This window comes from Pelodiscus sinensis, chromosome 10 (genome assembly GCF_049634645.1).
Source record: "Pelodiscus sinensis isolate JC-2024 chromosome 10, ASM4963464v1, whole genome shotgun sequence".
Classification (NCBI taxonomy): Eukaryota; Metazoa; Chordata; order Testudines; family Trionychidae; genus Pelodiscus; species Pelodiscus sinensis.
In genome coordinates this window covers 35,962,342-36,034,430 of record NC_134720.1, presented here as the reverse complement: position 1 = coordinate 36,034,430, position 72,089 = coordinate 35,962,342, and the positions used below count along the sequence as shown (strand labels likewise).

At 39.2% G+C, this 72,089-nt stretch overlaps 1 protein-coding gene across 3 annotated transcripts; it reads left to right on the top strand.

The window, feature by feature from the left end:
* Window positions 1–20,657: 20,657 nt before the first annotated feature.
* BCHE (butyrylcholinesterase) lies at window positions 20,658–63,839 on the top strand. 3 transcript variants are annotated; one of them, XM_006123419.4, is made up of 4 exons: window positions 20,658–20,801; window positions 24,515–26,038; window positions 54,232–54,398; window positions 63,526–63,839. In XM_006123419.4, the coding sequence occupies exons 2-4, from the start codon at window positions 24,516–24,518 to the stop codon at window positions 63,648–63,650; spliced, it is 1,815 nt and encodes a 604-aa protein (XP_006123481.2). In that variant the 5' UTR covers window positions 20,658–20,801; window position 24,515; the 3' UTR covers window positions 63,651–63,839. The 3 variants fall into 3 exon arrangements, with proteins under 3 accessions (XP_006123481.2, XP_075793989.1, XP_075793990.1); XM_075937874.1 differs by having other exon boundaries at window positions 54,232–54,410; XM_075937875.1 differs by lacking the exons at window positions 54,232–54,398; window positions 63,526–63,839 and adding an exon at window positions 30,861–32,964.
* The last annotated feature ends 8,250 nt before the right edge of the window (window positions 63,840–72,089 follow it).

Sequence of the window (72,089 nt, the reverse complement as noted above, 5' to 3'; positions counted from 1 at the left end):
AACTGGATTGAATGGGGCTGATTTACACCATTTCATAGTCTTACTCCATGGTTTTATTTTCTTGTTTACAAGTAAAAAATATGGCTTATCCAACTCATCTAAGGGTGCATCTAGACTACAGGTTTTTTTTTGGAAAAACAGCTGTTTTTCCGATAAAACTTCACTTACATCCATACTGCTATTGTGTTCTTTTGAAAGAAAATCAAAAGAATGCAGGGGTTTTTCCTACATTGGTAAACCTCATTCTACGAGGAAGAATGCCTTTTCTGAATGAGCTCTTTTGGAAAAAGGAGCGTGTGGCTGGGGAAGAGGAAGTTTTTCCAAAAGAAGAGGCCTCCAAGAAAAAGCACAGGTGCCCTCCATCCATAGTAATCACAGCTTAAATGTGAGACAGTGTTCTTTCAGTGTGGATGCTATCTTTTGAAAAAGCAGATCACTTTTTCGATGTGCTTTTGCTTTCCAAAAAAGCTTCTTTCAGTCTAGATTTTTTAAGAGAAAAGTTTTCTCTTTTGCTGCTGCTGACCCACAAATCAGAACAAAGATTTTACATTTGGAACAAAATCTTGATAATCTGCAAGCCAATAAATGAGTTCACTCTCCCAAAACTGTCTCCGTTCTCTGAAGCCATCTTAAGTCAGGATAGGAAAAAAAATGGTGTGGCTTATGCATGCAAACTTTACTTGAACTATATTAATGCAGAAAATCTGTTGAGTAAGTCAGGGCTACTTTTTTTTTTAACTACGCCTATGTTTAAAGTAACAAATAACAGTCCCATGTGCAATTTTAGGGCACTCCACCATTAACCTCTTTCCATGCTGAGAATGAATGATTTTTAATTATCCTTTGTTTCCTCTATATTTTAGCCACTTTTTGATCCATGGCAGAAATTTATCATTTACCCTGTTGGTGTCAAGTTGTTGTAATGATCTCTTGTGAGGAACAAGTATAAAGTATCTTCTCCATCCTACACTATTGTGTTAACTCTTTTACATTATTTGAATGGGTTAGAAAGGATAGGTTTCCCCCCTTCCCCCCTTCCCCTTTACAGAATGTCTACTGGTTTATCATATTGGGCTATCACTCTTTCTTTAATAATTTTTTCAGCTGGACAAACATGAAGTTCCATGATGTATAATTTCTATGTTCACACTTAGGAACTCTTGGCATCCCTAAACTAGGAATTGCTGTACAGCCAACTCAGATTGGAAAATCGGAGAACTTGAACTATCTAATTACCACCAGACATTTTTTTTTTTGAATGGCCAGATTCTCAGCTGGTATAAATGGGCATAACTCTATTGAGTTTAATAGTGCTACATTGATTTTTACCAGCTGAAAATTGGGTCCTTTTCCTCTGGAATGCATTTGGGGCTAAGTGTCAACCCTAGCACACACCATCCACATTGACAGTAAGACATATCCACATCCATGTCCCAGCTTCTTAGAAGCTATTCCTTGTTTGTTTTTCACCCCTTTAGGCAACACGGTAGCCAAATGACTTCCTCCCATACTGGGGCCCTTGCAACTTTCTTTTACAGTTAAATGTCCTGTCAAGTCTGCAAACCCTGTTCTATATTCTTTCCTCCATTACTATGAGTGAAGGTAAGGACCTGTATGGAATGCCTGATATCTTAGCTGCTGTCAGACATGAGGAAAGGTATTGTAAAAGGAAAGGGAGAAGCTGGGAAATAACAAAAATGAACCAAGGCAAGAGGGATTTGCAACTTGCCAAAATGATCTCAATATAACTATAGAGGACTGTTTTATGGGGATTTAGAGGTCAGTTAAATAATATTTTCCCACATTATATGCATTCAATGATTAAGAATTGTTACCAAATCCTCACAATTGGTCTTCCCAGCATCAATATATTTTAAAGTAATGCCTCTAAAGGAGAAAGGATAGCTTCATCAGAGTATCCTCCTCTGAGCCAGACCAGGGCAATAACTCTGTCTCTTTTGACAAACTCGGAACTCTCAAACATTGATCCTCTCCAACGGTTCAGTTCTAATGCAAAGTAATGGCTCAATCCTAGGTCCTTGCCATAGACTACTCTGCTCCATCATATTTCTGATATTATTTTACCTGATGGAACTGAGGCCTGGCCTACACTACAGAGTTACAGAGGGGTAGCCATGTTAGTCTGTATCTTTAAAAACAATGAGCAGTCCTGAGGCATATAAGACACTAACACATATATTATATCATGAGTTTTCATGGGTAAAACATCATCCCAGATTTGTTGGAGTGGAAATTACAAAATCCAAAGTGCATAATATATAACAGCAAAAGCAGTTATCTGTCAATTGTAGGTCCAGTGTTAGTGACGCTAATTGAGTCAAAGTTATCCACAAACTACAGGCTGAAACTCTCTTAATCTTTTCCATTAAAAGCATTTGTGGAAAATCATGCTAATCTAGATGTAGCCTGATGATTACAGGAGTGGGTGTAAGAAGTCCTTCAGCTTGACAGTATTTTGAAACTATTTTGAAATAACTGACTGCTGTGTAGATGCGGACTAAGTTATTTTGGAATAACATTAGTCATTTTGAAATAATGTTGCAGTGTAGACATACCCTAAGTGTCTATGCTACAATGTTGCTCCGGATGATGAGTATCACCCATATTAATAACTCCAACCCTGTGAGGAGGTTAGCAGTTAATTTGATGCAATTGGGTCAATGCAGTGTCAGTGTAGATACTGTATTGATTACATCAGACTGTTCCAGCTGTCAGTGTCAGAGTAGCCTACAAAATAACATGCATGGAAATTCTAAAAACATAGTGGGGTATGCACTTACTTACTGTCATTATTCCTCCATTGTCACACTGCTTTTTCATAGAATCATAGAATACTAGGACTGGAAGGGACCTCGAGAGGTCATTGAGTCCAGTCCCCTGCCCTCATGGCAGGACCAAATACTGTCTAGACCATCACTGATAGACATTTATCTAATCTACTCTTAAATATCTCCAGAGATGGGGATTCCACAACCTCCCTGGGTAATTTATTCCAGTGTTTGACTACCCTGACAGTTAGGAACTTTTTCATAATGTCCAGCCTAAACCTCCCTTGCTGCAGACATACAGAAGAACAACTTGGCTAGTGACAACTTGCAACATTTAATTACCATCAGATCAGATCTTGAAGTGATCGGCCCTCCAGCAGGTTCCCCTGGTTACTTCTGGGCTATGTCTACACTGGCAGCTTCATGTGCAAGAACTGTTTTGTGGAAGAGTTCTTGCGCAAAAAGTCTTCCACAAAAGTGCGTCTACACTGGCATGTGCTTTTGCACAAGAGATGTGCTTTCGTGCAAGAGTGTCTATGACAGTGTGGACGCTCTCTTGCGCAAGAAAGCCCCGATGGCCAATTTAGGTATAGGGGTTTTTTGAGCAAGAAATTCATGTTGCCTGTCTACACTGTCCTCTTGTGCAAGAGCTCTTGAACAAGAGGGCTCATTCCTTGTGGGGAGAGGAATAACTCTTCCGGAAGAAGACCTGTTTTCGGACACTGTACTGTAAATTTACTTGTGCAAGAACGTGTGTGCAGTGTAGACACCCGGCAAGTTTTTGCGCAAGAACAGCTGTTCTTGTGCAAGAAGTCTCCAGTGTAGATGTAGCCCTGATGATTCTTTCAGCCTAGAAACCACACAGCAGGGAATCAGCCAGAGTTCAAGAAAGAAATTGTCACAACGAACTGGAAGAGTCATTTACACTTTAAAAAGACTAACAAACAGAGAAATAGCATGGGGAATGTCAGGAAAGTTAAAAAAAAACCAACACAAAATAATTACTTTTGAAGAAAATAGTGTGCTAGAAGTGTGTGCCAGAAACACGCTGGAACAAAAAAAGAGGTGCACTTCAGGCAGTAGTGCTCCACAGTGTCATAACAAAAGGGCTCCTTTATTGTTATGCTTTAAAATATAGAGTGAGGGTTGGGGTTGGTTGGTTGGTTGGTTTGTTCCTTCTAATCTACCTATTGGAAATGGTGTTCATACTCAGCCCTCCATATGCTTCCGATTTTGCATGTAATTTATGGCTTTAAAAGCTGCAAAAGAGCCATTTCAAATAGGAAAAAAAATGTAAGGCAAAAATCAGTAATAGAGGTCAGCTGCAGCAATGAACGTAATGGATGGTTTGCTGGAAACTGCACTAAATGTTACATCAATCCATAGCTCAGCTTTGCAGTGTTTGCATCCTAAGCCGGTACAGATGGGTAATTTATTTTGTACCTGAATTTCATGGCCCAGAAAAATTGCCAGTGGTTTACAAAACAAGCCTAAGATCTCTAGCAAAACACCGAGCAGTAAAACCAGAAGAAAATGAGCCTGAAAGGATTCTGGATTTCAGGGTTTGAGGCTCCTCCCAGATAAATAATGTCCACAGACTGAACATTGTAGCACAGCTCCTTTGTGGTGTATACTGCCTAAAGGCAACAGCACAACCTGGTGGTATACGGTTTTTATGATACACCAAACCAGATTTTTATACAAGAAATGCATGACTATCAAATTCCACACAAGCCAATTAATTGACTGCACAATGTTGAAACTTGATTTTTTTTGTTTTGTTTTCATTAGCTCATTTGCAGAATGCACATTTTACTCAGGTTTCCCTGATAAACAAAAAGGATTAAAGAGATTAAAGAGAGTTTTAACAAATTAGACTGGACTGCAGAGGTGTCTGCAAAGAGACAGTACTTTTCCATTTCTAATGTTTCCTCCACAACCTGTAGGTGTAGCTGTAGCCAACCATTTCATGTGATTTTCTACTGGATATGTTTGGAGTTAAGCTTTGTTGCAAAATAATAGCCTGAGGCAGCTAGCTAAAAAAGAAAAGTCTACAATGATTTACAAAGTTCACTATGCAAAATAAGAACATGTGTGAAGTGTTTGAGGGAAAAAAAGTATATCTTGCTTGCTTTTTCTATTATTATGAAGCTGAGCAAAATATAATAAATTTGCATAGACTGAGTATGCAAACACAAAAATAATATTCATTCTCTTTCTTCTGTTTCTTTAGGGTATGTGATATTACTCAGAGTGTATCTTGTGATGTGTCAGTGAAATGAAATAGGTAGAAATGTGCTCAGCCAGGATTTTTAAATAAAATTAATTATCTCTTCCATTTTCTTTTGTACTGAAATGGGTTACTATTATGAATTCAGCTGGACAATTGATGTGGTATTCAAATGAAATTCCTGCCAGCTACCATGTATTTCTAATATAATATTTACTAATATACAGAAGTACAAACATCACTCACCTTGCTCATATGAGCAGTTCCACCAAATCAGTGATCCTTATACCCCAGGAATAAGCCAGTGGGATCCTTGGTTTATATCCAAAACACAGAGAATCTAATACAACTCCCATTTAAGGAATATTCCTACTAATTTCAATGAGCTAGAATGAGGCAGGAGAAAAAAGACTCTTAACAGATAACGAGTAGTCCTGTGGCACCTTAGGGTATGTCTACACTACCCCGCTAGTTCGAACTAGCGGGGTAATGTAGGCATGCCGCACTTGCAAATGAAGCCCGGGATTTGAATTTCCCGGGCTTCATTTGCATAAGCGGGGCTCCGCCATTTTTAAATCCCCGCTCGTTCGAACCCTGTGCCGCGCAGCTACACGCGGCATGAACTAGGTAGTTTGAACTGGAATGAGGAGTAACGGTAGTTCGAATATATAGTATCATGAGCTTTCGTGGGTAAAAACACAAAACCACTCATCTGATGAAGTGAGTTTTACCCACGAAAGCTCATGATACTATATATTCTTGTTAGTCTCTAAGGGTATGTCTACACTGCCCCCTAGTTTGAACTAGGGTAGTTAATGTAGGCATTCGAACTTGCAAATTAAGCCTGGGATTTAAATATCCCGGGCTTCATTTGCATGTTCCCAGGCGCCGTCATTTTTAAATGCCCTGTAGTTCGAACTACCTGCCCGCGGCTACACGCAGCACGGACTAGGTAGCTCGAATTAAAGCTCCTAATTTGAACTACCGTTATTCCTCCTGCCAGGAGGTTTAATGGTCGTTCAAATTAGGACCTTTAATTAGGGCAGGTAGTTCGAGCTACGGATCATTTAAAAATGGCGGCACCCGGGAACATGCAAATAAAGCCCGGGATATTTAAATCCTGGGCTTAATTTGCAAGTTCGAATGCCTACATTAGCCACCCTAGTTCGAACTAGGGTGGCAGTGTAGACATACCCTAAGGTGCCACAGGACTACTCATTGTTTTTAAAGTTACAGACTAATGCGGCTACCCTTCTGAGACACTTAAGAGATAGTTATCAATAATTGACTGTTAGGCTGTGTCTACATTGGCATGAATTTCCGGAACTGCTTAAAACGGAATACTATTCCGTTTTCAGTTTTTCCGGAAAAGGAGCGTCTACACTGGCAGGCTTCTTTTCTGGAAAAGCCCTTTTTCCGGAAAAGCGTCTGTGGCCAATGAAGACGCGCTTTTTTCCAGAAAAGACTACTGGGCTGTCTACGCTGGAACAGTGTTCCGGAATAAGGACTTATGCCCGAGCGGGAGCAGAATAGTTTTTCCGGAATAGCAGCTGATTTTGTACAGTAAAGCATCGTTGCTTTTCCGGAAATTCAAGGGCTAGTGTAGATAGCTCGCAGCTTATTCCGGAAAAGCGGCTGATTTTCCGGAATAAGTGGCCCAGTGTAGACACAGCCAGAGAGAAATTCTATACATGCTAAGAGAAAGTCACATGGATAGTGACTACAGCTGAAGAGTAACATTGTTCATTATTTTATCAATATATTTTAGAAATATCTGTCTATCTATGAGTCTTTATTCAAGAACTCCTCCTACATGGTAAGAACTAGGACCACCACATTTGTATGCAGCTTCTTCTTATTCTAACTTAATGCAAAGTCAGGGCTTGGTTGTGCCAAGAAAATGGGAAGTGTCAGGAATGGGTCTGTTTCCCATAACATGGAAAGGGACTGGACAGAGAGAAGAGGTACACGATACAGCAGGGCTGGGGCTTCACCCTCTTGTCAGCCAGCAGACTGGGTAAGTAGCTCCACTGCTCTAATCTGTGTTCCCCCTCTCCCCCCAGCCCTTGGCTGCAGTGCCAAAAGCTAGGGGAGAGAGAAGGCCCTTGGCAGCCAGGGGACTGGGGGTGTGTGGCAGAAGGCCCTGGGAAGCTGAGTGGGCTGGGGGAGACAGAAAGCTCCTAGCAGCTAGGGAATGGGGGGGGGAGGGGTGATAAAGACCTATCAGATGGGATCCCTCTGCACTGACCCCCTCCTTACCCCATAATCATCACTCTTGTACCCCTCTGCTCCTGCCCTGCCCCCACATCCCAAAGTCCATGCCCTGACTCTTGCCCCTCCCATACCACCAGCCCCCTGCCCTGAAGGACCCTGGCAATGCTGGGTAAGTCTTCCAGTGCTCTATAAATCTTATAAGAAGGGCCCTATACATAAAAGGTGTAATTTGTTTTGCGCTGCTCAGTCTTTCTGTGGTCTTAGGCCCTGAGCATGCAGCACTGATATCAATGGGAGCTTTGTCACTGACTTCAGAACACATAGGTTCAGACTCCATGGCCCTAATTCAGGAAAGCTCTTAGCCATGTGTGTGAGTCCTTCTATCGTCAGCAAAGCACTTAAGCTTTGAATTAAGCAGGATTTAAATAAGTGCTGAAATGTTAGACTGTGCTTAAGTGCCTCTCATGAATAGTGCTGGTCTCCTAAACTGGAGAATTCTAGAGAAAAAAAGCTGTGCAAAGTATTCTCTTCATCACCGAAGACAGGAAAGATCAAATTTTTGAGACACTGCAAAATAACATGGCAGATTGTGCTTCTTTTTCCTTGTTGATAGTATTGGTAAGAATTATTTTTTCCACCTAGGGACAGAAATGTGATGGGCAAAATTATCCAAAAATGTCTCCATCTTGAGGTTTACTACCTTTCTCCAAAATTTAGCAAAGAGCATGTAAGATGATAATATTTCATCAAACTCAATTCAGACACTTCAGCCACACATGCAAAAACTTTGCCCTTTGGACAAATTTTAGGAAAACGAACTTTGTATATGTAAATAAACGAGAAATCAAATGTGCTGTCTACAGTGCTGTCCCATGCTCTGTTCTCTTAGCATTTGTCAGTAAGTCCAGAAAAATACCTTGGCATCAGTTAACTAAACGAGAATTACTGAGGCATACGTTGACTTTAGGTTTACAGAGAAAACCCTTCATATATTTTCTTCCCAAAACATATTAGTTATTATACATCACTCTAGATAATACCAAATAGCTTTGAGGGTTTTGTTTCTATCACACTGAAAGTGGCAATGCTAATTATTGGTTTGGCAGTGTAAAACTCTGTCAGTCTAGAACTGATGAGTCAATCAACATTTGCTCATATAACTTTCTGCCAGTGTGTGAAGGAGCATGGACATCATTATCACTGACATGATTATTCTTCCATTCTGCTACCCCCTCTTATTTCCTGACACCACTTGGTACTGTTACATTATGCAACATGAACTATGCTGCAACAATTTGACATTCCATTTGGGGATATTTGTCAATCGGGACAAACAATGATAATTGACTTTTAACATCAAACACCTACTCAGTGAATAAAAGTGAAACCAGTTTTTGTGTTCTGATAAGAGGAAGCTATCTTCCTTTGATAGCTAAATTAGTAAGCACTCTTAGGTACTGTATTATCAAAAAGGTGCCAGTCTTGCTATAAAAGTTAGCACTGTGTCGACATCTACCATATAGTCAGAGGATGTTTCTCACGGGAACAACAATTATATCATGCCATTTCAACTTGCTGGCTTGTATTTTTCAGTCTCATTTTGTTGATGTTGTTGCAAGTTTTGAATGATATTATTTTGACCACTTTGTACATAACGAAGAACAAAATAAACAATGTTTTGACTTAATTATGTTTGTGTAACTCTAATAATGAAGTTTAATTCCTAAATTAAATAGTATGCAAATGGTTTGCCAAGACAGTGAACTGAAATCTTCAGCTTGTTTCATGTTTAGAAGCCTGGTAATACCAAGGTATTAACATTAGAAAAGGCCTCTGCATGGAAAGTAACAACTCTCCATTACATATTTAGCAAGCAGTGAATGCAATGGCACCTCAGTTATGACAATACACAATTTCCTTTTGATTTAATGAGTTTCTGAATATTCGCCTAATGGCTTCATAATACACTGTTGCAAATATGGCTATAGCACTTTGACACTGTACTTCTTAATGGCTGTCTCAAAGCCATTAAGGTTGGTATATCAATATCAGGGATCCAGTGATTAAGGGTTGCCTAATAGCATGCATTGTCATGATAGGGTGTATTGCATTAAAGGTCTGCTAGTTAATAGCTCTATAGTATGCATTGACATGATATATTGTAACGGCTGTCCTGTGAAGAAGCTCTTAAAAGGCATCCTGTCAAAAAAAGACATGTTAATGATCCTATAGCACACAGTGGCACAGTGCATCGGGACAGCTTCAAAGCCCTACTTGTTAAAAGCTCCATAAGTAATTATTGACACAATAGATAGTGTTAATATCCATATAATGACTCCAGTTTATGCACTGGCATGGTACTCTATATACTGTCAAAGATCTAGAGTGGAAGAGCGGAGGTGATGCAAACCATGATTTATGTTAACCCACTTTGAAAATGCTTCGATGAAACATTTTGACTTTTTTGGATTTTTTTATCATAAAAATGTGGTAAATTTCTCTTCTTTGAAATGTGTCTCTAGCTAACATTCAGGACATGCAAAGTCCATATGGACAGGAACTAGAAGCGATGTCTTTGTCAAGATGTAGTTTGACCTCTTTAGTATGTCCTCCATTTACAGTGGTTCTATAGGAGCAAACACTGTTGCTGTTACTGTAGGTACAAAAACACATTAGAAAGGGGGAACCCCCTTCAGCAATATCTACAGAACAAGGAAGGAATTAAAATTAGTAAAATTAGGGTACAAGTCAAATTTCCTGGCTGAGCTCGGGCAAGTCACTTCACTTTTCTGCCTCAGGTCTCCATCTGTAAAATGGGGATAATGGTTCTCCCTTTCCCTGCTCTTTGGCTGTCCCATTAATTTATGTTGTAATTTCTTCCGGGTAGGGACAGTCCATACTGGGTGCTTGTAAAGAGCATAGCTCAGTGGCACCCTTCATTGCTAAAAACAGAAGGACAGATATTCTCCTCTTCCTGGCTAGGGTAAGCAGGGCTTGCTTCTCAGCTACCCTTCCTCCTTGGATGATGCAATGAGGGCTCTGTCACCTGTTTCAATCCATTTTAACCACTAAATCCCCTCCCTCAGTCACAGATGGGGTCTTTAGGTGTTACCAGAAAAGAAAAACTAGCAGCCTGTGATGCAGGATAAAAAAAATAAATATATTGATATAGGTGCTTGTATTCCATCCTTAATTTTTCATCTTGTTTCCCTGTACTGAATGTATTTTGCCACCATTGTTTTGGAAATGCTACTTCTTAAAAGTAAAATAATAGGACAGAATTAGGATTTTTAGAATTAGCCGGCAGAAAAATGCAAACAGAAGGAGGGGAAAACATGTCCATTGCAATGTTATTGATTGCAGGCTTGTACAATTTCATCAGCATGTGTGTCCAGATGAGAAGAAGAAAAGAAAATGGATCATGTGCCATTTATGGAGTGAGTCAATGTATCAGGAAACCATACAGGGGAAATGATCATTAGCAAGTTAAATGCTTAAAAATTAATGCAAGTGACTGATCAAATCCCTATACTCCCATGCAAAATACTTTATTGGAATGACATGCAATTTAAGGTCTTTGTGAGACAATAACCTAAAATACCCCTTTTAGGGTTATTGTCCTAGAGTTTAAGGCCAGAAGGAACCATCGGATCATCTAGTCTGACCTTCTGTATATCACAATTTGTATTCCTCTTATATTATTATTAACATTTTATTTTATTGTTCTTCACTTAATAAATGTACTTAATATAACCTGAAGGAGTTTCCTGTACTTTACCAATAAATTGCCTGTTCTGACATATCAGTTTTTTAAACAGATGGGACTGTGATGAATTACCTAATATTTAGGAATGATGGCATGTTTCTGGGAAATTTGCACAGATGCTTATAATGAGATGTTCATGGTTACACACCTCTTGCACAGTCACAGAATGACGCTGCCTTCTGTTATGAAAGGCACTCACACTGCAAAATTGCTTTTATGACTGCATTATAGCAGCCTCTATCATCATTGGAATGACAGGCTTTCAACAATGTAAATTTCTATGTCAGTGGTTCAAAGCGTTAATGTATGTTCCTCTCTATTTGTAGAAGCTGGGCAAAGAACAAATCAGGTCAGAGTAATCTGGTTTGTACAAAATAAAACCAATGCAATAACATTTCATAGAGGAAGGAGTTGTATCAGTTTTGAATTATAGGAACTAAATTAAAAAAAAGATAATGGAGTCAATAATAATTTTTTTTTAGTTTTGTCCTAGTGCAAACAGTGTTCAAGAACCCTACACTTGACACAAACAATTTAATTTCATTGCTTCTATCTCATGAGCAAAGTAACTAAGGCTATGTCTAAACTTCAGGCTGCTTTTGGAAGAAGCTTTTCCAGAAGAGATCTGGAAAACCTTTTATCGAAAGAGTGTGTCCACACAGCAAAAGTGCATTCATTGGATGTTATTTCATATTTAAGTTGCAATTACTATGGACGGAGTGGCCACCAGGGCACCTGTGTTATTTCCTGGAGGCCTCTTCTTTAGAAAAAAAACCCTCTTCCCCATCTATACACTCCTTTTTCCGAAAGAGCTCTTTTGGAAAAAGACTTCTTCCTCTTAGAAAGAGGTTCACTGCTGTCAGAAAAAAACCCTGCATTCTTTCAACTTTCTGTCAAAAGAACACAATTGCAGTGTGGACATAAGTGTAGTTTTCCGGAAAACCTCTGCAGTGCAGATATAGGACTAGTGACTAGCTATCTTCAACAGCATCTTAGTTCTTCTAAGAACTTTCTAGTTCAAGCTTCTGATTTAGATATAACAATAAGATGGTATGGATTGATCTGGTAGTAGACCTCATGAGAAGGAAAAACATCTGAACTAATGCTGTTAGTAATTTTCAGCAGCATATCAAAGTGCTGTTGTCCTTCCCACTGGACCTTATAGGAGTGAATGAAGTTGGATTGAACTGGTTTTACTGATTTGTTTACAGAGCTTGTGGAAGATCATGATTTCACTCTTTAGAAGCTGCAAGCATTTACATTTCAATTATTTTGATACAATTTGCTTTTATCACTCCTCCTACTAAAACTTTAGGGGATATGGAAAGATTCTATAAAAATGTGATGCCTATTAATTCTGAGGTCATCCAGCTATACATCTCTTTCCAATTTGGCCACACCGATGAAAAGTAGACATCTGGCTAACTAAAATCATGCCAGATGATGGATATTTCCGGACCAGAAAGTTTTGGACTAGAGACGTTCAAGTACTTATAAATTGTCAGAAAATTTAAATAATTTGGGGCATAACTTATTTAGAGCATAGCTCGAGATCTACTTTTGTGCCAAAGCAGAACAGCTTGGCAGGCCAGTAGAGTGGCTGATGCAGGTTGGATACAAATCTATTACCTAGATAGACAAAAAAAAACCCCAAATCAGTAGAAGTGGAAAATAGCACAGCTATAACACCTATGCATAGACTTAGTCTCTTGTACAATCCACTGGAGCCTCGGCCATGATTTAATTAGCCCCAACACATTAACATGGCATTTCAACTATGTACTGATACTTACTTTTGCCTGTATACTTATAAGCCAAAGACAGGAAATGTAAAAAAAAAAAAGTTTTGTAAGCCATTTAGGGTATGTCTAGACTTCATCTCTCTGTTGGCAGAGGGATGCAGATTAGGCAGGTCGACATTGCAAATGAAGTGGGGATTTAAATATCCCACGCTTAATTTTCATAAAAATGGCTGCCATTTTTGCCAACTCAGCACTTTGTCAGCAAAAAGAGGACTTTAAAGACTAACAAGATGGTTTATTAGATGATGAGCTTTCGTGGGCCAGACCCACTTCCTCAGATCAAATAGTGGAAGAAAATAGTCACATAAATGTGATTTGTCCTTTTCATATGTGTTCATTTTTTTTAATTGTATCCTTTGGTATATATGGTTGTGACTATTTTCTTCCACTATTTGATCTGAGGAAGTGGGTCTGGCCCACGAAAGCTCATCATCTAATAAACCATCTTGTTAGTCTTTAAAGTGCTACATTGTCCTGCATTTTGCTTCAGCTACCCCACACTAACACGGCTACATTTCTATCACTATTCAGCAAAAAGAGGCACTCTAGAGGGGAATCTGTCGAGAAAGAAAGCCTTTTTGGACAGATCCTGTAAACCGCCTTGCTGAGTCGGCAAAAATGGTGGCCATTTTTATACAAATTAAGCGCGGGATATTTAAACGCCCACTTAATTTGTAATTGTCAACCTGCCTGATCTGCATCCCTCTGTCAACAGAGGGCTGCAGTCTAGACATACTCTTTGTGACTATATTAATCCTTTTAAAATGTCTGTTCATTGCAACAGGTCATCGTAAAAATAAAAATAAAAGGATTATTGAATGATAGCATAGGGAATGGAGAGTAAATAAAAATACAAACTGCATAAAAATAGTAATTATATGTTATAATTAACAATATTTTTTTTTCATTTACCCTGATTTCTATAAAATGGAGCCTATACTTGTACTAACAAAGAGAAAATTATATCAGCCTAAAATTAGAGTAATAGGGAAAAATTATAGCACCCTATAATTGTACATGCAATGAGAAAAATAATAATTCAATGGTTTATGTAAAATGTGGTGACTTCCACATACTTAGTATATGGGATCCGTTTTCAAGATATTCAGCATAGGTATCTTTTCTAATAATAGCCAGTTTCTCCAAGGATACTATGGTTCCAGGTGATTTTTCAAAACATCTATTAATGGGAATATTATTGGGAAATGTCTAGTTAGCAGCTCTAACTCATTAACACCTAACACTAAATAATGTAGACAGGGCAAAAAGGATTAGTGTTAAGTTTGTTGTCACAATCTAAAAGTGCTAGACATGTTGTTAGGCTGATTTGAGATTCAAAAATATTTGAATAGTGACATTTGTCTCTGGAAAATTGTCCATACAGTATATGGTGAACAAAGCCACATACTGAATGTCACCAACACTTACCACATTGTCTCCAACATAAGCCCTCAGTTCTGCATCTGATCACACAATAAGGCCATGTCTATACTAACTGAAGCAAAGAACAGGACTATGTAGCACTTTAAAGACTAAAAAGATGGTTTATTAGGTGATGAGCTTTTGTGGGCCAGACCTACTTCCTCATCACCTAATAAACCATCTTGTTAGTCTTTAAAGTGCTACATAGCCCTGGTTTTTGCTTCATCTACACCAGACTAACACGGCTACATTTCTATCACTATGTCTATACTAGGAAACTATTTCTAATTTACTAAATTTGACTTAAGAACTTCCAATTTAACAAATTTGAACTAGCGTGTCCTCACTACAGAGAAACCTCAAAATTAGTCTGAACAAGCATTTGGGCATTTATAGGGGAAGTTCAGGAGTCTCCTCAGTCATCCAGACCTCAGCGAGTACAACATCCCCTTCGTAGTGGTGGTCTGTTGTGTGCTCCACCAACTGTGTGAGAACAAGAGGGAGCTTTTTTGCCAGGGTTGGGGGCTGAGGCTGAACATCCGTCCAGGGAGTTCGAGCAGCTGGACACCAGTGCCATACAGAGAACACAGCAAAGGGGCTGTGTTCATCAGAGAGGCCTTGAAGGACAATTTTATACAAGGCCAGTTCTGAGACTCTCCCCCATACCTCTCTGCAAGAGGCCTCTTCATTCCGGTGTGTGCCTTTCATCCCTAACCCCTCCCTTCCCCTGCCCTCCCTTCCCACCTTCTCCCCCTCTCCTGAAGAGCAAACATTAAAGACATTGCTTTTGAAAAAGCAGAATGAATTATTTGAGAGACATACAGCAGAGAAGGGACTGGGAAAAGAATCCGAAATGGGAGAAGGAAGCTCAGGGATGGGGCTGGTAGTGGTGCCTTCCCCCAGGAAGTCTGGAGGCTCTAGTGGCCCTAGACATCCCACTGCCCCATGTTCTGGGACCTCGCCAGGCTCTGGGGAGCCCTTGGAAGGGAAGCCATCGGGAGGATGGGGCGGTGGCTGGTGGCCTGCTCCACACATGACACCATGTACTCCATCACCTAGGTGAGGATGGTGAACATGGCGTCATGCTATTGTGCTACCTCTTCCCACTCGGCCTTCCTTTCCTCCTGGGCAGACCAGCATCCTCCCAATTGGCAGCCCGCTCCTGGTGCTCTGCCTCAAGTCCTTGGTTGAGAGATTGCAGGTAGACCATCTGCTCCTTCATGAGTTCCTCCCAAGTGCATTTCCACCTCCAGATCCCACTCTGTCAGGTAGATGGAGTGGGAGGTGAGGGACACACCAAGCTTGCAGCTGTCCAAGCTTTGAAAAAAAGTGACAAGGGCAGTCATCACAGGAGACATTGTGTATAAACCTCAGCCCTAATCTCTGAGCCAACACTGAGAATCTCAGTTTAGACAGTGATAATGTGTTTCGAGCAAGGCCATATGTTGCTTAGGGACAACCAGGCATGGGAAGGTGCCAGCCAGGCCAAGAGCCTATAGGTGGGAAGTGGGGAACAGGCCAGCTCAATTTCCTACTGTGTCCCACACATGCTGGGTCTGGCACTGGCAGTGTTCCACAGAGAGAGAACTTCTATCCCTGCCCGCTGGAGGATGGGGATTGGGGGAGGTGTGTGAGTGACATTATTTCAAAATAAAGGCTTGCTACGTATACACACATTTTGTTATTTTGAAATAACGTCAGTTATTCTGAAATAATGCTGTTGTGTAGACTTACCCTAAAAGTCCATTTCAAGGGCATTATCAAAAGCCTTTTGGAATAAGTAAATGATGTCCACCCTGTTACCTTTATCATATAGTTTTTCGAACAGCTGCAAAAGATTGAAGTAGAAATGTTGTTTCTTAAAGCTGTCTTGACATGGAACAATTTTTGCTTAAAGTTGTCCTGACATGGATAACAAACATCAGCTATAATGCGCTTTCCCCCCTCCCCTATTCCAAACACTGTGAGGGGTTTCCATTGATGATGATGGTGGTGGCTTTAACTGTGATTTGAAAAATATCACCCCATTACTTTACAGATCGGAGCAAGACTTTTGTTGTTGGGATTATGGATGACATCCATCAGTCAAAAAGCAGGAGAGAGTCAAGGTTGGGATGAAAGGAGCACAGTGTTTAAGTCAGAGAATATACTCGAAGTTCAAAGCAGCAACTAGGGAGGGCAATACTGATTATTGATCTGATATAATAAAAGCATTTCAACTAAATCCTTTGTAAAACAATGTAGTCTATCACTTGTAAAGATTTCTATTGGCAGCTTATGCTGCTTGATTCATCCATGTATTCAAGCATACATATAATGTAAAGCTACTCACATGCTAAAAAATATACATAAGCTTAGGTAACTTGCTGCCCTCGGACTTCAGTTAATGAAATAATAATACATAGCACTTAATAATAATACATAGTACCTTCCTTTGAAGAACTGCAAGTCCTTGGCATACTTCAAGTAGTTCTTCTGAGTACTTCGGTATCTATGTAAGAGGCTATCTAAATACAGAGGCAAGATCACTCAAATAACCTTAATTCTGCACTCATATAGCCTGAGATAACTTACTGACAGACATGACTGTTCTTAAAACATACTTTTTATTAAGAAGGAATCTATACACAAATAACATTTTTTTAAAACATTCTTAATGTTCTCCTCCAGCCACCTGTGCTATGATCCTTCATTATTTCTATTGCCCAGCATCCAGTGCCTCACAGAAAAAAACAAACCACAGCATCTAAAGTTGGGATCCACCTCATCATCTCTAGCCTGATTCTGGCCTGCATATTTATACCTGCCTCTGGAAATTTCCACTAAATGCTTCTGACGAAGTGGGTCTTTGCCCATGAAAGCTTATGCTCCAACAATTCGTTTAGTCTATAAGGTGCCACAGGACTCCTCACTGCTTTTGCAGATTCAGACTAACATGGCTACCCCTCTGATACTAAAGTAGGGATGTTAACCATTAGTTATTTTACTAGTCGAGTAGTTGATGGAATTTCCATCGAGTACTCACCTATCTGATAGGCACTTCCGCATTCCTTCTCTGCAATGTACAAGAGCCCCTGCTGGGTTTCTTGTACATTTCAAAGGAGGAATGAGGAACTCTGTGTTCATCCCGGGGTCAGCAGGAAGTCCTGCTGATTCCGGGCTGTACGCAGGCATGCCAGCTTTGAAGTGTAGAAGAGTCTCCAGTGGGGGACCTGTGATCAGCTGGGGACTCTCCAGTTGACCATGGGTTCTGCACGGCATTTCCCCAGATTCCATGGAAATGCCGCACGGAGCCCGGGATCAGCTTGGAAATCCCCAGTTGACTCCAGGCTCCATGCGGTGCTGCTGCATTGAAACATTGCCTCAGCATTTCAAAGTGGCAGCCCACCACAGATGAGTCCGGTCTCAACTATGCAGGGCTGCCCTTTGAACACTGTCTCAGCATTTCAAAATGGCAGCACCACACAGCTGAACCTGGAATCAGCTGTGCAGCACTGCCGCTTTGAAGTACCCCATCTCTGCCCTCCCCCATCCCCGTTTGCTGCCTCTATCTGATAGAGGCAGGAAGGATAGGGAATTGACTAGTCAACTGACAAACCAATAAGTATTTGCTTCTTGGATAGTCGACTAGTCCTTAACATCCTTAATCTAGAGCCTAGAGCATAAAGGTGTGACTTCTTTATGCTTCCAGGAGGACTTACTCTATAATAGACAAGAGTACCTCCTATTAACTAAGGGAGCATGTGAGGCAATCAGATCTATAAATCACACAGGTTCTCCTCATTGGTTACTACAAACACCTGAATATCTTCAGTTTAATAAATCATTGTGCTGGACAGAGTTGATAGTTGTTTTTAGGAGGGTCCCATAGGAGCCTATTAAGGATGTTTGACCTTAACTTTGTATACTTTATTTGTAAATATAAACATAACTGTTTCACTGTGTTAGAGTCAATGATAGATCCAGGGGACAGATGTCTACAAGGTGGTGGTGACCCATTTTGCTGAGCCTCAGCCCTGTCAGTGACAAAGTAGCTGAATGTGAATTAACACACAAATCCACCTGCTGGTTCCTTCCAGGCTGGTGAAACCAATAGAAGATGCAGCGTTGAAAGCCACGGCCTGCGGAAAGATGTTTCAGCTGAAGGAATTCAGCTACTTTTTGTAAGCATAAGCTGACAGCAACTCCTCTTTATAAGAGGCATTTATGGACAGCTATTAGGTACAAGGATATGCATCGTTCTTCAAGTGATGTCATTTAAAGAGCCAAGTATATGATAGCTTTGTTTTCCTGTGTATAAAACTTCTTTTTCATAGATGCTGGGGCAAATTTAAAAAATGAGTTTTAGAGAACAGTATATTTGGAAGGAAACTGTATTTCAGCATGTTCAAATAACAAGAGCATAGAGTCTGCTCTCCATTACTTCAGTGTAAAGCTATTGCATTACTTGGGATTTATTGTGTAACAGAGCTCAGAATCTAGCTTGAGCAGTTTTAATCCAAAATGAGTGTGCATGTTTGACACTTTCACACTGGAGCCCCCGGGATATATAACTGAGATTTAGGTTTAGATTGATGACACATTATCACAAGGGCATGGCATGCTTAACAGATGTGAACCTGAGCAATACATCGTAAACGTGGTAGGTGATGGTAAGTGATTGTTCTTTCTTTGAGTTTCCTCTCTACAAGAAATCTCATTTTTCATGGTAACTTCTAGATTTTTACTCTGTCATCACATTAAGGAGTGCAAGCTTTCTATTTCAGCATTTTATGTGTGCTTTCTATCTGTTCTGTAATTTTTTCTAATCAAAACAGAACTCTAGTTTGATTATTATATATAGGGAAATGTTTTCCCTTGAGCTCTCAAAGGCAACAACTTTCTGTCCTGTTTAAGATGAAATTGGCTGTCTTTACAGTAGTTGAAGAAATTGTAAAAGTGTGAGGATTTCCTTCAGAACAGTGCTAGAGAAAGTTAGGTAAGATAGTTAGCATAGTCCCAGAGCCAAAGAATAATATTCTAGTTAAGGCACTGATTTGATTTTTGGGTCGGCCATAGGTTTACTTTGTGACCTTAGATAAATTCCTTAATTATAGAATCGTAGAATCATAGAACACTAGGACTAGAAGGAACCTCGAGAGGTCATCAACTCCAGTCCCACGCCCTCCTGGCAAGACCAAGCACTGTCCAAGCCATCCCTGATAGATGTCTATCTAATCTTGGAGCACCTCAGTTTCCCATCAAAAGAATGGCCATACTGGGTCAGACCAAAGGTCTATCTAGCTCAGTATCCTGTCTGACAACAGTGCCCAAAACCAGATGCCCCAGAGGGAGGGAACACAACAGGTAATTATCACATGATCCCTCTCCTGTCATCTATTTCCAGACAAACAGAGATTAGGACACCATTCCCATCTCTAGAATGGTATTAATAATATATAATTCTTCCTTTTTCCCAGATTTTGTCTTATTTATTTAAATTGAGATAGAGACTGTCTCTTATTGTGTGTCTGTACAGTGCCTGGCACAAAAAGATCCTGAAACTCCTGATCTGAATTGAAATTTCTAGGTGCCACCCATAACATAAATAATGAAAAATTAAAAAACAACAAGCAAAAGACAGATGGCCCTACATAAATTTTGGCAATATCATATTTTTTGAGCTGAAACAGTGATACTGTAAAGTGTAGAGTAAAAATGCAAGTATAGGTTTCTCAACTAAAAATGGAACTAGACAACATAGTCTTGTACAATGGACATTTGACAGCATAGCTAGTGAAAACTCAGAATTTTCATTTCATGGGAAATTCCAGCATTTCCAAATTTGGTTTTTATTCCAAATTAGAATGGAAACAATTTTGTCTTGATTCCATTTTTTTATCAAAATAAAAACACAATTTTGTGAAATATTTTGGTTTTGCTGAAACTGCATTTTCTGATGGAAAACTGTTTGGTAGAAAATAATATGACTAGCTCTATTAGACAATCAGTTTCATTTCATACATTTGGTTGTTGGAGCTTGCTAGTATATTACTATAAAATGTTCTTATTTTCTCTCCATTCAGCTATTTGTAATTGGAAATAGCCAATTGACCTGTTCTGGAAAGAATTGCCTAAGATATTTTAAATATTTTGCCAGAGTATTGTAGAAATCTTGAACTTTTGAAAAAGAGAAAAATACAAGTTGGAATAATTATGAAAAAAAGGATCAAGATATATACTTCTGCTATTGTGTTTTGTAACCTGATTTGTTATAAGTTTTTGTTTTGTAATGAGGATAATTTTATTTTTTTCCCTTTCCAATGAAATCTAATGCTTGATTTCACTCAAACTGGTATAATTCTGAAGCATTTATACAACTCTATCATCATCCTTTAAACAGATGTCAGATACTGAAGCACGGCTCTGCCTACAGATCAAGTTGCTGTTGCCAACTCTCGCGAGCTTTGTGACAGAAACAGTTGATTATAATGTCAGTACTGTCCAATTTACAGGCTTAAAGTAGCAGCCGCACGCTGCTTTTCACTGAAGTATACAAAGATTTTGACTCTTTTAAAAACTTTGTAATAGAAAGTGAGGTAAGTGGTTCTTTATTTATATGTTTCTATGCCAATATAAGTTACAGTTAAGCTCAATTTATATTTGGATTGTGATCTTTTAAAATGTGCTCTGGACATTTGTTGCTCTGTTTGAGATACTCACTCTGCTCTGCAAATGGAACTGATGGAACAAGTAAGCAGGCATGTGTATCAGACCATGGTATTATTCAAGGGATTCTGCACTAAGTAAATTGAACTGAGCAATAAATCATTTACTAATTCAACCATCTTTTCTATTTAAATAGACATTATATAGCCTTGTCTATAGATTTCTTGGTTGGGTAAAGATTTGCAAGGAGAGAAAATAATCATTGAAATAAATTGCATTCTCTCACTGAATAATACAAACTTATATTGTGTTTAACTTTTATTGGATTAAAAACAATACAGAAACAACTTTTAAATTATGCAAATATAGTAAATGACACAGCTCTATTTGGTTAAGGTTGGCAGGCTTCTGACCTCTTTTATTCTTTTAACTATAATCAAGTCATATTTATTTAGCTCAGTGTGTTTTATATTGTTGAATTTGTTTTAATGCAGCATTTAAATTCTGATAAAATGTAGTATTTCACTGTGAAGTGCAGTAGTATAATTTTCAATTGGTAATTTCATCACTATTCGCAGGAAATATAACTTGAAACTACTATGCTTTCATTTAGCAATGTAGAAATGTTGTATTTTTTCTGAAGTTTGACCTATTTCATTTGCTCATTAAAATGATCCAATATTTCATTAGCGAGCTAATTATAAAGTGTACAGTGTTGATTTTTTTACTTTAATTCTTTCTTTAGTGTTTTCATTAATAGATAAAACATTTTAGGATTGTGGATGAAAAGGCCAGGATCTGTTTTATATTTGTGGATTTTTACTTTTGACTTGTTTTTTAGTATATATGTGAGGTATTTATTTTAAATAACAACTGCATGGGGCCTACTGGTTCAAGATGAACCCCTTACTCTGTATGTTCACATCCTGTATGTTTATTGTTTATTATTATTATTTCAGTTTTCTTTTTCTTATGCCTATAATATTACCATTGATTATTTCAATTTTTACAGCTCCAGATATCATTTTAAATGCTACATTAAATGCTTGTTTTCAGTGGGACATTTTAGATTAAGAATTTTCCCTCCTTATTTAGTTTAGTGTATATTGGATAGTTGCTGACTCTCTATGATGCTAAATCTGTAGCCTAGTACCATCTCCTGTTCACTTCATTCATGAGGTAACTTAAAAGTAAGACAACCAGGGATTTTGATTCTTGCATAATTCTTATCCCCTATGGAGCATTCTTCATTTTAAAGTGCTTTACAAAGATAGGAACTATCACTGTATCCTTTTAATTGATGAGTAAACTGATGTACAAAACAAGAAGTAATTTCATTTTGCCTAAGGGCTGCAGCTTGGTATACTAAATCCCTGATCCTGCAAACACTTGGAATAATTCTACTGACTTGAGGCTGCTCACAGCAGTAAAGTTTAGCATGGGTGTGTTTGCAGGATTCTAGGTAAGTAAATCTTCAGACTTGGTCATTGTTAGATAAAGCTGTTTAGTCCTCTATCTTTATGAATCACACTGAGAAGCTTTTATATAAAATGTTATATTGCTTTAAATCTTTTTCCACAGCAGATCATCTAAGTCCTATAGATTGTATTTGCCCATGCTTTTAACAAAAGTGTGATATATTGTCTGTGATAATTTCTCTCTCTGAGTTACTTAGATTCTCTCTTGTGTTAAGAAATAACTTTAAACAGAACCTTTCCTATTTTTTTTTTTTTGTATTCTCACTCAGCTTTCCAGCAATAGGCAAGCAAATTAAATGGTCTTAGATCAGACATACAGCTATACTTTCTACAGAAATTAGCCTCACTCCTTGTAAGGAGAGAAGTTCTGTTCATTAACAAAGAATGAACTATTTAAAGTGGCAGTGCTGAATACCCTCTGTACAACAGTATGACATAGGGAGGAGGGGGAGTGAAGAACAAAAAAGAAAAGATTTATTGAATATTGTCACTGAAGCAGACTGTAGGATCAGTCCAAATGAGAGCTTCTTTTTGGACATTTGGCTTTTTAGAGGAAGAGAATTTTTATAGCAGTTAATAAGTCCAACTTTAAAAGACTAATAAGATCACTGGGACTACTTGCATACATAAACTTAAGCACATAATTAAGAACTTTACCTAATCAGGGGCTAAATTCACAGAGTTATCAGCAGATAGAGGCCCCAATCAAGTACTGCACCAAGCACTGCAAAAATAAATAAAAAATATAATCTCTGCCAAAATGAATCCAAGCAATAACAATAGTATTAATTGTTATGGCAAATGATGTCTATAAAAGAGATTTATTTGTTCATTATTTTAGCATAATTATGTATGCAATTACATACAAGAACTGAAGTTATAGAGAATTACAGACATAAATCTCAGTTAAAGCACAGGCTAATAATGAAAAGTACCTCCAATTCCCAGGTACACTGTAGTACTGGGTTTACAGCTAAGCTATTTTGAAGTTTTGCTATTGTGTTTCAACCCAGTTGGGTTCTGTGTCATAAATACATGGTTCAATATCTACAGTGTCATTTGATCTCTGAAACAAAAATAGAGATCTGAACACCCACAAACATACGGTAAAGTCTCACTGAAATGCCAGAGGAGCTGCTTTTTCGGGATTAATAATGTGTTTGTTTGTGAACAAATTGGTGCATGTGTTCAATTTTTTCCCTAAAAGAAGTTTCCTTGATGGTCTTGAGACGATGCATGTTGTTACTAATGCCTTTATATATATGAGTATGAATTACTACAAAAATAACCATGGAGAGAATAATTTCTATTCAAGTGTTATTGTTTTGTATGATGTTCCTCTCATGCATTAGCGCCCAAAAGTGAATGGTCAGGGCATCAATTAACAAGACTAAATATTATGAAAATGCCTGAAGGGGATATTTTTGTTTTCCAAAAGCAGAAGAAATTGTGATTGTTCTGTGATTAGGGGAGGGAGAAGAAAACAGATACTCCTTAGCAAAGCAACTTGTGCCTACTTCTAGTGTCTTCTAACAGCAGTGTAATAATGACAGCCTGGGCCATGCTGTTTCCAGCAGCTCCCTTTGGCTGGAAATGGCAAATCGTATCCAATGGGAGCTGTGAGGCTCTGTGGCTATGTATCCTTAAGGTAAACAATGTAATGCAAGCCTGCTAGTGGCTTTGACAAAGTGGGCCCACAGTCGACTTTGAGAAACACTGCTCTACAGCGGCAGATTTGGGGCAGGGTGAGTGGGGCGGCTGCCCCGGGCCCCTCGCTTGCAGAAGCCCTGCACATATGCCGTAGCACCACGGCGCATACGCCATGTCAAAGGGGAGGGCCGTGCAAAATTGTGCTGCCCGGGGCCCCGCGGCACTCTTATCCGCCCCTGCTGCTCTAGACTATAAAATGCACCCATTACTGGAAACTCATGTCAGAATAGAGTGAGATGGGATCAATATTGAATATGATTTAGCAACAAGTGTAGCCAAGGATAAGCCATAGCTAAAACTGGCTCTGCTGCTCTGTGTATCAGAACCAGTCTAGTTTCAATAGCAACAGTGACCTTTGAGGTTTTCCCCATTCCTTCTGCATGCAGCGAGGTTTGGCTTCTGAGCTGACATATTAAAATGCATGCTCCTAAAACTTCATTTTTATTTTATTTCAGGATGATGACATGGATCAATGGAATAAACATCTACATGAGATTTCTGATGTGGTTTCTTCTACTATGTATGTTTGTCAGGAAGGCGCAACCTGAAGATGACATTATAGTTACTACTAAGAAAGGAAAAGTAAAAGGGATTCACTTGCCAGTACTTGGGGGAACTGTGACAGCCTTCCTAGGAATTCCTTATGGAGAGCCACCCATTGGTAGACTACGATTCAAAAAACCAGAACCCCGCAACAAATGGACAGAAATTTGGGATGCCACAAAACATGCAAACTCTTGTTATCAGAATATAGATAAAACTTTCCCTGGATTCCCTGGATCAGAGATGTGGAATCCAAGCACTAATCTTAGTGAAGACTGCTTATACCTCAACATATGGGTACCTTCTCCCAAACCCAAAAATGCAACTGTCATGGTATGGATTTATGGGGGTGGATTTCAATCAGGGACATCCTCTCTACCTGTCTATGATGGCAAATTTTTGGCCCGTGTTGAAAGAGTCATTGTAGTTTCAATGAACTATAGAACAGGGGCACTAGGATTCTTGGCTTTACCAGGAAATCAGGAAGCTCCAGGAAATGCAGGTTTATTTGATCAAAGGTTAGCACTTCAGTGGGTCCAGGAGAACATAGCTATCTTTGGTGGCAATGCTAGAAGTGTGACTTTATTTGGAGAGAGTGCTGGATCTGCCTCTGTTAGCTACCATATTCTTTCTTCTGAGAGCCATCCTCTTTTTACAAGAGCCATCATGCAAAGTGGCGCTGCTAATGCACCCTGGGCTACATTAACACATTCAGAAGCAAGGAAGAGAACTTTGACTTTAGCTAAACTACTCAGCTGTTCAGGTAACAATGAGACAAACATAATTCTCTGTCTCCAAAACAAGGATCCCCGGGATATCCTGGAAAATGAAGGTTCTGTTTTAACACACAATTCTCTTCTTAAAACGTATTTCTGTCCCATAGTTGATGGTGATTTTCTCTCTGAAATGCCACAAACATTGATCCAGAATGGGCTCTTTAAACAAACTCAGCTCTTAGCAGGAATTAACAAAGATGAAGGGTCAGCTTTTCTAGTGTATGGTGCACCTGGTTTCAGCAAAGATAATGAAAGCCAGATCAATAAAACAGAATTTCAAATAGGTTTAAGTCAGTCCTTTCCAGAAGCAAATGAACTTGGGGTGGAATCAATAATTTTTCACTACACAGACTGGGAAGATGAGAAGAATCCTGACAATTATCGTGATGCGATGGATGACGTTATTGGGGATTACAATATCATATGTCCTGTAGTGGAATTCACCAAATTTTTTGCTCAACTAGGAAATAATGTATTCTTCTACTTCTTTGAACATCGGTCCTCAAAACTTGCTTGGCCAGAATGGATGGGAGTAATGCATGGTTATGAGATTGAGTTTGTATTTGGATTACCTCTAGAAAGAAGAGTTAATTACACCAAAGCTGAAGAAATCTTGAGTAGGTCCATTTTGAGATACTGGGCTACTTTTGCGAAAACTGGGTAAGTTTGAGATTTGCTGGTTTATTTTTATGTCAACATACTCAAACTATAAATGATTATTCTGTTGATTGTGTTCTGGGCCTATGAGGACTCTGAGGAAGGATTAATTGTCCAGCCATCTAGGACTTCTCTTTTATTATTGATAAAAATGGTATATCAATATATTAAACTGTTGAAATACAGCTGACAATATCATATGAGTTTGAGAAAATTCTGTATACACTTCAAAGATGTTAGTTATCACCTATGAATGCAACCACAAAGTATGTTTTCATGACTTCAGCTGTTGCAAATGAAGACAAGCATTTCAAGCCACATAACCCTCATTTATACACCTCATGCACACTGTTTTTGAAATCCTGACCTCCTGAAATCAATGGCAAAACTCTGGTTGACCTAAGTGTAGCTCACCCTAAAGTTGAAATTCACCACAAAACTCAAAGAACAAAATGTTATGTGAGCCACTAAGTGGGACTTAAGGGATGGAATCCAAAACCCTCAACCAGTCAATCCACATGCTGTGTCTACATTGGCCCCTATTCCGTAATAGGGATGCTAATGTAGCACTTTGGAATAGGCAAATACACGGGGGATTTAAATATCCCCCGCAGCATTTACATTTTCATGGCTGCCACTTTTTTCCGGCTTGTAGATAAGCCGGAGAAAAGCGCCAGTCTGGACGCGATCCTCTGGAAAATAAGCTCTTTTCAAGTAGGAATAAGAAATCCTCTGGAAAAGAGCTTATTTTCTGGAGGATCGCGTCCAGACTGGCGCTTTTCTCCGGCTTATCTACAAGCTGGAAAAAAGCGGCAGCCATGAAAATACAAATTCCGCGGGAGATATAGGGGCCAATGTAGACACAGCCGTTATGTTTCAGAATATGGACTGAATAGTGAATAATGAATATAATACCTATTATCCCTATATGGTGGGGGACAGGTTTCTCTGTTAGTGGATCTGTGTGAGACCTGTATCATCACCGCAGAAATATCCTTTAGGTTTCAACACATTTATACTAAAGATAGCCATACAGATTAAGTCTTAATGTTATAACTCTAGTGCAATGATTATTAAACTGGGATATAGTATCATAGAAGTGGAAGGAACCTCAAAAGGTCATCAATCCCTGGCACTCATGGCAAGACCCAAGTACTGTTTAGACCATCCCTGACAAGTGTTTGTCTGATCCGCTCTTAAAAATTTCCAATGATGGAGATTCCATAACCTCCTAAAGCAATTTATTCCAGTCTTTAACCAACCTAAAAGTTAGGAATCTTTTTCCTAATGTCCATACTAAACATCCCTTGCTGCAATTTAAGACCATTACTACTTCTCCTGTCATAAGGATCTAAGATGAATAGTTTTTCTCCCTCATCCTTTTAAGTACATGAAAGCTGTTATCGTGTCCCCCTCTTAGTCTTTTCTTTTCCAAACTAAACAGACCCAGTTCTTCCTATTTTCCTTCATAGGTCGTGTTTTCTAGACCTCTGATCATTTTTTGTTCTTCTCTGCATCTATTCCAATTTCTCCTCAACTTTTCCAGTTTTGGACACAGAACTCCAGCTGAGGCCTATTCAGGACAGAGAAGAGTGGAAGTATTACTTCTTGGTCTTGCTTACAACTCTTCTGTTAATACTTTCCAGAATTAATTTTACTTTTTTAAACACAGTGTTACATTTAGATCCATGTTTAGCTTGTCTTCCACTATTGTCCCTAGATCCCTTTATGTAGTATTCTTTCGCAAACAGAGATTTTCCATTTAGTAAGTGTGAAACTGGTTGTTCATTCCTAGGTAGAGTACTTTGCATTTGTGCTTATGGTATTTCATCCTATTTACTTCAGACCATTTCTCCAGTTTGTCCAGATCATTTTGAATTATAATTATAATAAAACACTCTAAAGCACTTGAAACCCCTCTCAGCTTGGTATACCATTATCTAAATCATTGATACAAATATCGAACAGAACTGATCCCCAGACTTATCAGGGGTACAACCCCACTCATCATGCCCTTCCAGCATGATGTGAACAATTGATGATTACTCCCTGGGAACTGTTTTCCAACCAGTTGTGCACCCACCTCATAGTAGTCCCATCTACATTGTATTTCATTAGTTTATTGATAAGAAGGTCAGGTGAAGCTGTTTCAAATGTTTAGATATACTACATCTACCATTTTCCCCTTATCTAGAAGGCTTATTAACTTATCAAGGGAAACTATCAAGTTGGTTTGAAATGATTTGTTTGTGACAAATCCATGCTGACTATTACTTATCACATTATCTTCTAAATGTTTGCAAATGGATCCTTTAATTATTTGCTCCATTAACCCTCCTTGCACAAAAGTTAAACTGATTGAGCTGTAATTCCTGTGTTGTCCCCATTTACCTTTTTATAGATGGGCACTATGTTTGCTCTTTTCCAGTCTTCTTCAGTCTTTGTTGTCTTCCATGATTTTTCAAAGATGATAGATAAAGGCACAGATACCTCCTCTATCAGCTCCTTGAGTATTCTAGGATGCATTTTATTGGACTCTGGGGACTTGAAGACCTCTAACTTGTCTAAGTAATTTTTAACTTGTTCTTTCCTTAGTTAAGTCTTTGATCCTGCCTCTTTTTCAATGGCATTCACTCTGTTAGAGATACAATAGCTATTAACCTTATTGGTTAACAACAAAACAAAAAAGTAATTACACAACTCTGATATTTCTACATTTTGTGTTATTATTTTCCCCTCTTTACTGAGTAACAGGTATCTCCTTGGTCTTCCTCTTGCTTCTAATATATTCGTAGAATGTTTTCTTGTTACACTGTGGTTGTGTCTACACCGCACCCCTTTTCCGGAAAAGGGATGCAGATTAGACACATCGGAATAGCAAAATCCGCGGAAAAGGGCTTATTTTCCGGAGAATCACGTCTAGACTGGCGCTTTTCTCCGGCTTATCCCCAAGCCGGAAAAAAGCGGCAGCCATGTTAATGCAAATGCCGTGGGGGATATTTAAATAGGTGGTAGAATCTCTATACCTAGGATCTTACCTACCATCTTCATGAGTTTGCTAAAATCTGTCATCTTGAAGTCCCTTGTCTTTATTTGCTGTTCTTCCTCCTCCATTTCTTAGAATCATGAACTCTATCACAATCACATTCACTCAAACTGCCATTCACTTTCAGTTTTTCAGCCAGATCCCCCCATTTATTAAAATTAAATCTATAATAGCCTTTCTCACCTCCACCCCATGGTAGTTTTCTCCATGCTCTCAAATAAAATATTTTCTCCGGTACATTATAAGAACATGCTGGATAATTTGTTCCTTGCTGTGTTATTTCTCCCAACAGATGTCTTGATAGTTGAAGTCCCTATCAGTCATGCATGTTATCCCACCATTTCTCTGTGATGCCAAATATGTCATAGCCCTGTTTATTTACTAGCATTTCAAATTCCCCTACTTCTTGCATTAGTACACAGATGACTAAGATACTGATTTAATTTTGCATCCCATCCCCCAGTTCTGTCTTGTCTCTGCTTTATTCCTGCTATTACAGTCCATGCTAACCTCACTAATTTCTCACCCATCCCTCAGGCCATGTTTTTTGGGTTTTGGTCACCTACCCCCATCAAACCTAGTTTAAAGCCCTCCTCACTAGGTTAGCTAGTCTTTATCCAAATACTGTCTCCACTGCCTTGATAGATGGACCCCACCTCTGCTGTTCTTGGAACAGCATCCCATGGTCAAGGAAAGCAAAGCCCTATAGGTGACTCCATCTTTGTAGCCAGACATTTACCTCAAGGATGCATCTCTCTCTGCCTGGGCCACTACTTTTGATTGTAAGGATGGAAGAGAATACCATCTCTGCTCCAAACTCCTTCACCTGAACTCTCAACTCCTGTATCCCTTTTTATTGTCTCAGCATTATACCTCATAGTATCATTAATGCCCATATAGATAAGCAGAATGGGGTAGTAGTCAGAGGGCTGGATGATTCTTGAAAATCTCTCCATGAAATCCTAACTGTGTCTAGACTACACCTCTCTGACGGCAGAGAGATGTAGATTAGGCACATAGAAATTGCTAATGAAGCAGGGATTTAAATATTCTGCACTTCATTAACATAAACATGGCCACCGCTTTTTTTTTTAAACGGAGCTTTTTCGAAAAAAATGGCAGTCTAGATGTGGATCTGTCGAAAATAAACCCTTTTTTGACAGATCCTGTAAACTACAGATCCTGTAAACAATTTTGATGTGCTTTATTTGCACCCCTCTGTCGACAGAAGGATGCAGTCTAGATGTAGCTCTAGATATGGGCCTCTGTCAGGCAGCATATCTCCTGGGATGTCATGTAAGGGGACCAATGGATGCCTCTGTCACCCTCAGAAGGGTGGGGTCTCCAACCACTACTACCATATGCAAACCTCTGAGCCTTGGGAGTTCACAGTTTTTCCTCTTTTTTAGGGGAGAACATTCCACCAGCAGGCACCTTCCACATTAAATGGTTCCCACCAGTACGTATTTCTGGAAGTGGGAAAGGCAAGCAACAATTTCTGCAAAATGGCACCATCTGAGTGGAAGCATCAATAGTTAGGTTGTCAGTGTGGATACAGGTGCAAGTGGAGGAGACAGGAAAAGCATTGGCACAGTCAACGTGGTCCATCCAAACCATAGTGGCAATAGTAGAACTCCCTCCTACAAACTCCCTCTCCAGTTCCATTAATGTATACCCCTAGAATATGTGAACTCTCATCAGGGGTATGAGAGAAAAATTCTGTAATCACATACAATGCATGTTATTTCTTACATACCTTCCTTTTTTCTGTTTTCTTAGGTATATTGTGATCCTATCTCAGATGAGTATATGCAGTAAAGTGCATTATTTGAAAGGAGTATGCAGCCTAAAAAGTTTGAAAACCAGAGAGATGACTCATGTGGGGGAACTGGGAGGCTTTCAGCCATGATATCCCTTAGTCCAGGGAAGGGCCTGAACAATTCCCCTGTGGCCCAGGTCCTACCACTGCTCTGTCCCTTCCTGCCGTTGCTCCACCCCTTCCTTCTCTGCTCTGCCCTGCCCTTCCTCTCCCTGCCTCTTCCCCACCCTTGCTCTGCCCCTGCCCTGCCTTTCTCCCCAGCTGAGGCAGCCTGGAGGGATAGCAGGACCAGCAGTCCAGCACTGGCAGCAGAGATCCGCTGCCCTGCTCACATCACCTCCAGAGCAGCACGGCCGAGAGAGCAAAGCAGCTGGGGCTGCCTTACTCCACTTACCCTGCCAGTGCTGGTCACTCAGGGGTGGGAAAGGGAAGAGACCCCTGTTGCAGGCATCAGTCCTCTGGCCCCATTTTTTACCCCAGTGGCTGCTGTCCTCTTCCCTGCCCTGTGTGTTATCCCAGTCTTGTGGTACATTAAGAACTGAAACTCTGCCTTATGGTTACTTTACCCATCTCTACTATGGAAACAAAATCTATACTGTAAATAGAAAATTGCATCCATGTAAATGTTTTCAGTATTTAAACTTATTGTCACATTAAAAGAATCACTTGATCTATATTTTTGTATCCTCACTGTAACCACCTTCTGAAATGGCTATTTCCTTAAATTCAGTTATGCCCTGATATAAAATACACTGAAGTCAAAGAAAAGATTCCCATTGCCTTCAACTTTGGATCATATCCTAGTCATTTTTCATTCATAGCTTACAAGGCCAACATGGACCATTGTGATCATCTAGTCTGATTGTCTATATAGCAGATGTCATAGTACTTCATAGAATTAATTTGACTTTGAGCAATCACATATAATGTAGAGAAAAAAAATCCAATCTTGATTTAAAATTGCCAGTGAGGGAGGATTCATCACAATCCTTGGTAAGTTGTTCCATTAGTAAATTACTCTCACTTCTAAAAATGTGTCCCTTATTTCTTGTCTACAGTTGTCTAACTTCAGTTTCCAGCCATGAGGTCTTGTTTTACCTTTTTCTAGTAAATTAAAGAAGCTTTTACTATCTGTTTTCTATTTTCCGTTTAAATACCTAGTCCCTCATACTCTCAACCTTCTCTTTGTAAAACTAAACAGGAGTTTTTCACAATATTGCTTATTTCCAGAATATTTTAATCTAGGGCTGGGGAGACTTTTTTTGGCTAGGGGACACTGACCCACAGAAGAATCTGTCAGGGACCACACACTGACCTGGATCCCAACTGAGAAGCAAAAGAAGCTAGAGTTTGTGCTCCAGCCCTGCAAGGGAGTGCTGAGTATCAAAGACTTGCTGCCGGCTAGACTCAAGAAAGACGGGCTAGATCCAGCCTGGAGGCTGTAGGTTACCTGTGCCTGCTTTAATCATTCTCATGGCTCTTCTCTGAACTCTTGACTATTTAGCAACATCCTTTGTGAATTGTTTATTAGTCATGAATCACATTAGCCCTTTTGGTCATAGCATCACACTGGGCACTTACATTTAGTTAACCCCAGGTCCTTGTCAGAGTCTCTGCTTCCCATGATAGCTTCCTGTAAGCATGGTGTATGTTCTTTGTTCTAAGATGGATATCTATACTTTGTATCAGGGACCTATCTTCTTGCTTGTGTCTTTATAAGGTATTTAAGAGAACTGCATTATTTCAGAAATGATAAGAATGATAAAAATTGATTTTGTGAGATATTTTAATAGACCTACTCTTGTATTCATTTTACATTGCATATTGAGGTGAATTAACAGTCTGTCTAAATGCATCATTCTTTTAACAGATTTTGACTTTGAGAGATGTAATTGTTTGGCTTGATGCATGGGAAAAATACTTCATTTAACCAATTTATTGCTTTAGCTGGCATGGATAAAGGCTTTCTTGACTGTATTTCATGAACATTATAAAAGAAATGTAGATACTGCATATTTGCCATCTCTTTGAATTCTAGCATGCAATATAGATAAATAAACCCTTCAAATAAATAGTATTTTAATCTAATTTTTGTATTACTAAAATTATTTTAATCTAAGAACTATTTTCATTAGCATTAGTATTAATGGCAGTTCTCTTCATGCATTTTAGTCAACAAAATGTCCTAGCATTAAGTAATTTTTATCATTGACATGCATTTTAGAAAAGGAATGCATTTGATGCTTTACTGTCATTTATGCATTATTTTTTTTAATTAATTCCTGCTCTGTATCCTGTAGAGTCAGGTTAGCTAAAACCTGGCAATCGTTCTGTGGCATTTAGGATGGATCCTGTATCCATAGCACTGAAATCAGTGGAGATCAGAGCTTTTAATGGGAATTAAGACAATGGACTGAATTAGGAATCTCCACTAGTTTCTTCAGCCTTTACCAACCCATTCTGCAGGAATATTGCAGATTATGACAAATCAGGAGCCACTACAACTATATTTAAAAGTCTAGAAGTTTAGAAGTTTCCATTTACATTGAAATAATTATTTGTTTTTAAAATGAGCTTCTCCTTTCATAGAGATTTTGCAGAGCAATACTGAGATGTATGCTTTGGGGGATTCGCGTGGTTTCAGAAGTATAATACATAGTTTCCTGTTATTGAATATCTGCCTGGTAAAATGAAGTTACAGAGATAAGGGCAAAGTGCAAGCTAAAATTAGACAATGTAAGGTTTGTGTGTGCAAGTTTAAATTTGTGAAAGAGTGTCAGCCAATAGTCCTGTCATCTTGTCTGATTATCATTTGGACTATAATTAGATTAGCTGGTAGATAGTATTTCAAGTGGTTTCCACAGCAAACAGCACATACTCACTATCTGCTCCTACCACAAGTATTGAAAACATGACTATTTACGGTAGATAATACATCTATGCAATTCTAATCCACAGCAAAACAATCACATTAGTATGTTTTCTACTGAGTTAACTCATTACATGTGGTTATCCTAATAAACAAGGACAATGTAACCAATGTACATTGCCTATAGTTTGGAATAAGTAGATCAAATTGATTATACAAGTTATTTGGTGTGGAGTATGTCTCCCCTCTTCTTGGCATGTGTGAACATGCACTCCAGATTCATAATCCTTGCATAAGATCCTTGCGTTCGACATATTGTGCATAGTAAATTCCGGTGTGATAAAAATATAAGAATCTAGGAGAATCACTTTCCTTTGCTATTGATGTTTGCAGTACCAGAGAAGAAAACTGGGCAAAAGAGATGAAAATCGAAAAGATTATACAGCACAGTTATTACTGAGGGCGTTTGACCTAAAATTCTAATGTGCACTAATACCAAAGCATGAGGGAGGAAACAGAAGCCTGTATATGAAAAGAGATATGAAAAACTCAGCAAAAGCTTAAAGTTGTTTTTTTTTCTGTCAATGACTTTCCACTTGGAAGTAATTTCAAGGTGGCTCAACTTACCTCATAAAGGACAGTGTGCCCCTTCAGTGCTGGGGCCAGTAACTACACGTTCCTCAGGGGTTCTCTTTGAGTTTGCGCTTTGGCCCTATATTTTTCTTCCAGACATGAGTTCTGGGATTTAGGGTGTTCACATTAAAACAGGCAGGTTCAATGACCTTAAAGGCACTCTTGTCCATTCTTAATACCTGATGTCATGCAAAACCAGAAAAAAAAGAGTTGTTATAAAAAAGACAAATGATTCTTTCAAAATGATCTATACATCCTTGATTCTTTTGTTTGCTAAATAAAATAGGGCTGTCAACCAAACTGAAGTTTTCCAATACAATGAAGACCAAGAACAATTTACAGAAGGCACTTGCTTCAGTCTTCCATATTGGTAGGGACTTTTATCTGGTGTAATCCAATCTCCATAAAAAGAAAGTGTCAGTCATAAATATCCAATTTGACAGGAGACGCTCTCAGGAATTAGGATAGTCTGCATTTTAATTAGACTGCAGAAAACAGTACTATATAATAAGACCTTCAGATCCAGAAAAAAAACTTGTTAGAATATTTTGGCTAAAATAATCTAAATTGGATGCGTAAAGTTACACAGCAAAATTCCTACTTAGGACTCTAAAGAAATGGACTGATTTTAGGATGTAAATTATAGATTGAGGCACTGGTCTTTAGACACCCAGTTTTGCCTTTCATGCTTGTGAGTGGCACAGGATTGCCTGCCCTGGAGACTGGACTGCTCTGTTTATCAACAAATGTAATCTGAGCAACTGTAGTGAAGACTTCTCAGCAGTGTATATCAGTGTGCCTCAACCCTGATCTGAAAGGACATCACTAACTGTGAGAGAGCTATTCAGTCCATGGTCCCTCTTATGAGTCTGACAAGAAAATCAGCTATTGGTGCCCAATAGGGAGCGTGAACTTTCCTCCATTGAAACTTGGATCAAGAACATCAGATGTTCATCATTTTCAGTGTTGACCCAGGGCTCTGTATTTTTCAGCACTAGCTTGACTCAAGAGAATAGAAATTACATGCTATCAGCTGATTTACTTCAATGTCTTCCATTTGGGGACAAAACCTCCTTTACACGACTTCCATGCTTACAAATGCAAACCAGACCTGCACTCTGATTTGACCTTCAACCTCATCCTCAAATCCGAGCCTGAGGCTAATCCAAATAAAATCATAAAGCCTTCTTGTTAGCCCAGTTTTGCTAAAATAAGAGTTATTTTGAAAATATTTGCTATGTTGCTAGAGATTCTAAATACATCCATCATTGAACAGATTCCACGTAATCTGAATACATTTCTAAATTCTCACACATTGAAAAAGATTTCTTACAACTTCTGATGTATTATTATGATAGTTCGGACAGAAGCCACCATTCTTTATACAAAAGAGTTAAGGCCAAAGTCTAGCTTGCAACCAAGTAGCCTCTTTTCTCTTGTGTTAGATTAACTCTGATACTATATTTTCTTTTTTCCTACTACACAGCCACATCAGTGGTGATTGTAGGAATGGATGGAGAGCAGGATACAATTTGAGATTAACTCTCTCATACCAGGACGATACTGAATGTTACAGCTGGATTGTTTAATCGAACAATAACTCTCTGCCAACTATGTGATTTAGCTGATGCAAATGTTGTTCTGTTGTTGTGATCACTGCTCTGGACATGCTTCCTTAGGTGCTCTACATGCAGATTAAGGGCAAAATTCTGTCTGTATAGTATGCTAGGAGTAGGCTGAGCATTTAGAACAAGGATGGGGGACCTACAGCCCATGGGCGAGATACATCCCCCTGTTTATCTTAGTCTGACCCTTGAGGCTTCGGTCTCCACTGCCCCACTGCAGGGGGAATCAGCAGGGAGTCAGTATTAAAGCTTCTGTATGGTTGGTTCTGGCTGTCAGCAAGAAGGAAGTGTATTGCTGTTCCCTCTCCTCCCAAGCTGGGGGAATGGCTGTGTAGGGAAGCTAGTACAGGGGTTGTAGCCTTTTCCCCCACTGCTCCCATTGGCTGGGATTCCCAGGCACTGGGAGTGTGGGGGTGGGACAGTGCTTGCAAGTGCAGGGCCATGCAGAGCCCTAGCTATACCAAGTAAGCGCCCCAGTCCCCTGGTTTAGTAGGTCTTTTCCTTCACCTGGAGAATCCAGGCAGTACACAAACCTGAGCAATAAATCACATAACAGGCTGGAATGCTGCATAGAGACTCACCCTCCTGGGATGTGGCCAGTTGCATTGGCAGGACACCAAATAATTGCCACATATTAACATATGATCTCTGAGGAGAATGTGCATGATACTTTATGTCAAGAAAAAAAAATCCTGGGCTAAGCAATGCTATTTGGTACAATCCATTCCCTCAGTACTCCCTGAATCATTCTACCTATTTTAGGTCTATGCAAGCGCATTACATCAGACCACCTTTGTAAGGATGCTATGGCTGTCTAACCCCTTGAGCAAGGAGAGACCAGAAACTTACCCTAATAAATCTCTTTGGAAAGCTATGACTTAGAGGATGGACCTGAGTAACAGTGCACAAGGAAATGTTGGTGATGAATAAAGATAACATGGTCTGACATACACTCTGTCTACCAGAGCCACATTCTAATATTCAGCAGTTTTGTTTCCTTGGAAAACCCAGAGAATTATTGGCCTTTATGATGTGACTTGAGTGTGTTTGTCTTTCAATAACTATGTGCCTTTTATTGTATCTCTGATGTTCTTTCATCTGAAGTTTATTGACAGGTGAACAGTTGTATTTTCCAACGACCTTTTTGCTTTCAAATTGAATTCTTTTTATTGAAGCAGAAAGTGCAGATACTTAGGAGTGGCCTCTGTTGAACAATATGTCATTAGCACCCGGCTCACAACTAATGCTCTTTAAAGGGCAGAGAAAGGTAAATATTACTAAACTGTCAATAAGATTCCCATGAGTGGAAGTCAAAGCCTTACCTATTTTCTAGTTATGTTCACTATCACCTGCAGCTTTTTCCTATTGTGTTAGATGGAACTTTGTAGTATTGGATCTGGTTCTTTCATGTTTTTCAAAAACTGTAATTCACTTGGAGCATTTCTAGTTTCATAAGCTTCATTTTGGGGGATACACTTTCTACAAAACTTTGAGCAAGAAGAAGACAGCATTGCTTTTGGTTTTCCCTAAAAATATCTCTCCAGGGTAGGAAAGAGAAAGAGGTTTTGTTTCTTCTTTGTAAAGAAATAAAACATCTGAAAAGATTGTGGAAGAGGGTGGCTCCAAGAGGGTGGCTCCAGAGCAAACTCGTCATTAATTAATTTTTGTTTTAAATAGTCTTTCACTTATGCTGACTCATGTTTTTTCTGTTGCTATTGTTATGTTGGGACCATTTGAAGCTGGACCTACGTTAGGTCTAAACCAGGTCTCAGGCAGCCTGAGACTTGAATGGCTACCCCTCTTAGACCTGCACCTACTAGAGCTCAGCAGAGTGGATTCAGCCAAACTGTGCTTGATGAAGAGCCAGTCAATAGACTAATACTTGTTGAAAAACTGGGAGCTGAATATCGGGCTCTGTACATCCTTCTGTGTTCCAACATGAAGACATAATCAATCTGGATGAATTTTTGGTGGACTTTATCTGAAATTGTATGCTCTATTTTAAGTGAGATCCATGATGACAGACACATTTGTTACTCTCATTTTTCTTCACCACTTTTGCTGCTCTTCAGAAAGCTTTTGGAGGTAAATGAATGACACTAACTAGTATCAATCACAGTGAGCAGAATGCTCTGCTACCTCCTACTAAGATGAGACTTAAGGAAAAGTTATATGGCATCCCAAATCAGTTTTTTCTAGGTTATGCCTTTTGCATTCCTTTGTTCATTATGTTTATTCAGTGTATTTTTCTACTCATGAGTGAAGGGAAATTGAGAGGACAAAGGCAAATCAGATGAGATGGAAGCTCAAGAAAGTGGTAGAATATATAAGGATAATTTTTAAGGCTTTGTCAGAAATGTCTCCTGTTAAAAGAAACTTTCATAGTTTATCTCATTGTCTTTACAACTGATTAAACAAATATTTTACAACTTAAAATAACAACAATAACAATAACAAAAATGAGCCTTTGAAATATTCAACCCTAAGTTTTAGGGGAACCTGGGTGGTTTTGATTGTTAAAGCTTAGAAGACTCTTACTTGGATAGTACAGTCTTCCCCTGATATTCCTATGGTGGACATATGATAAATATTGGTAATTTTTTGTCAATTTACTCCCTATAAATATAGTGTGACAGTTTCAGAACAGTGAGACCAAAAACAGAAGTGGCATGCAGAGTCCAGTTAGAAGCCAGAAAATCCTGCTGGAAGCCAGCTAGAACAAGAAAGAAGGGTAGATCTAGGATTAATTAGAAGTGTATGATTATCAACAACATAGAAAAATGTAATTTGAAATGGAAGGACTTAGGTCACATGTCAGCTGATAAACAAGCATGGAGAATGTAGGTAGACCAATGTGCTGAAAAGCACAGAATGGACTAAGGTCTAAGGTCATCAAGAGTCCAGACACAATTATATAGGAAGAAATATTAAATCTAGATCAGGGTGGTCAATAATTTTTCTGGGGGAGGGGCACTCCAAGAATTTGGTATGTGGTCAAGGGCCGCACTCTTCTGTGATATTAATGGAGGAGGTGTGGAGTCTTGGATGGTGGATGGGTGCAAAAAGGAACATGTGTTGTGGGATTAGGATGTAGGAGTTTGGGTTGTGACATGGAACAGAGGATTGGGGCATAGGGTCCAGGAGAAGATATGGGTGCAGGAGAGGATTCTGACCTGGAGGAAGGGGTGCAGCATCTGTAAGGTGGTTGTGACCTGTGCCATATGTGCAGGGGCTTGGGTGATGACCTAGGGCAGTAATAGGAGGTGACACGGGGCAGGAGATTGAGGTGCATGGTCTGGGAGGCAGTATGGATATAGGAGTGGGGGTGCAGAAGGCTGGTGGGGTATCAAGTGCAGGCTCTAGCTGGAACTGTAGGTGGCTCCCAAACAGCACCCCCATATCCTGCTCCAAGAAACTGCAGGGGCCATGTACATCTCAACATTCTGTGTGCCCTTTGGCAGAGGCTCCACATGATGCCCTCACTGCCAGCTCAATCTTGCAGCTCCCATTGACTGGTTTCCAGCCAATGGGAACTACAAGATTGTGCTCATGGTGGGGATAATGTGCAACCTCCACCCCATGGCATGGCATGCACATGCTCCTCCCCCACGGATGGCTGCTTTGAGCAATATGTAGGGTGTGTCAGGCTGGGAGTCTACCCAAGGCTACCACTGGGCCATGCAATGGTGGCAGGCCCGTTTTGATAGGTTTGGCAGGCCTATTTTTTGCCTACCCATGATTGACATTTATATATAAGTTGTGGGAGCAGAAGGAGAATAGGGATTAAAGGATGAGACTCTCTAAGCCTCAGAGATGTGGAGCTGTCTATTTGGACTGAGAAACGTGGAAGTGAAGAAGAGTTAGAAGGAAAGACAAGGACCTACTGAAGGAGTTATCTGAGAGACTGCAGGAGTTGTGAGATTGGACAGAAAAGGAGCGTGACAGTTCAATCATCTTCAAAATATGGTTGAAACTTTTGGAGTCAATAGGTTGATATAAGAGGGATTATACAGTAAAGAGGAGACAGAAGAAAGAGTTACATGTGATACCAAGAGACAGCAGCAGAAAAGAGGATGAGAAGACACACATTAAGTCACCAAGAACTAGACCATACAATATCACCAAAGTCAAGAGGAAAAAGGAGCTGGAAGAAGAGAGGGATCAGAGGTGTTGCAAGCAGCAGATAGATTAAAGATAGTAAGAAAAAAGAATCACCTCTATAATTTAGCAAGAGCAAGACACTAGTCATCTTTGTCAGGTAGGAAGGTTTTGGTCAAGTCAAAAAGACAGATTGGAGAGAAATGGGATTTAGGGAAAAGGAATTCTGACAATGTGAGGCATAGTGGAGCCATTTTATAATTGCAGAAAGAGGCTGGGAGGAGGAAGCCCTTATAAATATATTTATTAAGTGCTGAAGCACAAAAAGGAAAACTTAACCTCTCCTCTCCTCCCCACATCCCTGCTATAGAACATCCCTAATACTGTCTTTTTTTCCGTTGACTCATTTTGGAGCCATAAATAAATCTGTGGAATTCATGCTTTCTTCACAGATAATTCACAAACAAAAAATGCCTCACAAATACATTATTATAAACTCTTGGCTTCACTTTATTTAGGAGTCTTTAAAATGACTTGGCATCATTCAATATCACTACTAATGTTCACACATATTCATATATTAAACAGCAGTAATGGGAACTGCTGTTTAGCTATTTGGTACATTTGGATCTATTACACTGTGCAAGAAGCCAATAACTGAAGACACACGTTTGGCAGTCATTTAAAGTTCTGGCTTGCAAACTGACAAGCTGTCATAGAATTTCAAAATAGAAAAAAGGAATATTTAGTTTAGCCATTTTGTTTCTAATGGGACAGGGTTACAAATTGTTTAGATTGGCCTCATATCATTGCCAACATAAATAAAAGGTGCACATTACTTCCCATGTGTACATAAAAACAGACTCGGAAAAAAGAAGTTTTGTTCTTGACACGAGATGGGTCAAATCATTGCTGAAAAAGTTCACGCACTTCCAAGTAGCAAATCAGAGCTTCACTTAAAAAAACCATGTAAACATCATACTTAACTCTCACATCAACTTACAGACAAGACATTAAAATTACAGTAAAAAGATTTTTCTTGAATTATGCCACTCTGTGCTGTATAAATGATGGTCTCAGCTACCAAAATATGGTACAGGTTCTCATCCTAATTAGGATGGTTCTGTGAATAAAACATTAGACTGAGACTCACGAGATATAGATTCCCATCTTGACTCTACTGTGGGTTCTTTGTGTGACTTGGAGCAAATCACTTTGTCTCTGTGCCTCTGTTCCCCATCTCTAAGATTATATAAAAAATGTGTTTCAGGTGTTCAGATATCAAAATGAGGGGAGCTATATAAAAACTTGCTGGTAGATAGAAAGTAGTAAATATGCTGAACTACTTTGAAAGACTTCAGAATCCATCCAAAAGTACACTGCCTACATGGAAAAATTAAAGAGCCTTGAAAAGTCAAAGGGCTGTGAGTGCCCCACTTGCCTGAAAGAAAAAGATCCCCCTAAGGCAGAGGGAAACACTTTTCCACACAATTTGGGTGTGTCTAGACTACAGGGGTTTTTTCGAAAAAAATGGCTTTTTTTCGAAACAACTTCCCTTGCATCTAGACTGCTGCTGCGTTGTTTTGAAAGTAAATCAAAAACATGTGGAAGTTTTTTCAACTGTGGAAAACCTCGTTTTACAAGGAAGAACGCCTTTTTCAAAAGCGCTCTTTCGAAAACAGGCACTATGTAATGCAAACTGTGCTTTTTCGAAAGAGAGCATCCAGACTGCTTGGGTGCTCTCTTTCGAAAAAGCAGCTTACTTTTTCGAAAGTACTGGTTGTAGTCTAGATGCTCGTTTTTTAAAGAGGCTTTTTCAAAAGTATCTTTCGAAAAAGCCTCTTTCGAAAGAGGCTTGGAGTCTAGCTGTAGCCTTTGTGGTTGCTAAGGATGGGATTTACATAAATACCTGCTTATGTGCATGTGCAAATTGTGATTATATTAAGAGCAGTGTATGTCTAAGATAGTTCCTACTTAAGGTTTTCAATTATACTTTTGAAGATGTAACAAGGAGCTACATGGGTCAAATATTAGTACTTAGTTTCACTAAACCATAACTTTCCTACAGCAGCACATTTACACAAGGAAGAATTTTGTTGCTATTTAGTCTTAACATCTATGAATTGAAATGTGCAGGTTTTTGTTTCTCAGAGTTTCAGTTAAAATTATAGGATTATCTAGAAAAATAATAGAGTTTGCAGAAATTATGGTCTATAGTTTGTCTCTTTTGAATTAAACATTGTACAATAACATTTTAGAACTTAAGCTGTGTCTGTGGCAGAAGATCAGTGTTTATAAAATTAGGATTTTACCCTTGATTAACACTGAATCCAGGTAGATGTTCACACTAAATAGCAACAATACTCTTTCTTGTGTAAATGTGCTGCTGTAGGAAAGTTATGGTTTAGTGAAACTAAAGACCATACTTTCTGCAAACTCTGTTATTTTTCTAGATAATCCTATAATTTTAACTGAAACCCTGAGGAACAAAAACCTGCACATTTCAATTATCTCACAAAAACAAAAGAATGATTTCCATAGAAAGTGATCTGTGTCAGAGAAGTGGCAGTGAGGAATGATAGAGAGATAGCTATGAGTCTAGGGCCAAATTGGCAAAGGAACCTCAATCTGGTGTCTAATTTTGTGCCTGCAGTTTGGTTCCTGTCAGCTACAGGTGCAGCCAATTAAGAATGAAAATGCAATCTAGCTGCATTATTTGTGGGGGCAGTTGTTTTGGGGGCCACGAATCTGGAAGTCTGATGTCTAAATTCAGTCAGTTCATGATCACAGTTTATTGCACAAACAAAACTCTATTTCAGTGCAGGCATGAAATTAGAAGCTGTTACAGTCTTCTCTCCCAAATGATTCAGCCCTCATGGTTTTTGTGCATCTGCCCCTAGGCCACAGCCTAAGCCATTCACAGACTGTCTGTGGTTACATCACAGTAGTGCAAAATTCCAAGGTCTCTTGTCTCCAGCTTGTAACAAAGAGATCCTTTTGGGGGCTGGAACTGCTATTCAAATACGCTGTTGTTTTGAATACTGAAGCCTAACAAATGTGCCTGTGTTGGTTGTGATTTGGTAAGGTAGAAGCCTAAAGACAAACTTCCTGGAATCACAGTACTTCAAAGGTTATTATGGCTGTAACATGATATTGAGTACAAGACCAAAACATGACAGAAATCATTAGAACATTAAAAGGATTATACAGAAATTAGTAAAGTCATAGCATATTATCTCTGCTGTCCTTTCCAAAGAAAGCTAAAAATGGATTCTTCTCTAAGCTCTTATGACATCTAGACTCTAGGAAAAGACGATCATCACTGATTTCTAATAGCAAGTAGGAGTGTAAAAAATCAAATTGAAAGGTATCCGTGAAAGCTACAATTAGTACCACATGAAAGGGCTTTCAGGTCTACAAAACACATAGGGTCAGTGGGAGCCACATATTTAATGAATGCACTTATCAAGAGTCTAGCCTCTCAGACAAGTTGTTATATCAGTACTGTAAACTCTATCTACAAGTGAAGAAGTTAGGTGTCTATACAACGATACACTAGGGCTACGTCTAGACTGGCATGATTTTCCGCAAATGCTTTTAATTGAAAACTTTTCCGTTAAAAGCATTTGCAGAAAAGAGCATCTAGATTGGCATGGACACTGTTCCGCAAAAGCACTTTTAGCGGAAAAGGGTCCATGCCAATCTAGATGCGCTTTTGCGCAAAAAAGCCCCAATCACCATTTTCGCGATCGGGGCATTTTGAGCAAAACAAATCTGAGCTGTCTACATTGGCCCTTTTGTGCAAAAGCTTTGTGCAAAAGGGACTTTTGCATGAACGGGAGCAGCATAGTATTTCCGCAAGAAGCACTGATTTCAGACAGTAGGAAGTCAGTGTTCTTGCAGAAATTCAAGCGGCCAGTGTAGACAACTGGCAAGTTTTTCCGCAAAAGCAGAAAAACTTGCCAGTCTAGACACAGCCTACGGCATTAGGGGCCTAATAAAAATTTCACTGAAGATAAGGGCATCAGCCCCTAATATGTCTTTATATCAGAAGAAATTGGATCAGACCTCAAATTCCATCTTAAATAATAGTATCAACTGCCTTTAGGTTAAAAGGAAGGAAGAAGAAACAGGATGAAAAATCAGTTGCTTCTTTACTAGCAGATATTCATAAGTATCATCTGAAATACATGCGTGACTATTTGTTTTAGACAGTCCCTGTTAACTGTCCTTCACATTGAGGCCTCCTTAGCATAATTGTGAACTATGAGTGTCTGTTAAAAGAGAGATGAGCAAACCTCAAAATGTGTGGAAACTCAGTCTCATAAGATTAGATGTTTATTTGAAGCCAGGGATGTTTATTTGAAGCCAGGGGCATGCAGGGGCAGGGGCAGAAGTGAATAACTCACTTCCAGGGCCACCGTACCAGTCAATTTCAAGACTGGGGGGCAGCGGAGGCAGAGTGAAGAGACTGATGAAGTCACCCTGATTCTCCTAGGGATACCTCTGTTTGAAGCTTTTCTAAACTGAAGTTATCTCTTCCATATTCTCATGTATGCCCTCTATTTTTGTTGTTGTTGTTATTTCATCAATTCATCCATGTAAATCTTAGTTTTCCGTACACCTCCACAGTTTTAGGCCTTTCCTATCCTAGACACTCCAAGGAGTTCCTGAGTTAAGGGCTTGTGGTAAGGGTTGCAGAGTGGGGATTGGTAAATATGGGACTGTGTTCGGAGCTCATGAAGATAGAGGTTCTGCCAGCTGGGCTATATGAAGGCCTGGAGCATATTGGGCCTTAAGCATCTTTTTCTAAACCAATATAAATATAAAAAAGAGCAGAGTTTTGTTTAATTCAAGATTACACCCGAGATTCAATCTGTTTAAGTAATTAGTTGGCCATTAAGGGAGGTTTGTACTTGGCAGAATATACTAACTTTCCTCAAGAAAGTAAAACTTACAGTAAAACATACAGTAAAACTCCAATTGTCCGGCATCCAGTGGTCCGGGACTCCTGATAGTCCGGCACCAACTGGAACCTGGAAGTGCTCCGGCCAGCTGGACAACTGGAGCTGCTTTGCCTCTGGCTTCCCCAAGTCCGCCGCTGGTCAGTTTCAGCAGCGGTGGACTTGGGGAAGCCCTGGGGCAGAGCACCCCAGCTGCTTTGCCCCCAGCTTCCCCAAGTCCGCTGCCGCTGAAACTGACCAGCAGCTGACTTGGGGAAGCCAGGGGCAGAGCAGCTGGAGTGCTGCTGGGTTGGTCCCGCAGAGCCGCTCATGTGAGGGGCGGCGCTGCAGGACCAACCCAGCAGCACCCCAGCTGCTCTGCTCCCGGCTTCCCCAAGTCAGCCATTGCTTACTGGTGGCAGACTTGGGAAATCTGAGGGAAGAGCAGCTGGGGTGCTGCCAGGTTGGTTCCGCAGCACCTCCCTCTCCCACGCTGAGCAGTTTCCCGCTGACCCCCACCCCCACGCCAGACTCCTAATAGCCCCCCCCCTTCCGGTACTCCATCATATCTGATAATCCGGCACCCCCTGGGTCCTAAAGGTACCAGATTATCGAAGTTTACTGTAATTTGTTTTAGTCCCAACAAGTTTAGTCCCAACATTTTGAAAACCAGTCTTGAGGACATTTAATGTGTGACAGGACTGGATAAATGAAGCCCAGGCAATTCACCCACAAGAACTCATGTGTTTTATTGTACATTATAAGAATGTTGTAGAGTACCATAGAATCAGACAAAAATGGACACAGCAGAATATTACTTCTATGGAACAGTGCATAGCACAATAATTTATTACTTCAGCATTTATACACGTCACTGGTGTCATCAAGTAAGAATCTGGAAGGAATATCCTGAGCCTTATTTAGCATGTGTAAGTGATAGTGTGTACAAGTCCTTCTCCAGTTTTTTTGGGAGCTGAAATGAGAGTAGCTGGCTCACACACAGATTTCTCCAGGGATCAGCAGAAGAAATAATGTTTGTTTTTAATATTCCTTTCTCAGTTATTCTGTAATTTCCTTATGATAGGGCAATGGCCCCACAAACTCTATTTTGTGGGGAGGGAGATGGACAACAACAATAAAAATAAACATTCCATAACATACCCCTTTAATATAGACAGTAGCAAAGGGTCTCATTCTGCCCTTCCAACTCATGTTAAATAATACTCACATGGTTTTCCTACTCAATTCAATGTGAATACTCATCTAAGACATACTCAATGTAAAGGTTACAGAAGCAAGACCTAAGAGGGCTGGGCTTTTTGTGCCATCTTCCACTTAAGGAACAAGGCAAAATTTCAGAAATTGCTGCTTACAGAGATCAAATTAAATTAGATTAAAAAAGTAGATCAATACCTTTAAAAACCACTGCATTATACATGTGCCTAATGCTATAGGAACTTGGAGTCAGATTGTGGCTTGTTGCTTGGAAGGAGTCCGAAGAGCGAAAGGGTGCAAGGGAACTGGATTTTTAAGAATAGCAATACTGAATCTTTTCCTATCATCACTAAATATTCCACATGGTGATAATGACACCAATGGAGTTACCACCTTTCGAAGTGGTGCTTCCCGTAGTTTCATTATTCCTTACAGCACCATTCATAATCAGAGACAGGATAGTGTAATACTTCTGTTATCTTGTCTTTTATTCTAGCCTTGTGAGAATCAAAGACCCAAAGAGAATATTTTTCAATAAACCATTAGGCATAATGCATTTACATTGGGAGCCCATGAGATCATTTGATTAGCTGATGTGTGTGGGGGGGGGGGGCGGGAAATGTTCCAAAGAAGTGTTTTAATTATAAAAATCTGGAGAATGAACTCAGGATGCCGACTCTCATGCTAGTCGCCCCAGTTGGAAATGATATTGAGACCAAATGTAATCTGTGTATTCATGAGTGATAGTGTATCACGTTGCCATTTTATTCATTCAGGAGTGTTGGTTCCCACAGTCTTGTAATTCTAAATAGCACACTCAGAAACTTTGGATAATAGACCAGGTAGCAAAATGTTTCTGTCATCTTGTCTTTTCTCTCAGAGTTACTTAAATAAAGGAGAGCCTGAAGAGGGCATTTTAATATAAAATATTTTGGCCCAGTACAAATAATTTGCCCAATGAGCCCATAAGTGGTCAAGCATTAGTTGACTTGGGAAAATATGCTGATTAGCTGACCGAATTTAAAAAATCTGGAAAGTAAACTCATTATACTGAATCACTCATAGGTAGCCCCAATTGGTAATGATATTGACATTAAATGTAATCTCTTTATTCATGTCGTGAAAGACTCTTGCATTTCAGCAGACCCTTCTTCTTGAATGAAAATTTTACACAATAATTAGAGGTTCTAGAATATTTTTGTGTTTATTTTCCCAAATATTTGAAGTGTCCTTCAGCATCTGTTTGTACTGCCATGAAACAGAGTTTCCAGAAATATTTTTTCTGACATTGAGCAGTATTGCTCCTCAGGCTGAGGAACGTTTGGGCTGTCAGATTTCTGGCTCTCACCAGTGCCCACTTGACAATGAATAGTGTGAAAACTGATAGCTGGATTTCAGTAAATCAGGAGATAGGACAAATTGTTTCTGGGTTTGGGGAGATTGAACCAAGGCTTAACACCAAGGGCATGTCTAAATTAGGAAATCGTTTTGAAATAACTAAATTAGACTTAACTTCCAATTTTACAAAATCGAAACAGCATGTCCCCACTTCGGGGAAGCCTCAAAATTAGTCCGAGGTAGTTCTGTTAATGTGAATGAACTACCTCGACATAGAACCTCCGGAAGCACTTGGGAGTAATTTGTTCAGATTACTCTGGGGAGTAGTTATTTCAAAATAGCGTCATCTGAGTGGCCACATTAACACTATTTAGAAATAACTATTTTGAAATTAGCATTATTCCCTGAGGAAAGCAGGAGTACTGATTTCTAAATAAGCGGTCCATTATTTAAAAATAAAGGGCATGGTAGTGTGAATGCTCCACTTATATATTTGACTTAAGGGGGGTTATTTCAAAATAACACCCCAGTGTAGACTAGGGCCAAGTCTGCATCTCTTTTCAATTGGGTAGGTAAATGTCAGTTTAACTTTGACCTCCAGCCTAAGAAAAACACTTGGAAGTGTTATACCACATACACAAATGTGTGCTTTCACTGGTTTGCACTCCCTCTGGGAATCACACAGCAGCCCGGAATTGTTATTAGCCTAGCAGTTGTTGTGTTGTGACTAGAAAGTGAAAATAGGTATAAATATCATGCATCATGGCCTTTAGAAATTATGTGAGACATCTGGATACATTTGCCTGACTAATGCGACAAACTCTTCCTGCCATTCTCTGAAATGATCTAGTGCCTCACATAGCTAGTTACATTTTGAAGGACTGGAACAGCATAAACATGCCTGGTGCTCCTCTTCAGCTCTCCAGCTAATTAAGAGTGCCCGTCTGTCCAAATGGAAGAAAGAGAGAACAACAAAACCATTTCTTCCAGAAAGTGCTGTTCATCCAGCTTAGTCAAGATATTAAAGATATTTTATTTGGCTAATTTGCTCAACACTCAGTATGGTTAATGAGGATTTTCAATGCAATGTAATTTTTAGCCTGCAATTGAGTCATAAGAAATATTGCTGAGGGTCCCCACCCCATAAGCTTAGCTCCTTCCTCAAACTGCAGGACTCTGTCATCCTTACACTCATTGAACATTCTGACTACACTAAAATTAATGGAACTACTTCCCTCAGAGTGACGAGGTCTTAAAGTCTGGCTCTTTGTGTGGTTATTTCTAAAAGGACAGAGTTTGCTGTTGTTACTCACACTAAATGCTTCACTACTCCTTGAATATTGCCACTAAAATCAGTAGGATAGATTGCGGCCTTGTCCCTCTTGGCTAAGCAGGGGTAAAAGACCCCTCTTCCTTTTTCTCATTATACCTGGATCTCTGTGAAAAAGTGGGATGGATGATAGTGGGACCTTACTTGAGATGGGAAATAAATTATATTTATTCAAAAGCAACATGGTAATTTTTGTGATACCAAGCCACAGTTTCTTGCCACAACTTGCCTCTGGGGTGCATCATTTGTTTACAAATGCTTGCTCACTACTGTATCCCAAAACAGCAAAACATTCTATTTTCATAGTTCTTACAGGCCTTGTAAAATCAACTATGGGGATGTTAGGGAGACAGAAGTAATTGTTTCCCATTGTTTTGAAACCACACAGCAGAACAGGAACCCAGTGCTAGAACGATCATTATTATAGTACCATAGATGCTTTAAACAATTACCTACCCAATTTCATAGAATGGCAAGACATGTGACAGTGACTAATTCTGGGCATAGATGAAGAGATAAAATGTTGTGCAGTATTTCATCATATGAGCTTCTTAAAGAGGAATACTTGCTTATTTTGCTCATGTTCATTATATCAAGGGAGAAGTTTCTCATTGTTTTAATACATATGCATGTATAAACACATGCACAAATCCAAATAGCTGTGTGGATAAGCTATGATCATATATTTTACTGTGTACTATTACCAGTGCTGAAAGTACTTGTGAAAAAGCTTCCATATGAGGAGAGGTTAATATGACTGGGACTTTCCATCTTGGAAAAGAGATGACTAAGAAGAGGGTATGATTGGCATGGAGACAAGTAAATAAGGACGTATTTATTTACTCCTCATATTGCAAGAATTAGGGATGCCCAAATGCAGTTAATAGCAGATGTAAAACAAACAAAGGAAGTATTTCTTTATGCAACACACAGTTAACCTGTGGAACTCTTTGCCAGAAAATGTTATGAAGCCCAAGACTGTTACAGGATTCAAAAAAGAACTAGATATGTTCATGGAGGATAGGTCCATGAGTGGCTAATAGCCAGGATGGGTAGGGATGTAAAATTATGCTCTGAAGAGTCCCTAGCCACTGTTTGCCAGAAGCTTAGAATGGAAATAAATCACTTGATAATTACTTTGTTCTGTTCATTCTCTCTGATCCACCTGGCATTAGCCAATGTCAAAAGATAGGATACTAAGCTAGATGGACCATTGGTCTAACCCAGTATGGCTGTTCTTATGTTCTCAAGCTAAAGGATAACGGAATACTTCAAAACGTCTCAGAGGGGTAGCTATGTTAGTTTATAACTTTAAAAACATGCGTAGTCCTGTAGCACCTTAGAGACTATATATATATATATATATATATATATAGTGTATCATGAGCTTCATCAGATGAATTGAAGTGGAAATAACAGAAACCAAGACTGTCTGGTTTGGCCATTACATATGGCAAGGGGGCATTTCAGCATCCAACAGCATATATGTGTTGAGGAGCAGTAAAAGGGCAAACTCAATGGATGCTCTTTCACTGAAATTGAATGCACTAATTTACAGGTCTTGGAGAATTCATTTCTTGAATGCTAGTAAAAAAATGTAATGAGCTGTTGCAAAATGATGAACATTCCCCGTATATCATCTTAGATTAAGCTGAATCTAATTGTGTGTTTGATTGATAAATCATCCATAAAGGTAATGCTGAGGAAATACTAATAAAAAGTAATGAATGCTTATATTGTGTTCTCAAATAGTATCAATCATATTACTGAGAAAAATAAGGCAATAGAAATATATTTATTATGATTAATAAAGCTCTGAGTGAAAGAATACCACAATTTCCCTGTTAACTGAGTTAATTTTGTTCTACTAAAGTTTTCTGTTTGTTTAAATGTGATGATTCAGCAAAACTGATACCGTCTAGCTTTGCCCTGATGTTTGAACACATTGTGTGAGATGGACACAACATGTTGATGAGGTTTTGATTCTACTTTTGTCTGACAATGATCTTGACTGAGACACCTGAATGACTTGGCTCCAATTTTGCAACTCAAGATGGAGATCACATATAAGGAACAGTTTACTTTTCATCAGTATATTGCTGAGGAGACCAGGAAATAAGTTTGGCCTGCCTCATGTTTTTAAGGACTTGTCATCGTGACTGTCCCTGAATGATAAGCTGCTGTGCCACTGTCAGAGCCCAGAGAAGCTCTTGGTTATGGTTTCAGGGCATTTTCTTAGAAAAAAATTAATGGAATATAAAATCATAGAAATGTAGGTATAGAGGGACCTCAAGAGGACATGTAGTCAACCTTCTGTTCTGAGGCAGGAGCAAGTATACCAAGGCCTTCCCTGACTGGACATCCTTTGGATAAGTATGCCAGTGCTTAATAGTTAAGACACTTTTTCCTAATATCTAACCTAAATATTCTTTGCTGTATATTAAGACCCTTACTTCTTGTCTTCCTCTTTATAATACCCCTTCACATATTTCAGGACTGTTGCTGAGGTCATTTCTTCATTATGAAACTAGTTCAGGTTTTAAATAATTTTTTCTCATTTTTGTTGCTGTCCTCTGGACTGTCTCCAGTAAGTCCATATCTTTTTCAAATGTAGGTCCCAGAACTGGATGTAGTACGCCAGCTGATGCCTCACCAGGGGTGAATAAAGTGGGATAATTATCTACTGTGTTTTACATATAAATACCTCTATTCATATACCCCAGAATGATTTAGTCTGGTTTTGCCACTACATCACATTGTTGTCTAATATTCAACCTCTGATTCAATACACCCCGCCATATCTGTTTCTGACTTGTCAGTTATTCCCCATCTTACAACTGTGCATTTGTTTTTTTCTTCCAAAGAATAGTATTTTAAACTTGTCTTTACTAAATGTCATTTTGTTGAATTCAGACAAATTCCCAAATTTGTCAAGATTGTTTTGAATTCTGATCCCATTTTCCACACTGCTGACAACCGCACCCAACTTTGTGTCATCCACAAATTTTATGAGAATACTCTCCATTCCATTATCCAAGTCTTTAATGAAAATGTTATAGTACTGGACCCAGGCCTGACCCCAGAAGGATCCTCCTAGATATGGCCCCCTAGTCTGACAGCAACCTATGGATACTCTTTGAATGTGGTCTTTAAATCAATTCTGCATCCACCTTAAAATATTTTCATCCAGATCACATTTCTCTAGTTTTCTTATGAGAATGTCATGTCAAAAGCCTTACTAAAATCAAGAAGTTGGAATGGACATTGACTAAGGAGTGAGAGTTTTGGAGAAATGATAAAGAGGAGAGTTTGGAGCTAAGCAATCATTAACACTGTGATCAGGTTTCCATGGATAACAATGAACCGGGAACAGAAAAAAATCAGCAGAAACAGGTTCTCACCAGTTACATAGAACTCTGCTTCCACAAGGGGGCAGAGTTCAAGCTGTGCATACAACCTGATCTTTGTCTTTGTTTGACGCTTAAGTTCTTGCCCATGCAATGATAACATTATCTTCTTAATACAGTTCATTTGTATTTACTCCATTAAACCATAGAATTTCCAGATTATATTGGGATTTACAATGCTTATGACAACATTATTAACAAGAAGGAATGAAAAATAGGTGTGATATGATTACAAACTTAAACAATTGTTAGAAATTGAAAAGATTATAATCCTGTGGTCTCTTTGTATTGCTGAATCTGGGAACTGTTTTTTAATCTCTGGAAATTTTCAGTAAGAAGGGAGTTACAGTACACATCTTGTTAAGATGGTAGGGGTTCGTCTACACTTGCTCCCTATCTCGAGATAGGGATGCAAATATAGCCAACCGAAATTGCTAATGAAGTGGGGATTTAAATATCCTGCACTTGATTATCATAATCTCGCTCCCACACTATTCCGATCGCCAGTTGATTCGAACCAGGAAGTGCGCTCCAGGCATTAGTTCGACTCAAACCCCTTGGTTCAAAATAACATTACTCCTCATTTTGTGAGGAGTAACGTTAGTTCGAACCAAGGGTTTTCATTGGAACTAATGCGGCCTGGAGCGCACTTCCTGGTTCGAATCAGCTGGCGATCAGAATAGTGCGCAGGTGAGATTATGCTAATGAAGCATGGGATATTTAAATCCCCTCTTCATTAGCAATTTCAGTCAGCTACATTTGCATCCCTATCTCGAGACAGGGAGAAAGTGTAGATGTACCCTAAGTATTTTAGCAATGCAGAGAGAATGTTATAATCAGCATGTTCTTGTATGGTAATATACTATATTAATCTGATCATGTTTTCAATCATTTTTAGTAAAGTAAATCTGAATTCATAGGCATAAACCTTATTATTATCTGTAAATTACAATTTGGAATGTCATTATTTATTTTATAGCATAAAGGCTATCAAATGAATACTGACAGCACTATTACTACTCTGATTTTGAACTGAAGTACAAGTCAACTTTGTTTAAGTCATTTTTTCAGAAGCCACAAATAAATGTGCAGTTAAAAGGGTTCCATAAGTTAATAAGAGCAGAATTAGTACAGAAGTGAGAAAGTTAGGAACATAGAAATTGACATGCCAGATCAGATCAGTGGATCTTGTAGTCTAATATCCTGTCTCCATCAGTGGCCAAAAACTAGACTCATTCAGGGTAGATAGAGTGAGAATAAATTGTGATTTTGTGTGTTCATTAACACAATGGGGACATTTAGCATATTGTAATTAAGGGCCTTTTCTGCTAATACAGAATAAATCATCATCTTCTCCTGGACCTTGCTTTAACCTGGGTTTAGACTCCAGTCACTTAATTAATACAGGTGCAAACCTTTACCAGTTAGGCCTTCCATGTCTACTTGACCAATGGACTAATTTCTTAGACATTAGCATTCACATTAAAATATATGTAATACAAGCTCTTAAATTTACTGTTTTTGAGTCACTTATAACAGTTTGTATCTTCAATTCGATATTCTGTGTTCAACATATGCAATTTATGTTGGTTTTATTAACTTCATTTTTTTTCTTTTAGGATAAGAAAAAACAAATCTTAATGGAGTATAATTAGTTTTACTTTTGTTAATTAAATGTAGTGATATGAAAAATTAAAATTTTTACTATTTTGGGTGGTTTTTTAAAATTTCTGTCATGTAATAAATGTGCTCCAGTCATTCCAAAGTATCATATTGATGTGTGAAACAAAATAATCAATAGTATAAATTTACTCTGTTGATGCACACAGGTAATTTCCCATGAGAAATGCAATATTTCTCTTTAATCATTTAGAACTCCAAATGGGACTCAGATTAATGGAACCAGATGGCCAATCTTCACAACCACTGAACAAAAGTACTTCACATTAAACACTGAAACTTCAAAGATATATACAAAATTACGTGCCCAGCAGTGTCGATTCTGGAATGTATTTTTTCCCAAAGTCCTGGAGATGACAGGTAAACTTTTTGGTAAATATGCATACATAAAGTACTCTGTTTGGTACTATCTAACATTCAAGTTAGCAGCATTGTATTTCAATCTGAATCTCAAAGCTTATATTTGAAAAGATTATTTCAATGGAACCAAATCCTGAGGTCTTTATTTGGGCAAACTCTCATTCACTTCAGCAGGAGTTTTCCTTGTTACTCTTCAGCTTGTTATGCAATCCCAAATATGTCTGATCCGCAGAGAACAAATAAGTCTGCTATAGCTTCCAGCTGAAGGGCTTTTGTTGAAGCTGTAGCGCAGCAGGCTGTTAATGATGGAGATACCAAATTCAGTCCCCAGTGATGACCATGATGGCCAAAAATGGAATCTTGTCTGCAATTAGAATTGCCAAGGGCTGCAGATGCTTAGGATGAGTTTGCTCTACCCTTTTTTACCTAATCCACACAGGATGTGAGTTTTCTGCCAGCTGGCAGATTTGGTTCTTTAGGACCAAGCTGTAGAGAAGCTTGTGATTTATTTCTGGAATTCCAGGGAGGCTCAATCTCTCGTGACAACCATGAAGACAATAATTATATAAAGGTTGTGTAATATAAGAAAGGCGAGACCTCAGGATTTGGCCAATGCAAAATACCACTGGATTTTAATTAAGATTGTCTGCATAGTTCTTTTGCAGTGTTTTCCTCAATCACTTTTCATAACTTTTTATTAGGGATGAATAATTGCCACAGAGTTTGGAGTTATGGTGTCAGTGCGTTTTGGAGTTTGGATTTAGTCATTAAGACTGAAAGCTGGATACTTTTTTGAAACTTGGTTATGCTATCCAAATACATTCAGACTTTAATAACTAAATATCTCTTGGAAACTGATCTTCCTGTCAGGGTTCTGGTAGCATTTGCACTTTAGGGAGCCCATGGCATAGATCAGAGTTGTGTGCCTCTGCATATTTTTCAGGAACAGTCTTTTTAAAAATGTTTTGAAAGTTCCAACTCTCATCTAAGCCTAGATGGAAAGAAGTGTGTGAAAAGAAAATCAGGTTTTGAAAAAGTAAAGTGATAATGTCACACCCTACCATAAGGTTTGGTTGATGGCTGGCTCTAGAAATGGGTAAGTGTTTATGGTTGCAAGAGGAGATTTTTATTTTATTTTTCTGAAATGGTTAATCTATTTCTATGTTGTGCCCTTTGGTCTATTACAGTTTTGCTCGTGCTCCTTCTGAAGTCATAATTTTTGTCATTTACTTCAAATGGAGCAGATTCAGAACAATATATTTATACTTGACTGAGATCATATCACTTCAGTTTACTGAGTTTGAATCACAGACTTGAAAGGGGTAGGATTGGGTTATGTGAATGGTTTCAAACTATCTATTGAAACCATTTGCTTTAATCCATTCTGATCTGTTTTGGTTCTTATACTATGCTGCATTATCTGAGTTCAATATTCCCATTCATTTCAATAGAAGTAGCATGGGCTCATCAGTATGTTGAAGGTGACACCCAGTAGTTCTCAGCATCAGACCTCATTTTATTAAATAAGAAAAACCAGAAAGGAATCTGTATTATTAGCTGTTTGGGTGCCACTTTGCTATGTCTATTATCACGACATTCTGCCATTTGGTGGCTGTGTGGGAGATTTTACAAAATAGCAAGTATGTTTGTGTGTGTGTGTGTGTGTGTGTGTGTGTGTGTGTGTGTGTGTGTGTGTGTAAATTTGGGTCATTTTCAGGCGAGAAGTGGGTATTTCAGATTTACACACAGTTGGTTTAATCTGCATTTTGATCATCAGGCATTACTCATAAAAACGATAATTGTATACTCCATCTGTTTGGATGATGTTATTGATATACAAATATACTGTGTATACCAAATGTTCTGTGACACGATTTATATCAACACACATGCTTCAGCATCTTTTGGCAGGCCAGTAGAGTGGCTTTGCACATCCTTGGGCTGGAAAGGATTATAAGCCACCTCTCGTGATATCCCTAGACACATGAAAGTATGATAGTTGATATACTATAAATCATTTATTTTAATCCCCAATTTAATATGCATGTTTAAAATATTTTTTAAAATTTCTGCAACATAGTCTCGCCAAAAGTAAAAGGAAGGAGACAGACAGTTGTTAATGGGTGGTCTTTTTTTTTGGCATTGCCATTCTTTTGAACAGAAACATCGGACCTTTGTATATTTAAGTTTCCTACACAACCTATTCCAGACATGAGAAAAAATCATTTTAATTTCCACAGATAAACTTCCTATGATGCATTTTCATTGCAAGGGTTCTTTTCAATGAAGCACTGAGTTCAAAAATATTTTTTTGTATCTCTTTATTTCCCAAAGGACTCAAAGCACTTTACATACCATACACAGAGATACAGCCTAAGATCGCTTCACCTAAGGTTGTAACAGCCGACTTTCCACTTTCCAACTGCTTTAATATATAACAACAATGCATAACAATTTAGGACAGGAAGAGATGAAATATATGATATCCAATTGAAAGTGCAGCTGGAATTTAGGTAGACAGGAATGCAATAATTCCAAATGGAATCTGAACAGGACACCAAAAGTAACATGCCTCCTCTTGAAAAAAGGCAGTAGATTTTTTTAATTACCTCTAGTGGTCAGAGCCTCAGTTTTAAATGGCATCTGCAGACATATGGTATTCTCTTTTACCATCCTGGGAAATCAGTTTGGCTATGTCTAGACTGCAGGCTTCTTTCGAAAGAGGCTCTTTCGAAAGCATCTTTCAAAAGAGCCTCTTTCAAAAGATCGCGTCTAGACTGCAGGCGGATCTTTCGAAAGAGAAATCCGCTTTTTCGAAAGAGAGCACCCAGCGAGTCTGGATGCTCTCTTTCGAAGACGGCCTCTTTACATTGAAGAACGCCTTCTTTCGAAAGAAGGCGTTCTTCCTCGTGAAACGAGGTTTACCACCATCGAAAGAAAAGCCGCGTTCTTTTGAAATAATTTCGAAAGAACGCGGCTTGAGTCTGGACGCAGGGGAAGTTTTTTCGGGAAAAGGCTACTTTTCCTGAAAAAACCCCTGAGTCTGGACACGGCCTTTGGTACTGAGCCATCTTCCTCATTTTCCTTTGCTATCCAGTGGAAGCTTTGAAGACTCCTGTCTACATAATGGCCAGTCCCAAAACTGCTCAGCATGTAGACAAATCTGGTTTACCACACACTAGGCAAGACAGACACTTGGCTAAAGAAGTAAAATAGAAGAGACAGCAAAATGTTCAATGGCTCTGGGCTGTTTCCAGTTTCCTACAGAAGCAAAATGACCAGAGCTGGCAAAGCTTATAGTATTGCTGCAGATTTAGAACAAGAGAAAAACAAATCTCACACATGCAGTTAACAGAAAAAGACACACATGGAAATGCCAGTCTCTGAGTATTTGGTGTTGGTACAGTTTTGGAACTTTTCTAGTTCCTTTGCCTTGGAGTGGACTTCCACACTACTATTGAGGCCCTTAGTTACAATATATATTTTTTGTTCTGACAATACAACTAGCCTCGTTAACTGGACTAGTCTGGTGTATGTTCTTGATTCTGAAGAAGACAGAACTCTTGCTACCTCAGGCTGCAATCCTGAAAATGCTCAACTTTCATTGGCCTTCAGAAAAACTTAGGGCATGCAACACCATGGCAGGAACAGATTTAAATATTCATATGCACAACGATAATTCTGAGGGTACTAGCATTGGCACAATTCATAGAAGTCATCCTGACAACAGATTTTAAAGGGATCCTCAGATTTAAGAGCCAGAAGTCCTTAACCTGTATTAGAGGAAAAACTTAAAAAACAATGAATTATCTAGCACACCTTAAAGACTAACAAAACATGTAGATGGTATCATAAGCTTTCCTGGGTACATGGTATTAGAGTGGTAGCCATGTTAGTCTTTAAGGTACCACAGGGCTCCTCATTGTTTTTGCAGAACAGACTAACAGATTTATTTGAGCATAAACTTTCATGGGCAAAGACCCACTTTGTCAGTTGCATTCACTAGTCCATAACTGGTAATGAACAAGAATTAGAATAATAGATTAATATACTCAAAATAAGTTATTAACTCTTGAGCACTCTCCAGTTCTAACCAATATTAATGATCAAAATGTAATGTATCCAAATTAATGTTCCTTCCAGTACGCCAGCAATCTCTAATGCATCCAGAGCCCTAACTACCACTGTGTCTGTCTCCCATTGAGCTGGCTATAGGCAGAACAACTTTCAGTTTCCACTCCATTACTTCCTCTGGTCTTTTTAATTTTTTAAAAAAATTGATAGTGATATTGTGTCATTATATATTACTTATGAAGAAACAAAGATAAAACTTCAGTATAGCTTTATCAGAGGATTTGGTGAATGTTCTAAGAAAAATGTCATAGGAAAGCTAAAAATTCAGCTTGGCTATCTTGCAACCAAAAGCATATCCAAAACCATTATACATTAGACAAATATTCACTTGTTTATAGATCATTAAAATGCCACAAGTCGACAGTTTAATATCAGAAGCAGTGTTCATATTCCTTTTGGTTAGATTCTGCAACCATTACTCATTTTGAGTAGCGCCATTGATTTCAATGGGACTAAGTCTCAGAGTAAGGCACTACTTAATATGAGAGTGGCAGGATACAGTTCTTAATGTCCTCTGTCCATTAATTTAGTTTTTCATCTTCCTGCAGCCTAGTTAGAAAGGAAGTTAAAACTTATAAAAATATTGTACCAGCCAAACACTTCCACTGACTGAAGGAAGAAGAAGAATGTGGTGATTTCCTTAAAAACAAACAAGCAAACAAAAAAAAACCCTGCTTTGTTGGCTAAAGTTATATGGATGACTAAAGAACATTCAGTAGAGATGTCAAAATATACCTAATCCTGCAGTCCCTTGCACCTGGACAGTTCTAATATTTTTCAGAGCCAGAAAGATATTTGCAGGCACAGTACATAATAGCAGCTAGGTAGGACAGAAACATTACTCCTGACTTATGTATGTTTCCTAGTAAATTATACTATATCATAACTGTTGTGTGACCTTTCACCAGCTCGTAATGTTCATAATACAAAATACATTCACGTTCCCTTTTGTCTGATTTAACAGAGGGTTAAATAAGGGCATGGAGCCAAGTTTATCTTTGCTTTAACTCCACTGAATTAAGGTACGGTGACATACCAAGGCATTGTGGACAGGGATGTGTTGCCAACTGTTTGATCTGGAGGTATATCGAACACTGTTTTCTTGCTGTGTCAAACTGGTCCCTTTAATATGTATTAAGGGCCTGAACCAAAGCCAAGTGAAATCAAAGACTCTCTATTTTGTTAATTATTAAGTGTCTATTGTTCATTATTATTATGTATTGTTATTATTTTTATAATTTATTATTTTATGTATAATCATGTCCTGCAAACCATTTTTGGATAATCAACGACAAAATCTTTCAAGTTTTGCAAATAGAAGATTTGGTCATATAAAACTGAACTGAAACTGCATCTATTAAAATGTATTAATTATTTCATTGGTTGGCTTTTGTTGTGTGCTAGTGAATTCAAGTAACCCTGTGCTCTGAATTGTAATTATTGGTCAAGATGAATTCTCTAATCTCTTTTTGCCTTCTTTCTGTCAGCCCATCTAAAGTCACAGGTGGTTGCTTCAAAGAGATTGATGATGTTGGTGATAATGGGATGCATTGACTTGTGACTTCAATTTTGATCTTATTGCTGAAAAAGAACAAACAAATGGGAACCCAAGTTCTTATTTCAGGGCTTTAGTGCCTCTTTTTCTTTTTTAGATTCATAGTGGTGGCTATTTTCTAGTTTCTCATTGTCCATTTTCAATAGCTCATTCACTTCTTATATCAGTTAGGAAGCACTGAAATGCCTTATAATTTATAATTGAGATCAGTTATTTCTGATTAAAGATGTATGGACAGGAGATGTATTCAAGTTTATAAAAAAAGTGAGCATGAATATTTTCTAGTCATTAAGTCTTCAGAAATATCTGAGCCTCTGTACCTGAACTACTCATGAAGAAATGTAATAGTTGCCTGAATCAATAATTGGGCAACATTGCATGGATAAATTAGACTGGATACCCATAATCTAGTCTAAGAAATGCAATAAAATCCAGGTGTTTTTCTCAAAATAATACTAGTAATGGTCCAAATGCTAAATTACCCATCCTTTTGACATAGTTGCAAATAATTTGGTTTTATCTAAGAGTCTGATTTCTTATTTAAAGTAGAAAATTATGCACAGAGCAGCAATTATGGTCAGAAAAGTGACTGTAAAAGAGAACATTTAGTATTGTTCATATCCAATCCATATAGGTCTTATGAGTCATATTTACATAGTTTATTGACCAAAAAAGTTTTTGAATGTTATTAACATTTGGAAAAGCAAAAGCTTTGGGGGTTTTTGATAATGAGAAAACTGGTAAGGAAAAAAAAAAACAATTACCTGAACTTTTCCCAAAACCCAAATCTAGTGAAGCCCTAATGATTTTGTAGCTTTGAAAACAAAAAGTTTGGTTCATCTATTTTTTTAATAGTTTTTGCACATCTTCGTTGTTCTCTTCACTCTGCTCCAGAAGTGAAAGCACTGAATTATTCCTGCAGTAACTAAAACTAGGAAGGAATTTTAAATGTTATTTAAATGTCTCTTGTCAAAATTCAGCTGACCTACAAATAACCTTTGTCCCTTTTGATGAAGGAATGGCTACATTGGGCCAGATCATTGCTCCATCTAGTCCAGTAACCTGTCTGCTGAGAGTAACCAGTGCCATATGCTTCCAAGTGAATAAATACAGAAGGACAGTGATCAGATGTTCTATCCACTGCCATCTAGCTGCTAATAGTCAATCATTTAAAGACACATAGAGCATAAGGTTATACTCCTAAACATCTTGGCTAATAAGTTTATGGAGTTTATAACTCCATCAGTGGCTATCTAATTCTTTTTTCAATCCAGTTATGCTTTTGGTGTTCATAACATCCCTTTGCGAAGCATTTCACAGTTTTCTATTAATTTCATTGAGTAATTCTGGTTCTTGTGTTAAGGGGCGAACAACTCCTTCCCTTTCACTTTCTTCACACCATTCATGATTTAACTGACAATCATCTCATTTCTATGATGAACCATCATGGGCTTTTTGATCTGCATTGATGGAAGCTATTCCATGCCCCCTAATAATTTTTGTTGACCTTTGCCATTTTAATCTTTTTTTTTTTAGATGCAGTAGGCAGAACTGCACTCAGTATTCAAGCTATGGGCATAGCATGGATTCATATAGGAGCATTATGACATTATCGGTATTATTATATATCTCTTTCCTAATAGTTGCTAACATTCTGTTAGCTTTCTTGATTGCCACTTTACATTAAACAGAAGTTTTCAGAGAATTATCCATGACTCCAAGATTGCTTTCTTGGGTAGTAACAGCTAATTCAGATCCTATCATTTGGTATGTATAGCTGGGATTATGTTTTCTAAGGTATACCCCTTGCACTTCTCAACATTGAATTTTATTGGCCGTTTTGTTGCCCAGTGTTTTAACTCTTCATGGGCCATTTTGTTGCCCAGTTTTTTTAACTCTTTACACTTAGTTTAGTATTTAAATATATTTAAATTTATTATTGTCTGCAAACTTTATTGTCCTCACTGTTTATCCCGTTTCCAGAAAGTGCTTGTTGACACCTTCGAATAATTGTAATAGATTAGTGGGGCATAATTTTCCACAACAAAAAGCCATTTTGCCTCTTCCCTATCATGACTCTGTTCTCTATTAGGGCTTCAATCACTTTGTCTGGTATTAAAATCAGGCTTACCAAGATTTAACTACCAACATTGCCTTTGGGACCTTTTTTTAATACATTGGCATTACAGTAACTATCTTCCAGTCACCTGGTATAAAGTCTGATTTTAAGTGACAGGTAACATAGCACAATTAGTTCTTCAATTTAATATTTGCATTCCTTCAGAATCTTCAGAAAAATATCATCCAGTCCCAATGAATTTTCATTGTTTAATTAATCAATTTGTTCCAGTACTATTGACACCTCTGGGACAATTCCCTAGATACATTATCTAAAGATAATGTCTTGGGTGCTTCTCTACAACAGGCTTAAATTGAATGGCAGTGTGATTTCACCACTTATCTCTATAAGATTTTGTACAGCACTGTCATGATTCTGTCAATGGTAGAGTGCACTATACAGGAGCTATGTGGCGAGGGCAGGCATTACTCCTATTGTCCCCGCCCCAACAGGTATTGTAAGGTGTCTCTTTCTAGCAGGTCAGAGCTCAAATCTTCAGCCAAGGCCTTTTGGTTGTTCCATCCCCTTTTCAGGACCCAGGTGAATCAAAAAAGCAGCCCACAGACAACAAGTGAAATTAAACAAAAATCTGTCAGCAGTTCCCTCCAGAACATGGGATTTTGTTCCTTCAGAAGGTCCTGGGACTTGTCCACTGTCCACTTCAGAGTTCAATGGGTTCCTTCCAGTGAAAGTTTCAGTCCCCCCTCCTTTTAGCTCAGTCAATCTGCACCAGTTGTATGTGGGGAAAAGGGCTCTTCATGCTTTTCACTTCTCCTGGGGCTGAGGAAATTCAGCGGCCTATTTCCTTCCCAGAGTTACCCCAGCTGAGTGGAGTTTCCTTCGTTTAATAGTTCCTCCAGTCCTGGAATGATTTGCAGGTGAGGAGTGGCACTGCTACTCCAGCCCAATGAAGCTCCTTAACCCCTTCCATACCTCTGTGAGTGGCAATATGATCCTTATTGGGGCATCTGAGCTGTACTATAAACTTTGTATTAAATAATCCCATCTTCATTAAAATTAAAACAGAGCTTGCTTTTAAAAGCTGAGATACACTGATCTTTGATAAACATATATGCAATGTAAGGAGAGCAAGTCCATCTTCATAAATATACCTAAGAACCCGCCAGAATGATAGATCTTCATTTGAACTCACTACTTCCTGATGAAGCCTTAAAATTTTAGCTACTGAATTTCCAATAGTTGGGGGTGACAGAAAAAGAGGAGGGACTGTTGTATAGTTCTTTAGAGAAAATTAGTTTTCAATTAATGTACAAAGAGATTCAAATTTAGATTAATACAGCCCATTTTGTGCTTTACAGGAAATATTGATGAAGCAGAACGAGAATGGAAAGCAGGATTCCATCGCTGGAACAATTACATGATGGACTGGAAAAATCAATTTAATGATTACACTAGCAAGAAAGAAAGCTGTGCAGGTCTCTAATTAATAGCTTTACCCTTTCTAGAATGTCCATATTACCATTGATCAAGGCAAACATACAGGTAACTATCCAACATGATTAACAATAAACTTTATTATGTAAATTAAACAAAATGCCATGAATATAATATTGATTTCCCAGATTTTTTAGTTGATATTCTACTTTGTATCCCAATAAACAATATAAGGCAATCAGAGTATGTTTAATAGGACTACAGAGATTAAAGTATGAAGATTAATGATGTACATATCATAAACACTAGTGGCTTAAAGTCTCACTTCAAGGAAACATAGTAATCTGTTACAGAAAATATAAAAATTGAAATAACAGTATTTTATAATATTGTCTGAGAAGCACAACTGATGTAGGTCCTTAGAGGCAATGTCATAGCACTGTGAGTCTGATGCAGTTGCAATTTAGTTGACAGAAACAGATGATAACTTTTCTGGACACAACAAATATTTAACTGCTTGTTAAATCAAAGGGCTTTTATAAAGAGTTATTAAACTTTGAATAATTGCTTCTTTAAGGCCCTGTCCCTGGAAATTATCACACAGCCCATGTAATCACTCATTAGTACAGTAAAACTCTGACAGTCCAGCATCCAACTGTTCGGCACTCCCAATACTCCGGGATCAAAATGCCAAGCGCTCCTGACCAGCCGATTAAAAGCCTGCTGCTCAGCACATGTGCTGGCAGTAACCAGAGGGAGCATAAGGCTGGGGGGGGGGGAGAGTGGGATCATGTTACATTATGGAGAAGAGCGTTTTGCTTCAGCGAAGGGGAAAGGGGAGGGGAGTGGAAGGAGGATCAGGTTACAGCAGGGAGGAGACACAAAGAGGGAAGGGGAGGGGAGAGGAAGAAGGATCACGTTACAGCAAGAAGGAGTCTTGAAGAGGAAAGGGGAGGGGAGAGGGAGAGAGATTGTGTCCTGGCCAGCTGTTAAGCCATGCAGCTGTACGAGACCTCCCGGTTCTCCGGCAAATCTGATAATCCAGCACCACCTAGGTCCAAAAGGTACCGGATTATTGGAAGTCTACTGTATTCCCTACTAAGACTCAAACAGAAAATGAATCCTTCCCCTATGCTGTAGAACCCACTGTGGAACCCGTCTGAGCAGCATCTCTGCTGCCCATGATCCCACTCACCAGGGAGCAAAGGCTCAAAGCAATGGATCCAGAACCAGTGTCTATCTTTCCTGGCTCTTTTCTCCCATTTTACCCTGGGCATGACTCCCCAGTGGTGCTGGGCTCTGGATAAGTGATGCAAATGCTTACTGAGCATCCCCACTTTTGAATAATTCTGTTCCTTGACACCGAATGGAATCAGCCCAGATTCATTAAATGACGTGTTGTCTGCACATTGAAGGAGGGATTCAGATTTGTTCCTATGTGACTAGATTTGACATTGAGACCTGAAATAAATCAGTTTTCCTGATTTTTATAGAAAAATTACAAACTGTAGAACATGGGCCCTATCCTATAGTGCATTGTCATTACTTAGACAAGTCTCTGGGTAAAGTCATTCAGAGCTGAAGGAGATTGTTATTTTGCAGGAGTGGGCCCTTTTGTTTGTAGGACTGAGTACCAGGCTTAGTTTGTATAAAATCCCCCCAATGTTTTCTACAAACACTAACTGAATATTTTTTATGGCTTCAAAACAAAAATGTGGATAACTATTTCTGCCTTAATCTGTACTACTTGGTTATGGCTTGAATGGGAAGCAAAATACAGAAAGATGCTAGCTGGAAAGAAGCATTATTCAGAATTCTCTTGAGACAGAGGGCTTTGGTGAAATTCATAATTCATTTTGGCAGATTGGATAACTCTGAAATGATAGAGAAGCAGATGCAAATAAACTCTAAGAAATAAGTCTGACATCTTCCTTTGCAACAAGCACTTTTCCTGATAAATATTTTTACCTTTTTAATTAGGGAATATAAATTTCTTGTATCAGGCCTTAGAAGTCAGTAACAGGAAATCGAAATTAGATCCAAGTAAAAAAGGATGAATATAAACAAATAGCATGAGTATGTAAGGGCACAATTAGAAAGATGAAGACACAAAATGAACTCAATCTAGCTAGAGACATAAAGGGTGACAAGGAAACGTTCTACAAGTATATTAGAAGCAACAGAAAGACCAAGGACAGGGCCCATTACCCAATGAAGAGGGGAAAATAATTGCAGAAAATGTGAAAATGGCACATAAAGACTTCTTTGTTTTGGATGTCACTAAGAAGGTGGGTGGTGTTTGAATAATAATAACTGAATGCTGGATAACCTGGGAAACTACAGACCAGTCAGCTTAACATCTGTATCAAGAACAATAATGGAGCAAATAATTAAGGAATCCATCTGCAAACATCAGGAAGATAATAAGGTAACAAGTAATAGTCAGCATGGATTTGTAAAGAACAAATCTGTCAAACCAACCTGATAGTTTTCTTTGAAAGGTTAACAAGCCTTTTGGATATATATGAAATGGTAGTGTGGAATTCATAGACTTTAGGAAAGCATTTGGCATAGTCTCGCATTACCTTCTTATAATTAAACAACGGAAATACAATGTAGATGGGACCATTATAAAGCAGATGCATAACTGCTTTGATAACATTCTCAAAGAGTAGTTATCAATGGTCCCCAGTCATGATAAAAGAGCATAACAAACGTGGTTCTGAAGGGATCAGTTTTGGGACTAGTTCTGTTCAATTTTTTCATTAACAATTTAGATAACAGCATAGAAAGTATGCTTATAAAGTCTATGGATAATATCAAACTGGGCAGGATTGCAAGTGATTTGGAGGATAGGATTATAGTTCAGAATAATCTGGACAAACAAGAAAAACGGTCTGTTATTAAATTCAATAAGCACAAATGCAAAGTACTCCACTTAGGAACAATCAGTTTCACACATACCGAATGGGAAGCGACTGTCTGGGAAGGAGTGCAGAAGAAAAGGATATAGGGACCATAGTAGACCACAAGCTCAATATGAGCCAAGAATATGACACTTGCAAAAAGAGCAAACATGATTCTGGGATGCATTAACAGGAGTTTTATGAGCAAGACATGAGAATTAATTCTTTCACTTGACTTTGCACAGATTAGGCATCAGTTGGAGTACTGTGTCCAGTTCTGGGCACCACATGTAAGGAAAGATGGGGAAAACTGGAGAAGTTCCAGAGGACAAGCAACAAACGTGATTAAAGATTTAGAAACAGTAATTTTCAAACTAGGTCACAACACAGTACTGGGTCATGGAATGTCAGGAACTGGGCCTTGTTGTTGCTGAGTGATCAATGGGGAGTGTGGACGAGCTTTGGGGTGCAATCACACCATGCCAACGTGGAAAGGGGGTTCGGTGGACCCTCTTGTCCAACTAGTCAATCCCCGGGGCCTGATTCCTTGGGCCGGGGGCCGGTGGGTCAGGTATGATCACCCCCTCTCTGATGAGCAGGGGGGATTCAGCTAACCCGCTGTCCATCCTACTTCCGTGGCCTGTGGGTCCAGAACCCACAGTTAGTTTTAGACCCCCTCCTCGGGGCTAGTCCCTCCGACCATGCCTGCCTGGCTTGCCGGCAACAACGCACGCTGCCATACAGCAGGGCATGTGGCTGTGGGTAAAGAGGGGGAGAGGGACCCGGGCCCACCCTCTCCACCGGGTCCCAGCCTGGGGCCCTAAGTGCAGGGGGCCAACAGTGCCCCTGCATGGCAGGTGGGGGTTTTTACGCCCTCAACACGTCTGCCCACGGTCGCCACCAAGGCCCCACCCCGAGCTGCTTCCTCCCCTCTAGGGGCCCCCTGGGCCCGCCCTCTACTGCCCCTGCACCTAGCCATGGTTCTGACAGTTGGTGCCTGGGGGACTTCTTGGTTGTCCGTCACTTCCGTTACGTTCTGCGGGGGTTCTCCTGGGCTGCTTGGAGTCCGGGATGCAACGTTTGCCTCCGGAAAGATTGGCGAGGGGCCACTCTGCGGAGAGGGTTCGCCGTCTGTTGGTCGTGGGGGCTGTTCCAGGTGGCCTCTCAGCCCCAGTCCACCCTCCGGCGGCTGTGGCAGCTGCCCCCTTCCACACCAGCGGCAAGTCATTTTAAAATGGCCCGCTGGACGTGACGTCGTCCGGAGGGCCCGACCTCCCGGTGACATGGGGCGCTCCCCTGCAGTGTCTGGGCAGTCACTCTCCAACCCTCTTGGCCAAACGCCGAAGGTGGGGGTGGTGTTTCCCCAGCTGTGCAGGCACGGAGGCAGATTCCGGCCCCGCCGCACTGCCGCGTCAGCGCCTTGCCGCTGGGGCTCTTCCTCCACGGCTTCACTCACTCCCCACCTCCTCCCACCAGCCGGAATGCAGGCCGAGGACGGCCCATCACAGGGAGTGCATTTGTAAGCTTTCTGACTGTCCTAGCACTGCAGACTGCGCGGCACAGCAGAAGCAGCCAGCAGCAGGCCCAGCTCCTAGGTGAGGGCAGGGAGCAGAAGAGTGCACAGGCCTCCATACACTGCTCCCGCCCTGAGCACTAGCTTTGCATTGTCATTAGCTAAAACTTGCTACTGGCTGCTTCTGGGGTGCAGCATGGTCAGTGGTGCCAACACAGGCAGGAAACCTACCTTAGCACCCTCAGCTGCACTCACGAGCTACATGAGGTAAGCCCACCCTGCCTCAGCCCTGACCAACCCCAAAGCTGAAGTTCTCATCCTCAGCCCCACCCCAGAGCCCCCACTCCAGTCAAATTATGTTAAACCACAGGCATCAACAATTTTCTTTAACTGAGTCATGAGAAAAAAAAGTTTGAAAGCCACTGATCTAGAAAACAAGACCTATGAGGGAAGACTGAAAGAACTGGGTTTGTTTTAGCTGGAAAAGAGAAGGCTGAGAGAGGACATGACAACAGCTTTCAATACCTAAAAGAGTGTTGTCAATAATGTCTAGCAGCATTACCAACACTTCTATCGCTGGATTGTCAGAAGATAATTAGGGGTAAATTAGAGCTAAATAACAGCACAGAGCAGGACTGGTGGCTGTAAAGAAAGTTTATGGGACCACTGGAAATTTGGCCATGCCCACGATAAGTGGACTTCTGGCTAAAATCATCCTTGACCATGGATGTTGCGGGATCAGAGAGTGCTGGACTAGAAAGGTTTAACCTGAAGTACATACATACATTTATTTATAAATTACTATTATTATTGCTAACAATATTATAACATGGAGGATTGTGGTGATTTACAGAATAATGAAAGTTTACCACCTGCTATCTGCCTCGCTCCTGCTATTAAGACCACTGGAAATATTTATTGAAAAATTATGAGTCTCTGTGCATCACCCAGCTGATTCTTCTAGTTCAGAAAGCAACCCTTTTTTATTGACTTATAATGGGTATGATTTTCCAAAAGCCTCAGTGTGGACTTAACACTGTCAGTAGTGTCAATAGTGAATCTCAAAGAAAGCAAAGCTACTTAAACCCTGGGTACTTCTGAAAATGACAGCCAAATTTCAAGTGATTTCACTTTGTTTCTGAAAATGAGAAAAGGAAAAGGGATAGTAAACATGCAAAGCTTTTTAAAAATTAAACATTTAAAATATATGTAGTATTTTTCTTCTTCTGTTTATGCAGCATGTGGGTTGGTGGGAGGGAGGGGAAGAAAAACTAAATAAAATGAAATTTAAACTCATTCACTTGACTTGCTGACTTTGTTGGTGTGAATGTATTATGTGCTTTCATTTTTCTTGCCCTGGAAAAGGATTTTATAAAATACCATTACTACATCATTCCTATGCTGTGCTGATTTCATTTAGTCATATCTCTCTATCCTACACTTATGCAAATACAATAAAACCTGTCATAAGTGACTAATGAAGGGAACAGCAAAAAATCAGTCACCCATTGTAGGTGGTAAATGTCGAACAAAATTGTGCTAGAAATTGCATGAGGATACTTTAAAGTAGCTGCTTAAGACAGCCAGTGCCTGTTGGACAGATACCTTAAAGTAGATCTCACTGTATGTACACGGTAGTTAATGAGATTTCGATTGGCTCAAAAGGAGCTAGCAACCAGGGGCTGATGGGGAAGATGTGCTGTTATGCTACTCACATATCCTCTTGGGATCCAAAATTCTGACTACCATACTGAGTGGGATTTTAGTTTCTGAAAGAAAGTGCAATTAATAATGATCACATTTAAATTGATGCCATTCAGTTAGAAGTTAACATCACATTCATTTGAGTGAGGTCAGTTGACACTTACCTTAGAGAAATTGGATTGATTTCCACAGATCTAGGTACCCATGTGACTGTTGCTCTATAAACACATAAAAGAATGTGTCATTGATTCTTTCTATCAACAAACTTAATAAAACATCACTGTGTCAGTTCATATTTGGAAAATGAAATTTAAATATAAACTATGGAGAAACTAGTGGAGCAACCAAAAAATTGTCTTTACATTGAACATGTAGGGTGTGTCTAGACTACAAGGCTCCGTTGATGGAGCCATGTAAATTAGTTTATTTGGCATAGTCAAAGAAGCAGTGATTTAAATAATCCCTGCTTCATTAAAATAAACATGGCCGCTGTGCTGTACCGATGATCAGCTGATCCGATGCAGCACAGCAGTCTAGATGTGGATCTGTCTGCTGAGGAAGCCTTTGCCGACCGATCTCTTATGCCTCGTGAAATGAGGTTTACAGGATCGGTCAGCTTCCCCAGCCAACAGATCTGTGTATAGACTGCCACGCTGTGTCGGATCAGCTGATTGTCGGCTTCTGTATCATTTGATATAGGCTGTAGTAAGCATACCATATTTTAAACTTTGTCATAATGTTCTAATTTTTAATTTATCAAGTATTCTGGGTTCTGAACTCCGCAATGCAAAATAATATCAATCCACTGTAATCCATTTCTATAGACTGACAATTTATAGGTTTATCTAAAAATTGAAATATTTCCACTTTTAATATCAATCAGAAAGTTTCCTTCATGTCAGTCATTGTTATGAGTCACGCTTCCACTGGCTCCATGCTGGTTCTGTAACATCGGCAACAGCTGATTCAGATGGACATAATAACCATCATAATACAGCTTTTATGCCTGCAATATGTCTAATTATTAAATAACATTATATTTAATCAGTACCAGCCACAACACTGAAATGTCAGACAGCCCCCTTACTCTTCCTGCTCTTCTAGTGAATTAGCTGTTAAAGGACCAAGCCATATGCCAGGGTGAGCAAGAATCAGAAAACTTGAAGGACGTTCTCACCAAGCAGTATGGTATCTCTGCTCTGTTAATTTCAGCCATAACTTTGTCCCACTGAGTTGCAGAAATAGGTCAGGAATCTGACAGTGATTCAGGATATGGGTGAGGAATGAGAGCAGCAGTTCTGGCCCAAGCGTGCAGCCTATTGAAGAGATATATGAGTGCCAGCTGATTACTTTCTCACTTGTGTTTCTCTGTGCAGCTATGGGGATTTGCCAGCAAATCTGTCTGCACTTGGCTAGCTAACAATTACAAAACCAAGCACCTGTGTAACGGATATGTGCAGCTGTATATGTTTACCACTGCTGATCAATCTGTAGTATATGCCACATGCCAGTTGATTCACTCTGGGTAGATGGGGAGCAAGCATTTTTCTTTTTTCATAACTCGTTTTTATCTCTCCTCAGTAACAAGTTGCTAGGTGGTTTTCTGGTGCTCTTTAATTGTTGCTAAATATTAGTCAGGAAAAATTTAATCTTACCCTTTTGGTATTCATTTCATCATTTGAATACTAGATCCATATGATCTATGGGCATGTATGGATAGCATGGCCAGGAGAGGGAGTGAGAATTTTTCATAGCCTTTGGCTCTAATAACATAAGTCTTTCTGCCTAGTGAGCTAAGATGCCCATTGTACCAACTCAGCCTGTAGAGATAACAGATGTTAACTTCTGTGGTTTTGAGTCTATTCAACTGAGGGGTATAAGGATCATATACAGAGCAACTACTTTTTCAGTCTGGTATGTTTCAAGTTCTGTATTGCTGATATGCTGGGTAAGGCATCTGAAATTAGGTTATTTTTAGGTTCCTTATAATGTTGAGTATATAAACCTAGAAACTAACACCCTGAATTCCCCAGGCATTCATCTCTAATTTATATTATATAATTTATTCATATCCAGATTTTTGGCACCCGTTAAAAAGATAGCTAGTAAATCTGACAGGGAAGAGTGGCATAACTTTAACGCAACACCTTTATCATGTATTTCAGCCTGTTCTGTTAATCACAGAATCATAGAATCCCAGGAGGTCATCGAGTCCAGCACCCTGGCCACAGCAGGATCAATCCCAAGTAAATCATCCCAGCCAGGGCTTTATCAAGCCCAGACTTAAAAACCTCTAGGGAAGGAGATACCACCACCTCCCATGCCAGTTAAAGTATTTAGTCTTCTTTAGCTTCTATGTGATCTG

Coding starts and splice junctions, on each gene's coding strand:
- BCHE (XM_075937874.1), top strand. CDS start 24,516: ATGATGACATGGATCAATGGAATAAACATCTACATGAGATTTCTGATG. Junction 26,039..54,231: donor GCTACTTTTGCGAAAACTGG/GTAAGTTTGAGA, acceptor TTAATCATTTAG/AACTCCAAATGGGACTCAGA. Junction 54,411..63,525: donor GATGACAGGTAAACTTTTTG/GTAAATATGCAT, acceptor TGTGCTTTACAG/GAAATATTGATGAAGCAGAA.